Here is a 72,089-nt window from a genome sequence, read left to right as displayed (position 1 = left end):
AAAATACCCAGTCATCAACCCCGAACCCTAAATCTCAATGTCGCACGTCTGAATATGACTGACAACTCTGAGCTGTCAATAGTCGATCCCGAATAAGCTTTACTTTTTCTATGGCTTGCTGAACTAGGTTTGGCCCGTGTAATCCAGATTCTCCAACATCGAACCACCCTATAGGCGACCTACACTCTCATCCATAAAGAGCTTTGTATGGAGCCATCTGAATGCTGGAATGGTAGCTATTATTATATGCGAACTCAATAAGTGGCAGATGACCATCCCAGCTACTTTTGAAGTCTATTACACAAGCTCGCAACATATCCTCTTGTGTTTGAATAGTATGCTCAGCTTGTCTGTCTGTCTGGGGATGAAATTTTGTACGAAGACTTACTTGAGTCCCCAATCCCTTTTGGAAGGACCTCCAAAAGTTAGCTGTAAATTGAGCTCCTCTATCTGAGATAATAGATAAAGGTACACCATGCAGTCGTACTATCTCCTTAATATAAAGCCTCGCATAATCTTCTGAGGAATACATAGTTCTAACGGGCAGAAAATGGGCTGACTTTGTGAGCCTATCAACAATCACCCATATCGAATCGAACCTACACTAGGTACGAGGTAAGCCTATGATGAAGTCCATATTGATTATTTCCCATTTCCAAGTCGGAATCTCCATATCCTGCAATAATCCACCGGGTTTTTGATGCTCGATCTTAACCTGCTGACAGTTAGGGCACTGAGCAACAAATTCTACTATATCCTTTTTCATTCCGTCCTACCAATATATTTCCCTAATGTCATGATACATCTTTGTCGCTCCTGGATGGATAGAATAACGGGAATAGTGAGTTTCTCCCATAACCTGCCGACGCAACCCTGCAATATTAGGCACACATAATCGACCTTGATATTTGAGGACCCCATCTTCGATAATTATAAACGGTGTCTTCTCTTTCTAAAGAGTGGTATCTCTATAATGAATTAGCATAGGATCCTCGTACTGGCATTCCTTTACTTCAGTTACTAAAGATGATGTTGACGTATCCTGAAGAGTAATTCCAATGTCACCTGAGTCCAGTAACTGAACTCCAAGACTAGCTAGCTGATGAACCTCATGGACTATTCCCCTCTTTTCTGGCTGCAAATACGACAGGCTACCCATAGATCTACGGCTGAGAGCATCGGCAACTACGTTTGCCTTCCCTGGATGGTATAAAATATTAACGTCATAGTCATTAAGTAGCTCCAACCATCTCCTTTGACGAAGATTCAATTCCCTTTGCTTGAAGATGTACTGGAGGCTCTTATGATCCATATAGATATCAACATGAATGCCATACAAGTAGTGCCTCCACATCTTTAGTGCATGAATCACCGCAACTAACTCTAAATCGTGGGTCGGGTAGTTCTTCTCGTGATTTCTTAGTTGTCTAGAAGCATAATCCACAACCTTACCATGCTGCATCAGCACACAACCCAATCCAACGCCTGAAGCATCGCAATAGATAACATAACCATCGGTCCCTTCTAGAAGCGTTAGAACCAGTGCTGAAGTTAACCTGTCCTTTAATGCCTGGAAACTCCGTTCACAAGCATCAGTCCATTGAAACTTTGCTCCCTTCTGAGTAAACTTTGTTAAAGGTGCTGAAAGGGAAGAAAATCCTTCCACAAATCTCATGTAATATCCTGCCAACCCAAGAAAACTACGAACCTCTGTTGGTGTTGTGGGACTAGGCTAAGTCTTTACTGCCTCAATCTTTTGTGTATCCACCAGGATGCCTTCACCCGAAATGATATGCCCAAGGAAAGTTACAGAGTTCAACCAGAATTCACGCTTAGAAAATTTTGCATACAACTTCCTTTCTTGTAGAACTCTGAGCACCGTACGCAGATGACCAGCATGCTCATCCTCTAAATGAGAATATACCAATATATCGTCAATAAATACAATTACAAACAGATCTAAGAAAGGCCTGAACACACGATTCATCAAATCCATGAATACTGTTGGGGCATTGGTCAGACCGGATGACATAATCCGAAACTCAAAATGCCTATATCTAGTCCTGAATGTTGTCTTCGGAATATCTTCATCCTTAACCCATACTTGATGGTACTCGGACCTCAAGTATATCTTTGAAAACCACTTGGCACCTTGCAACTAATCAAATAAGTCGTCAATCCTCGGGAGCGGGTACTTATTCTTGATCGTCACCTTATTCAGTTGCCTATAATCAATACACATTCTTAAGGAACCATCTTTCTTCCTTACAAACAACACAGGTGCTCCCCACGATGACGTACTAGGTCTGATAAAACCTTTTTCAAGCAAGTCCTTTAGTTGTTCTTTCAGCTCTGTGGGGGCCATTCTATAGGGAGGAATAGATATTGGGTGAGTATCTGGTAGTAGGTCAATAGAAAACTCAATTTCTCGTTCTGGCGGGAAACCCAGAAGTTCATCAGGGAAGGTATCTGGAAACTCATTTACCACAGGGATGGACTGAATGGTTGGTGACTCTACTTCCATATCCTGAACCCGAACTAAGTCATAAATACAGCCCTTTCTGATCATCTTCCTTGCCTTGAGATAGGAAATAAATCTACCTCTCGGCGATGCCGTGTTACCTTTCCACTCCAAAATAGGCTCCCCCGGAAATTAAAATCGGACTATCTTCGATCTACAATCAACATTGGCATGACAAGAAGCCAACCAATCCATACCCATTATAACATCAAATTCTACCATATCTAACTCGATTAAGCCTGCTACGGTAGGTCGACCATGAACTATTATTATACAACCCCTATATACCTGCTTAGTTATCACCGAGTCCCCAACAGGTGTAGACACCTCAAAAGGTTCAACCAATTTAGGTTTTATTTCAAACTTACTAGCAATCAACGTAGTAATGTATGATAAGGTGGAACCTGGATCAATAAGTGCATATACATCGTAAGAGGAGACTAATAATATACCTGTAACAACATCAGGCGATGACTCTTGGTCCTGTCATCCTGCCAATGCATAAATGTGGTTCTGAGGACTGCTCGAGCTAGATGCTCTGCCTCTGCCTCTACCACAACTCATTGGTGCTTGGGGACTTTGCCTAGGGGGCATACAAATGATGACGATCCAGCCACAGATCCCGCTGGCTGAGCTATGCTTGCATCACCTCTCATCGGACAATCCCTCATAATGTGGCCCGGATAACCACAAGTATAACAAACACCTAATCCTATATGGCACTGCCTGGTATGCTGCTTACCACATTGAGTACATCGTGGCAAGGGTGGCCTCATCTGATTTGACTTACCCCTATACTGAGAACCTGAGGCCCTAAAATTCTGACCAGGCCCTGAATATGTAGAACGATCAAATCTCTTTCCTCCAAACTGAGGGAGCGCGCTAGCCGAGGGCTGGGATGGATATATCAAATACTGCTACCTCTGACCATCTCGAAACTCACCAGAAGGACCCGAAGACCTCGCTCTTTTATTCTGGGCCCTATCATGCTCACGATCGGCCCTCTGTTTCTGTTTACGCTCCTCTACACCCTGAGCGTACGCCTGAATACGAGAAATATCCATGTCTGGATGAAGTGAAACCGACATACAATCGTTAAGCAAGTAAGGCTCTAATCTCATCACGAACCGGTGAATCCGATCCTCCATCTTAGATACAATAGTGGGAGAATACCTAGCCAACGAATCAAACTGAAGACAGTACTCCCGAACACTCATGTTTCCCTACAGAAGGGTCAAGAACCTATCAACTCTGTCTCGCCTAAGCTCTGGTGGCAGATAATGATAAAGAAAAGATTCTGTAAACTCCTGCCATATCGCTGGAGGGACATTCTCACCTCTGGACAATTCCCAAGACTCGTACCAATTAACTACAATATCTCGGAGTCTATAGGAAGCTAGCTCAACTGACTCAGTCTCAGTGGCCTTCATTACCCGTAACGTCCTCTGTACTCTATCAATAAATACATGAGGGTCCTCATTCGGGTCTGGTCCAGTTAATACTGGAGGGTCTAAATTAATAAAGTCATGAACCCTCGCGCTCACGGACCTATCTGCGTGACCAATACCTGCATCCTAATACCGAGCCTGTGCGGCTACTAATCGGGTCAATAACTGAATAGCATCTCTCATCTCCTAACCCGACGTATCCTGCTGAGGTGCTAAATGTATAAGGGCGGGTGCTGGAGCTGGTGCCCTTCGGAACTCTTTTGGAAAAGGCGGGGTATGTGAAGTCTGAGGTGGAACCTTACCATGAGATTCTCCCCGAGCCCTGGTAACTCGTGGTGCTCGACTATTAGTCTCACCAGCCACGGACTTTCCCTTCTGGGCGGCCGTACTCTTTGGAGACATTGCTGAAAATATAGCGTATCGTTAGGAACAAGAATTCTTGTATTGCACGATCTTAAGATAAAAAGAGAGGATAGCATCATATATGTCCTGTAGCCTCTTGTTTATAAGTGTGGTGCACGACACACCCATAAACAAGACTCTACTAGACACGGTCTGTAGACAACTCTAGGACAGAACTGCTCTGATACCACTTTTGTCACAACCCAAATCGATGGGCCACGATGGGCGCCTGAGTCTTACCTGTCAAACACCCCTAAGCATGTGTCTAAAATATGAACCTGAATAATATCTGCTGCATTACAAAATTAACATATGTGAAAGAAGCTTGCCATCAAGGCATATGTACGTATACAGGCAAAATACAGTGGGCGAGCCGGCAAGGCTGCTATAGACAACTATACATCAAAAACTGAAAGCCGACAAGGCCACATACAACCCAACTAGACATACTGTCTACAGATCTCTAATAGAAACATAACTATACAAAGACGGGACTGAGCCACGTCATACTCATATACATATATATGTACAAACGTATCGTACCAATATCGAAAGCAGCTCTGGATCAAATGGAGCACGCCAACTCTCGCTGATCAGGGATCCTAAGAAGGGGGACCGTCAGCTTGCCTACCTGTACCTGAGGGCATGAAACGCAAGCCCCGTGAAATAGGGCGTCAGTACGAAAAATGTTCTGAGTATGTAAGGTATGGAAATTAGTACGTAAAATACATAGATGAAACATGGAATACTGAAACACATTTTTAAATTTGAATAAATTTGTAAATACTGAAACATTTATAACATCATGCACGTGCGTGTAAATGTTATGCCATGCATAGGCATGGTGTACATAATATCAACAAGCCACTGAGGGCATCCCATCATATCATCTCGGCTACTGTGGGCAATATCATCAACATATACCAGTTGATCAGGTGGTGGTGCGTATATAACGCCATAACCTTTCCCATATCCCATATACATACACACACACACACACACACATATATATATATATATATATATATATATATATATATATATATATATATATATATATATATACGCATATATAACGCCGTTTGAATACATATATATATACGCGTGTATAACGCCGTTTGAATCATATTTTAGCCACCGTGGGCAATATCATCATCATATACCAACTGATCAGGTGATGGTGCGTATATAATATCGTAACCTTTTCCCATATCCCATATACATATATTTACATATATACACGTATATAACGCCATTTATGAAATGCATGAAAAATACGTAATAATCTTAATATTCCTTCCGGATAAATTTTTCCAACTGCGTATTAGTCTGAGACCCATGAACAGAAGAAAATAATAATTCTCATGGGGAATCAAAAATATAGACACCCCTACTATTTCTATGAATAGAATAATTTATAGAAACCGTTTATTTGCTCGTTTCTTTCGTATAATCTGGACCATGCCAAAAGAAAGAAGGGAGGGCCTTAACATACCTGGAGTAGGGTAAAATCCGTATGATATTCTCGGAGAAGGTTGCAGGAAGTTTTGTTGAAACCTTGCAAGAACTGCTAACGTTCTGATTGTAGTAACTCTTTTCTTTATACTCAGAGTGTGAGTTGGAGATTACACTATTTAGACTAGTACGTAAATAGCAGTTTTCAATCTTGCTAGATTTTGGTCCTGTCTATATTAGCAAGTTAACTGATATAATAGATATGATACAAATTATGGTAAAAAGTGATAAACTAACGTATAAAGTCCATAGGAGATGTTGGTGAGAGGTCAATTTTGTTTTTAAGTTTTTAATTGACATATGTTTGTGAAGGTTAATCATGCAAGTGACAAAATATAAGAAATGAAGTGATGTGTCTTTTAGATATCAATTAGCTTGCCACTAATTACAAATGACTAAGGGTCATTTGTTTGTAATGTGTCTTGCTGATACGTTTGGGAGGTTTAATGTTATCTTATAATTAGTTAATTAATTAGGTATTGTCCCATTACCCGGTAATTAATCAATTACCCGCATAATTTAAAACTTACCAAAAATTACTTAAATTCTATTTATTATTATTATTTTTTAAAACACTTCATATATACTTTATTTATTATACTACCGTGTTCATATGGTACCATGCATGGTACTAGTTCATAATTTTTGGGTATTATCTCTCGACCCGTATTTTATTCCAAATTATTCACTTTCAACGAAACTCGTTTTGTTAATCCGCGTACCCATTTATCCCTCATGACTTTTATTCATCACTTGTTATAAATAGCGTAAGTACGTTAATGTCATGATGATCTCATCCCCGAGTCTATGTTGGTTAACTGAAAACGAAATTTTAACGTACGAAAACGTGAGATGTAACACATTTGAGCCAATAAATTTATGCCTCAAGTGTGGTGGAAGTGGTTTGAGCTCTAGTTGCGGTGGCTCAATGATAGAAGGCTTTGCGGGAGGAGTTGCTCTATTCTCCAAGTCGAGAGAGAGCTTTGCTGGAGCATAAGTGTAGGACCCAAGCCCCTCCAATGCATTGACCGATTCCATATATCTTTCCATATCTTCACCATCAAAGTTCACCAAAATAACCGCCAATGCCTCACCAAGGCATTGTTCTTCCATCTTCATTTCAACCGCATCTTCCACTTCATCAACAACATCAATCACCGAGATGCTTTCATATTCATGTGGTAGTTTCATACCCTTGCTTGCTTGGAATGTGACCTCTTCATCATTCACACGGAACTTGATCTCATTCCGTTCTGAATCCATTAGTGCTTTTCCTATGGCTAGGAATGGTCTCCCCAAAATGATAGGGATCTCTTTGTCAACCGCACAATCAAGGATTACAAAATCGGTGGGTAAATGAAACTTTCCCACTTTAACAAGCACATCCTCAACAATTACCACCGGTCTCTTTATGGAACGATCGGCCATTTGCAATCTCATACTTGTGGGCCTTGGCATGCCTAACCCTGCTTGCTTGTAAATGGCAAGATGCATTAAGTTGATGCTAGCCCCATTATCACAAAGGGCTCTTGCAAAATCATGTGCACCAATAGTACAAGGAATGATGAAAGCTCCCGGGTCTTCTTTCTTTTGAATGGTGGATGTTGAAATGATGGAACTAACCGGTGAGTCACATTCACCACTTCATTCTTGGTGGTTCTCTTCTTGGTAATTAAGTCTTTCAAATCTTTAGCAAAACCTGACATCTCTTGAAATGCTTCCACAAATGGAATATTCACCGATAATTGCTTGAGAATGTCATATAACTTTTTGAGTTTTCTATCATCAACCTTCCTAGCAAGTCTTTGAGGGAATGGAGGAAGAGGTCTAGGAATAGGTGGTAGAGTTTTTGGTGTCTCTTTTACCTTTTCCTTTACCTCTTCTCGGTTTTCTGATTGCACTTTCAATTCTTCTGAAACCGTTTCAACTTCAACAACACTTGGCTCTTCAATCTAAACCTCTTGTTCGGACTCTTCAACTTCAACCACTTGTTCACTCCCTCCTTGTAGTACCTTCCCACTCCGAGTCGTAATTGCCATGACATGGGAAGTTGGATCACCCCTACTACCCTTTGGGTTCGCAATTGTGTCACTTGGAAGTGTCCCTTTTTGCTTCGGATTTTGTTCCCTAGAGAGGTCTCTCATTTGCATCTACAATTTTTGAATGGATGCAGTATGAGAACCAACAAGCTCGGTCATATTCCTCATAGAAGTGTCGGACTTCTCTTGATTTTGCAATACCCATTCAAGCATGCCTTCCGACTTAGACTCACTTGAGGAACCTTGATTTGAATATTGACCCTTTGGAGGAACATACGGGTTTGAACTCCGATTTGAGAAGTTGTTGTTGTTGTTCCAATTTCCTTGATTTGAGCCACCTTGGTCATTTCGCCACTGTTGGTTGCCTTGTCCTTGCTGGTGAGGCCTCCATAGATTTTGTCTTAACCTTGGTATTGTTGCCTTTGATAACCTCCTTGAGAGTTGTTGACATAGTTTGCCTCCTCAAAGTCTTCATTTGATATGGGTTGCACATCCTCCACCACATTTACCTTCTTTATTTGGCTTTCGGTGAACATCTTTGTCAACACATTGACATTTGTGGCAAGCCCTACAATCACTAATCTCTCTCTTTATTTTTCTTGATCATGGTGGTCAAGAAAGGAGAACCATATGCAATTCCACCTGTGGTGTCTTCTGAGTGCCATGATTGATTATGTTTTGCCATTTTGTCAAGTATTTATGTGACTCTTGCGAATGATTTTTCCATGAAAGATTCATCAGCTGCATTCTTGGCTATAGATTGGTTCATAGGATCCAAACCCATATAGAATTTTTCAAAAAAGATAGGATCCAGAAAACCATGGTTGGGAGACCTCACCAAATATAACTTGAATCTATCCCATGCCTCATGTAGATGTTCTCCCGGTACTTGACTGAAAAAGAAACTTTTATCCCTGAGCTCAGACTTCTTACTTTGTGGGAACCATTTAGCTAAGAATGCTCGGACAAGTTCAGGCCAAGAATGAATGGAGTGTGGCATATTTTGAAGCCACTTCCTTGCGTCCCCATCTAGTGAGTACTTGAACACCCTCAACCTTAGGTCATCATCAGAGATGTTGTTCTGCTTATGCATCGCACATACACCCAAGAATTTTCTAAGATGTTGTGTCGGATCATCATCAGTGGAATTCCTGAAAAACCCCTCCGCTTTGAGCATAAGAATTAAACCATGTTCCACCTTGAAAGTTGCAGCACTAAACACCAGAGGTACAATAGCATTTGTATCCTCGATGTACTCATCTATGTCCGCAAAAGGATTTTATTCCATTTGCTCCTCCATTTCTTCTTCATATTCGGCCATGTTTTCCTATCAACACCAAGAAAAACAAGAAAAGTGTGATGGAATAGAATAAAAATGTAAAGTAAAGCACACACTAATTAGAAATTTTAAAATCGTATTCCCCGGTATTGGCGCCAAAATTTGATACGCTCAAATTACACTTTAATTAAATAGTGTAAGGAGGTCGATGTCAAATATAATAACCCAACAAGGTTGGGGTCGAATCCCACAGGGAATAGGTGTGAAAAGGTTACTCGAGTAGTGTGTTACTTAACTTAAGTCGTAATTCTATTCGGTTAATTGTAACAAGAGTATGATATAATTGTGATTTGAAGAAATAACCAATTGTGACATTGAGAATGTAAATAGTTTGATTAAGGAAACCAAGGTTGTGTCCCTTTCAATGAAGTGTAATGTTATCGGTGTTAATATGTATATTTCTAATGCTAGGTTCTTTAGATATACAAATAATTTCTAAATGACTACCCAATATTTTATAATAGTTGGGTAGTATTTCATCTTTATGATTTTTCATATATAAAAGAGTTGCAAATAAGAACAATCAATATATGCCAAATAAAACCCACTTATTCCTAAGCGATTCTATTAAACAAAGTTTAAAGCCTTGAGTCTTTGATATTTACTTCTACCAAATTCTAACTCCCTTTCCCAAATAAAGAAAGAATTTAATGGCACTTGTTAATGTTTGCAACCACCAACAATAAATGAAGAATGAGAAATAAATATATATCAACCAACCACTATGCATATATTCAATGTTAAACACCCATTAACATAACACCCATTTAGGGTCCACAACCTTAGTATTTAAAGTTAGCTATACATACTAAAATACAAAAGGATGAGAATATTTAATGCCATAAAGCTTACAAAGTGCAAGATTCTTCCTTCAAAAGCTTCCAAAAGAGAGGAATATTAAAGACTTGGATTGTAGCTCAAAAACCAGACAAGATGCCCCCACAAAATCCCAATAAATCTACTTATAGTGGGTCAAAACTCGGGACCAAAATCGGACAAAAATACCCTTCTAGGTCAATTATGCGACCGCATATCTATCTTATAACAGACATGCAGTCTGCATTCTCTTCATATCCATCGCATCTTCAAACTCTAGTTTCTAAGCCTTCATCGCATTCCAGTTTTGCGGTCCGCATTGTAGATATGCAATCGCATTTCTCATCGCATTTTCCACCGTTATCAGTTCTCACAACGAGTTTGCGGTCCACTATGCAGCCCACAAACCTGTTATGCAATTGCATCGTATTTCTTGCACTGGACTTTGGCCAACAAACTGTTGGGGTTTGCGATTCCTTTGAACATTATGCGGTCCGCATATTGGATTTGCAGTCCGCATTTCCACAGTCGCGATCGCATTTTGTTCTTTTCTTGTCCTTTTGTGGCTTTTGATTTCATTTCCATGCTCTTAGGTCCTTAAATCTCATACACTGCAAAAACACTAAAATTACATAAGTATTAAAGATTATTGCATTTAAAACAAGCTAAAATCTAAGCGATTTGTATTAAATGTGCCGAAATTCACCGGCACATTAGACTCCAGACCTAGGATTATTATGGTGCGTTGATACCAAGGAAGCTTCCAAACTGCTCGAAGAGATATATGTCGGAACTGCAAGCCACACATGAACGGTTTCGTTTTAGCCAAGAAAATATTGAGAGCAGGATATTTTTGGATGACTATGAAAACGGACTGCATCGGGTATGTCCAAAAGTGTCACCAGTGCCAAATACATGCAGATATGATACAGGTACCACCAAATGAACTCAATGCAACAAGTGCACCTTGGACTTTTGTCGCTTGGTGAATGGATGTCATCGGTCCGATCGAGCCCGCCGTTTCGAATGGGCACAGGTTCATTTTAGTGGCCATAGACTACTTCACAAAATGGGTTGAGGCTGCATCTTACAAGGCTGTATCGAAGAAAGTCTTCGCAGATTTTGTTAGGGATCGTATTATTTGCCAATTTGGGGTACCAGAATCCATCATCACTGACAATGCTGCCAACCTTAATAGTGACTTAATGAAAGCTATGTGTGAAACCTTCAAAATCAAGCATAAGAATTCCACAACATACAAGCCTCAAATGAATGGAGATGTGGAGGCCAAAAACAAGAATATCAAGAAAATATTGAGAAAGATGGTAGACAACCACAAGCAATGGCACGAGAAATTACCATTTGCCTTATTGGGGTATCGTACTACAGTCTGCACATCAATCGGGAAAACTCCCTACTTGCTGGTCTATGGTACTGAAGCTGTGATTCCCACCGAAGTCGAAATTCCTTCTTTAGGAATCATACAGGAAGCTGAACTCGTGATGCAGAATGGATAAGAAGTCACTACGAGCAATTAGCTCTCATTAACGGGAAAAGAATGAATTCGGTATGCCATGGTCAACTTTACCTAAACAAAATGTCCAGAGCTTTCAACAAAAGGGTCAAACCTAGACAGTTCACACTGGGGCAGCTGGTGCTGAAGCGGATCTTACCGCATCAAGATAAAGCCAAAGGGAAATTTTTACCCAAATGGCTAGGGCCCTACATAGTTCACAGATTACTAAGAGGAGGAGCACTCATACTCGCAGAAATGGACGGAGAAATTTGGCCAAAGTCTATCACTTCAGACGCAGTCAAGAGATATTATGTTTAGATTGTTTACATTTCTTCATCTGATGTATGAACTACACTTGACCTGATTCCCGTTTAAGAGGGGATACGTAGGCAGCCCTATGGGTTCGGTCACATCTTAATAAAATCTTCATTTTACCATGGTCAAAAACTGGTGCAAAATTTTAAGGGGGACCCTCTGAAGCAAGTCCAGCCGATTTTGAAGAACAGTCAAAGAACTGCTTATTAAATTGGGGCAGAATTTTGAGAAGGACCCTCAAATTTCTAATGCAAAGAAGTCGCAATGTCTCTAAAGTGTCATAGCCATGAGTTCATCTAATTTACTTGATATTGCATACTACTATGTTTTCAAATAACTACATTCATCAAATGCAACACATATTTTTCGAAAACTTTATTTTTTTTACAAATAGCAAGATGCTGCCCAGGATAACTTGAACATGATTCCAATATAGGGCAAAAGTATAGCCAAGCAAAAGCAAAGCGAGAAGGGGAAAGCACGAACCAACCTTTCCCATAGAACTCACAATTTTTCTTTGAATGCAGGAATAATAAGACAACGATATTCGCAGATATATCAAGACACCGCCTTCAAGACAATAAATTCTCCAGCACAAACATCTTCAGCTAAGAAATACTTTATTTTTTCATTTGTCTCCTTTTCCTGCGTGAGGCTAAGCATTGCCTCCCTAATTGCATAAGGATAAGCACTGCCTTTCCTTGTGTCGAGACTAAGCATTGTCTCCTTTTCTTGCATAAGGATAAGCATTGCTTCCCTAATTGCATAAGGCTAAGCACTGCCCTTTCCTTGCATCGAGACTAAGCATTGTCTCCTTTTCCTGCATGAGGCTAAGCATTGCCTCCGTAATTTCATAAGGCTAAGCACTACCCTTTCCTTATATTGAGACTAAGCTTCATCTCCTTTTCCTGCATGAGGCTAAGCATTGCCTTCCTAATTGCATAAGGCTAAGAACTGCCTTCCATTGCATGAGACTAAGCCATGTCTCCTAATTGCATGAAACTAAGCACTGTCTCCCTTTCTTGCATAAGGCTAAGCATTATGTCCCTAATCACATGAGGCTAACCTGCCTCCTCAACTGCATAAGGCTAAGCATTGCCTTTCCTCGCATGAGACTAAGCACTGTCTCTTAATTGCATGAGACTAAGAACTGTCTCCCTTTCTTGCATAAGGCTAAGCATTGCCTCCCTAATTGCATGAGGCTAACCTGCCTCCCCAACTGCATAAGGCTAAGAATTGCCTTTCCTTGCATGAGACTAAGCACTGTCTCTATTTATTACATGAGACTAAGCATTGTATCCATTTCTTGCATGAGGCTAAGCATTGCCTCCCTAATTGCATAAGACTAAGCACTGCATTTCCTTGTATAATACTGAATTCTATGCTACTTGAAATCTAGCATTATTTTTGCTTTCCCGGAGCTAAGCTCTACCCTAATATTATGCAAGACTAAGCTCTGTCTTGATTCACTTCTTATATGACCAAGTATCATATCTTTGCATTTCATGGGCTGAAACATCGCCATTTTGTCCAAAGGTGTCATAGTCCAATGGCATCATCCTCATAGCCTGAAGACATCATGTCATGGCCTGAGGATCTCTCTCAATATTGCACATCATTATTCAAAGGCGTCATAGTTCAGATGCACCATTCTCATGGCCTGAGAACATCATTTCATGGCCTGTGAATCCCTTATCATGTGATTCATGGCCTAAGGACATCATCATCATCACCGTCCAAAGACAACCTTCATGGTCCAAAGCTAATTTGCATCATGTTTAAATTCTCACAATAATCTATATATTTGCATGCATCGTGCTTTAAGTTTTGCAGGTAATCCAGGAAGTAATTGTCCTTCAAATGGGAGCAATCTTCGCTCCGATTTCCGTTCATAACGTTCACATCCTGCAAATGTTTCAAACGTAACCAACCACCAGTAATTACCCACCTTTTATTCTATGACTATTCAGTCATTTGCCCCGTGATACATCCATAACGTCTCGAATTCACATTCATTACATCGCATAAATCCATCAAATATTATCCTTCCCAAAAGAACCCTTTCCGACACATACGATCATTCCTATAACAACTCCACCGGTTTCGTTCACCATTAGATCCAGAACTACACACTGCCTGATTCCCGTAACACCAGGGATATGTAGGCAACTCAGAAACTAGAGTTCGGCCTCTATTTTTAAAATCATCCCATTCGGTCAAAATCGATCATCATTTCTTTATCTGACAACTCTTTCATTATTCCCGGGTAAAGAGGAGCAGTTGTTGATACCCAATTTTTCCCTCATATTTTAAATTGTATATAAATACTCTCAAAATAGCATGTTTGAATCATTATTTAGTTTACAAACCTATACAAGAATATTTTATAATTTTTCATACGTTTTAAAGCTCAAAATTGATTTCTTTTAGATTTTCATTTTATATAAATATCTCATAATTATCCTTCAAATTATTTTGTGATGACTTAGCTACATTAATAATTATTTTTGCACCTATAATATATATTTCAAACATTTTATTTCGTTACATATGATTACATTAATAGTTTTTTAGTTATTTGCACAATTTTGCAGTAATAGCTTATATTCATACACAAATGCTCTTTATTTATATTATTTGTGTCAAAGTAGAATTTTATATTTTTATAATACTAAGTTATTATTTTTAATCATTTTTCTGCATCAATAATATTTTTATTTATTTATTAAGCATTTTTATAAATTATCTTTGATAAATTTTATGTATTTAAAAAATAGCCCAGCTTTAAGCTAATTTATGGACCAAAATTGGCCCAGAACCCTTGGCCCAATCCCCTGGACCAAGACCAAACTACCCCTTTAATTATAACCTGGTCAGGACCTATTTCGTGACCCTCCCCGCTTCTCCTCTAATCCTGTCCGTTGATCTCAAATGATCAACGGCTAATCGCCATTCTGCCCTCTTAATTAACCAAACCCACCCCAAACCCTATCATTTTCTTTAATCCGCTGCCCCTAAATTCTCTCTACTCTCTCTTCTTCTTTGAGAAAACCTAGTTTTTGTATCTGTAAACCTCTCCAAATCCGGCTCTAAAAATCAATCATTGATTCAATTACCTACTTTGTGATGTTCTGCTATTATACGCAAGTTTATGGCATCACTTAGTTCTTGCCCTATTTTTGGCAAGAACTACTTCTCAAGAACGGGCCAATTTACTTTGATTATGTGAAGATCTGGATGATCTTTTGTCTCTATACATGATATATTGAATGGTCCTTGCATTTTTGGTTCGATTCAAGTTGTCAATCTCAACTAGGGTTTGAGATTTTCTCTTATTTCTTACTAGTTCTTAATTGATACTTTTCCTTTTCCATTTTTGAATATTCTTTTGTCACGACCCGGATTTCCCACCATCGAGAGTCGTGATGGCGCCTACTAGTGAAAGCTAGGCAAGCCAATTATTCTGATTATTTAACCATTTTCATTTTTAATCCCTTAACAATTATGAGTTAACATTTTATAAATAGCGAAAATAATAAAGCGGAAGAATGAAATGTAATAATTTAAAATAATATCGATACAAATCCATAAACATAAGCTACCCAGAACTGGTGTCACAATCTCACAGACTATCTAAGAATACTACAAATAGGGTTCGAACAAAATATATACATGTCTGTCCTTGAAATAGTAAAGAACAGAAGAAAAACTAGATAGGAAGGGGATGCCAAGGCCTGCGGATGCTTGCAAGACTACCTCGGGTTGTCTGATGGACTGAAGGCAGCAACCTCACTGTGGTCCAAAAGTTGTAGCACCAGGATCTGCACACAGTACAGAGTGTAGTATCAGCACAACCGACCCCATGTACTGGTAAGTGCCTAGCCTAACCTCGACAAAGTAGTGACGATGCTAGGACAATACTACCAAATAAACATGTATATTTATATCATATACGACAAGTAATAATGACAGAAACTAGTAGTTAAAGATGGGAAGGGGAAACATGCTCGGGGAAATATCATGTACAACCCGAAATTCAGTAAAAAAACATACAAAACACCAAAATTCAACTATAAGCAAGAATAAGGAAAACAAAGACAAGTGCACGACATTATCCTTCGTGCTTTTACTCTCGTCCTCACCATAAAAATCAATATAATCGGCACGACATCACCCTTCGTGCTTTTACCTCACATAATCATAGCACGGAATTATCCTTCGTGTATTATCACTCATATCATGGCACAGTATTGTACATTGTGCGGCACGACATTACCATTTGTGCTTTTACCTCACAATATCGACACAACATCACCCTTCGTGCATTAACACTCTCAAAATCATGTACGGCATCACCCTTCGTTCTTTACACTCTTCCTAACCCAAGCAACAATCACAAAAGCAATTTGGGCAAGGGATTTAATAATGTCACAATAAAATCCCGGCAAGGGAACAATAGCATAACAACAATATCCCGGCAAGGGGAACAATATGATGAGTAATAACATACCGGCAAGGGAGATAATATCAAAAGCAATAACATCCCGGCAAGGGAGACAATATCATAAACCTCTTCTCTTTTCCACAATTACTTCACAACTCAATTCTCAACTTGAGCCAACGCTCTACAATGTTCAATTACCTATAATACTTCCACAAGCCTTGTTCAACAATAGAAATAATCATATAAAACATGAACAATACGAAACGGAGCCACATCAATCATAGTATAAGACTCACGGGAATACTTGACACCGACGTATAGATACTCGTCACCACGCCTATATGTCGTACTCAATAGCTAAGACATAGCAAATAAGACACAACTCCTAATCCCTCAAGCTAAGGTTAGACCAAACACTTACCTCAATGCCACGAACAAAATTCAAGCCTCAACTACCACTTTACCTCTTGTTTCCACCACTAAGTCGCTTGTATCTAGCCACAATTTACTTAACGATATCAATAAATGCTAAATGAATCAATTCTAATGCATGAAAATAGGTTTTCTAATGATTTCCCTAAAAAGTCAAAAATCGACCTCGGGCCCACGTGGTCAAAACCCGAGGTTTGAACCAAAACCTGATTACCCATTCACCCACGAAGTCAAATATATAATTTATTTTGAAATCGGACCTCAAATCGAGGTGCAAATCCCCAAACATTGAAATCCTAAGTTCTACCCAAAACACCCAATTTCCCCATAAAAACAGTTACACCCCATATTTTCGTTCATAAAAACATGCCAAAAATAAATTAATGAGAACTCGAAAATGAGATGTCACGTCCTGCAGTGCTACATTACGACGATGTTGCACCCTGTAGTATTGTACGTTGAATTTGTCATAACGTAACTGACATCAGTCCAAGGAAAATATTATTTGGAGATTATAAGTATTATGCTATTTCAAACGAGTAATAAGTAAATTCGTAAAGGTAAAAGGGAAAGCAAATCAAAGAAAACGAATTTTTGTCCAAGTTTGGCATGTTGGGATAAAATACGGCTCAAGCTAAAACACTCGGTATTTATGGACTAGTGTCATATAAGGTACTACATGACCATGCTAGTAAGGTGTATAAGGTATGTGAAAAGTGAGTAATATTTTAAGTGGGAATAATTCTCAATTTTGTGGGTAATTGGTTAATTATTAATAATGGGACATTACCTAATTAATTAATAATTGGTGGTGGATCAATTAAAGTCTTTGGATAAAGACTATTGCATAAAAATGTGGCAGCCCTTGGAACTATATGAAGTGACTCTTAATTTTGGAGGAAAGGTGTCAAATAAAGTCTCATGACACATCTGTAAGATTTGAAACAGAATCCTATCATGACTAGTTACTTTGTTGCATATACATCGATCTGCATTTCTTAATTCTATCTGGGGTTACTAGTTTATCATTTCTACTCCAGTAAAGATCAAATAAGATGATTGTTGGGATGCCTCCATGTTCCCTCTCTTCACCATACCCTTATCTTTATGTTGCTTTCTTATTGTTTCTGAAAGCCATAAAATTCATACGAGAATATGTAATATTATAGCAACGGGATTTTGCGATTCTAAAGGAGTATGGTGCAATCTTTCGCAAGAATATCATATGAATTTTTCCCTACTCCGATCTCTCTGTAATGTGACTTGTTGAAATTAACGTATATTAGAGGGACTGTCAAGAGAATCAGCTCAGGTATGTTAAGCCTATCCCTTCTTTCTTTTTGGCATGATCCATACGATACGAACGAAACATGCAAATGCACAAATTCCATAAATGACTCTATTCATAGAAGTATTAGAGATATCTATATTCTTGAATTTCCATGTGTCATAATATTTTATCATCTGTTCATGGGTATAAGAAAAATATGAAAGTTGAAAAGAGTTTACTTTATGATGGCAAAATGGTCTTATGACATTTCGAAAGATTTTATTAACGCACTTTTCATGCATTGCACTCATGTACATTGACCCATGATCAGATGGCGTTATACTCATATATATGTATTTATATATATGTATATAGGATATGGGAAAGGTTATGGCGTTATATACGCACCACCACCTGATCAGCTGGTATACGTTGATGATTTGCCCACAGTCACCGAGATGATATGATGGGATGCCCTCAAAGGCTTGATGATGGTATGAACACATATAACTATGTACGACATGATATTCATACGCATATGCATGACACTATAAGTATTTCATGATTTACAGAGTTATTTAGACTTACAGGTTGAGTCATTCTATATTTCTTCCATTTTTGTTATGTACGTATTTATGTGCCTTATATACTTGGTACATTATTCGTATTGACGTCTCTTTTGCCTAGAGACGCTGCATTTCATGCCCGCAGGTCCCGATAGATAGGTCGAGAGCCCTCCAAGTAGGCTATCAGCTCAACGGAAGATGTTGTTGCGCTCCATTTGCTTTGGAGTTGCTCGTTTGGTTAGTATGATTCAGACGTGTATTGTTTGGTATGGCGGGACTCTGTCCCGACCTTTATGACATTTACGTACTCTTAGAGCCTTGTAGACATATGTTGTGTACGTGAAAGATTGCACGGCCTTGTCAGCCTATATTTTGAGTTTATAAATAATCATGTTGGCCTATTAGGCCCGTATGTCACGTGTATATGATGATGAAGTAAGAAAGATATGTTACATTGGTACTCAGTTGAGTAAGGTATCGGGTGCCCGTCGCGGCCCATCTGCTTGGGTCGTGACAAAAACCCTTGATTTTGAATTGAAATCATGTGAAAAAATGTTATAGAATGAAGAAAATGAGTTAGAAACGACTTACAATTGATTTGGAGAAGCATTTTTCTTTAGAAAATCGCCCAAGAGAGCTTAGGGTTTGAGATAATTTGAAATATAAAGAAAAATCCATCTAAGTCCCAATTAACTGGTCGCAGATGTTTCAATTGCGACCAGGGTTCGCAATTGCAAACCCCTTCGGGACCTGTAGCCTTTGCATTTGCGAGGGACTAGTCGCATTTGTGACACATCCCTTTTCGCATTTGCGATAAGAGGGTCGCATTTGCGACCAAAGCCTGCCTAGGCTAGGTTTGCATTTGCGATGCCTGGTCGCAATTCCCATTTCTGAGGACTTCGCAATTACGAAGCCTGATCTTGCAATTGCGAGATCAGAGGCCTGGGCAAAAATACTAGATACCAGCAACTTTTTCTAAGTCCAATTTCACTCTATGCCTATCCAAAACTCACCCGAGCCCTCGGGGCTCAAAACCAAACATGCACGCTAGTCTAAAAACATCATACAGACTTGGTAGTGCAATCAAATCATCAAAAATAACATCAACAACTATGAATTAAACCTCAAATTCATGAAATCACTCAAGAACATTGAAATTACTATTTTCTCAAATAAAGGTCCAATTTATACCAAACGAACTCCGATTCTTACCAAACTTCACAAATTCAACTTAATTATTGTTTCAAACTTGTACCGGGCTCCGAAACCAAGATACGGGCCCAATAACATCAAGAAATTGCATCAATTCACTTCTAAAAGCCTTTATATTTTCTAGAAAATAATTTTCTTTAAAAATTCATTTATCGGGCTTGGGACATCGGAATTCGATTCCAGGCATACGCCCAAGTCCCATATTTTACTATGGACACTACGAGATAGTCGGAGCACGGATCCGGGTCCGTTTACCAAGAATGTTGACCAAAGTCAACTTTATTCAATTTTAAAAGCCAATTTCCTTATTTTACTTAGTTTTCACATAAAAGCTTTCCGGAAACGTGTCCGAACTGCGCACGCAAATCAAGGTGAGAAAAAAGTGGTTTTTAAGGCCTCGAAACACAGAATATTCTTTCAAAACGAGTGATGACCTTTTGGGTCATCACATATCATCACATCTTTTCCGTATTTCAGTTTAATCTGCCATGTTTCCTTATTTTCTACCTTATTTTGCCCTAAATCTGACTCTAAATGATATTGGTATGATATGTTCCTTATTCTCTGTTTAATATTCCGTATTCCTTTATTTTTAGTATTATTTGTTATTCCTTGTTGATTTACTGAACTCCTTTGTTTATGCCCTATAATTGATTCTAATATATTCTTTCATTTCTCGTGTTTGATTAATGATTTCCTTGTTTGGGTGTTTGATTTCTACTACTATATAAACCCATCCCCATTCCCCTTTAAGATAGACTTGAATCGTTAAAAATATTTTTCTAAAAACTGAAGTAATTGCTCCATGTTCTCTAATTCTCTTGTTCTATACTCTGGTTCTTGGCCGGCTGAAAGCCAAGGCCACCAAAATTATGGGTTCTTCCTCTTCATTGATATTCAGAATACTGTTGACTTTCATTTTTTCTTGTTTTTCACTTAACTAGTGCGTTACTGGACTTCGTAGTTTCATTCCTATGTACCTATGATTTGCATATGTCTTCACTCCTGAAGTTTGCTTAATGTGTTCTTCTAGGTTGTCTTATGTGCAATTTTGTTTGCTTTACTTTAATTTTTAGGTCTCTTAAGCTTTTAGCTTCGTAATGTTGACAGTTTGAAGCATTGCTAAACCTGATTCTATTAAATTAGATAGTTTTCGAGCCTGACTAGCCAATATGTTACGAATTACTACTGTTTGGGACCTTTACACTTGTTAGCATTTTTTGGTGTTTAATTTTGCCTTAGGTTATCAATCCTATCATTTGAACATGCTTTGCCTGCATAATTTGTGCTCTCTCTTTCGTTAGCTAGTCAATTGTATTCAAAGCACGAACGTTTACACTCATTGTACTGCACAAGTCTATTGTCCTATCATATTCTGCATTTATGTGGTGATAGCTTGCCTATATATCATGTTTTGATCCTATTCTCTATCAGTATGCCCTTTATCATGTTTTGACTCCCCGATTCACTAGTAGTTGTAATCTACTTTTTATCATGTCTAAATGTTGTTCTACTACCAAATTAGTATGACTATTTCATAACATTAGGACATGACTGGACCTTTTCCTTTATTATGAATCAGTGTATTTCATCAATCCTGAAAACTTGTTCTCCCTTTAACTCTGCTAATGAATCACTACTTATGCACTAAGTGTTGAACTTGTTATCTGAATCTTTGCTAAGTTTATTCTTAAAACCTAAAGCATGTTCGATTATCTGCTCCATGCATTCAACTTGACTATGTTTGTATCCCTCAGCGTTATCCCTCAACCTTAGTTTACTCTCTTTCACCGGTTCCCTACACTCCTTTGAGTTTTCATTCTTGGCCGGCTGAAAGCCTAGGCCCCCTAATACTCCTCTATTAACCTCCCCGGTGTGAGCACTGCTCAGGGTCCATTTTGAGACTCTTGTGAACTCTGACACACTAGGGTCTAAGGTTCTTTGTCCACTTTATCCTAATTGCTCAATTTTGTCCCTTTTTTCATCTATTGAATAAGCTAATGGGCTTGTGTAAATGGCTATTTTCTAAATCTTTAATCAACTATGGCTACTAGGTTTTGGCTATTTTGTGTTGGATTGACTGTAACTTCTTGGCTATTTTATACTTTGGGCCTGTCTTAGGCCCACTATAGTTATTTTGTAACTTTGTAATTTTTTCATTCATTGGACCTATAATAATGTTGTAATAATAATTGGGGTGTTAGTAAATTGAGAAAATGGGTCTATTCTAATGTTTGCATGAAACGGGTAGAAATCCTGCCTATATGTGTTTAATTTGTTCAACATGTTCTGCTCCTACGTGTTGTTAGGTAACTTGCCTATAGGACCTGAGTGTTTAATTCGTTCAACATATTCTGCTCCTATGTGTTTTATTAAACATCATGCCTATAGGAAATAAAATGACCAATTTTTCAATTGCAGCATATTCATTAGATATTATGATCATAGGATTATATTAGTTCATGTTCTACTGATCTTCATCTAGAAATCATGCCTATAGGACTTTAATTGATTAATTTGTTGTTGATATAATACTGCTCACCTAGAAGACATGCCTATAGGGGCTAAGTATAAAAAATGAATTTCAATTACTAATCGTTAGAAGTCCTGCCTATAGGATACTATCACTCGCTTTAACGTATTAATATTGAACTTTCAAACACTGCTTCATTGTTTAGCTATGCCACCATTAGAGAGCATGCCCATAGGATCAAACCGAGTAATTTTGAGTATTTCCAATGGGTATCACTGCCAGCTAATGCGTAAATCACCTAGAGATCATGTTTATAGGTTTAATCATGTATAATAATCAGCATGCAGTACCAGATTCCCCTAAACTGTATAGTTGTTTAGAAATCACGTCTATAAGATGGCACCTTGCATCTGAAACTTCCTGCACAAGGTTACATAGAAACCATGTCTATCGGTCTTAATGGCTTTAATTTGGCTCAATTATGAAACTGTCTAACGTTTAATGTGATGATTTGTTTGCGTGCATTTGTTGTCTAAGTGTGGAAGCTAATTTGAGCCCTTAATTGCCTTTACATGATGTCCAACTTGTTTTCTATGTCGCCTAGCTTTATCATTTTTGAGCAGCCTAAGTTAAGTCTAGAACTATCCAAAATAGAGGTCCAAATGCCTCCTGGACCATAGGCATGGTACGGGTAGTGCACGCATAAGACACGATTTAGAATCAATTAGTGCGCTCTAAGTAACAAACTTAAAGATAGTAATTGGGTAGAAGGAGATGATAGTCTGTGCCCGCTGAATAATACGAGTACACCCCTTCTCGAAGGAGTTATGAAGTATTATTTATGTTGCACGGGGTGATCCTTTAGGCTAAAAAACTTAAGACCTCTCATCTTGTCTTTAAATCAATTATTTGTGTTTATTCAAGGACTTTTGATAATAACTGCCCAAACTTCTTGTATTCCTCTCTGTTTATTTGACTAATTCATATAATTCGAGTTCGACCGGAACCCACAGTTGTGGATTTAAAGAATGTCTAGCACCTTCTCTTCGAGGTAATTTGACCCCTTACCGGATCTTTGGTGACGCAAACTGGTTAAACCAGATTTATTTGCAAATAGGTGCCCTAACGGACCTCAAACCCGTTAGGTGGCGACTCTCTCTTTTAACACCTTCCTTAAAAGAGTTATGACGTATCGAAACCTACTTCTGGGAGAAAAAGGGGCACGACACTCATCTTCATATTGGTGCAAAGATATGAAACATGAAGTAGATATGAAATAAGAAGTAATTTGAGGAAGTTTTATTTTTTGAACTTTAAAATAAGTAAGTTTGTAGACCATTTTCATATATGTTCGTACACTATTTTTATAACTACTTTCATTATAGAAGGTTTACAAATTTGGCACATCCTCCCATGACTAAATTTATGGAATTAACCTAGAAGATCGTGGGAATATCTTGCATCCTTTTTGCGAGTTTGAACACCTTTGAAAATTTTAAAACAAATTCCTCAAGGTTTTGATTCAGGCTGAACTATGCTCTTGGTATATATTTACTTTCCTTGTGTAACCTTCTATACGCATAGTCCCCCCAGTGTTGGAGCATTGAAGCATGAAATTTTGAACACTGGATCAATTCTATTTTTTAGTCCTTTTCCTGAAAAGGAAAATACATACGGGACTCGGAGATAATCTTTTATATGATGATTGCATAACCCTTTTCCATCATAAAAGTTGTAACCTAGACCGGGAATAATTCAGTATTTTATATATATTTTGGGTCTAATATCATCACTTGGTACAGGCCAGCTTTTTTCCTATCGTCTAAAATAGTTAGTAAAATTCAAATGAACACAATAAAATTGAACTTGCTTGATAACTAACTGTGCGTACTAACATCAATTAGAAGTAAGACTTATTCAAATGTACTGCATTCCAATGCAATGGTAACACCTTGCCATCCATGGTTTCCAACTCGTACGCTTCATTACCAGCAATGCTTCTAACCCTATACGTGCCTTCCCAATTGGACTCAACTTTCCAGCGTTTTCCTCTTTTGTTGTCCGGAACACTTTTTTGAGGATGAATTCCCCAATGTTAAAGTACCTCAAGTTGGCCTTTCCATTATAGTATCGTTCAATCATCTACTTTTGGGTTGCCATCCAAATTAGTGATGCTTCCATCCTTTCTTCTGTCAAATCAAAATTTACTCGTAACTCTTCCTCATTTGTTGCTTCAGTGGTATATGTGTACCTCGTGCTTAGTTCTCCTATCTCTACCAGAATTAAAGCTTTCATTCTGTACACAAGTGAAAATGGAGTCGCCCGTACTAGTTTTCGTCGTTGTTCGGTAAGCCTATAGCACCCCTGGTAGTACTTCTGGCCATTCGCCTTTTGATTCTTCCAATCAGTTTCTTAAATTGTTGATGATAACCCTATTTGTCAACTCAGCTTTCCCATTAGCTGCTGGCTGATAAGGTGCGGACGTGATTCGTTTAATCTGCCAGCTTTGGAAGAAATCGGTGACTTTCGCACCTATGAATTGTGGGTCATTGTCACAAACAATCTCCTTTGGAACTCCAAATCAACATATAATATTTCTCCAAATGAAATTCGTAACTTCCTTTTCTCCCACCCGTTTAAAGGCACTTGCTTCTACCCATTTTGAGAAATAATCTGTTAAAATTAACAAGAATCGTACATTTCCCTTAGCTTGAGGCAAAGGCCCTACGATGTCCATCCCCCATTTCATGAAGGTTCATGGTGATATGACTGAATGCAGCAGTTCCACTGGTCGATGCGTATTATTGGCATATCGCTAGCATTTATTGCACCTGGCTACAAAGTTTTCTACTTCTTCTTCCATTTTGGCCAATAATATCCTACCCTTATTAGTGTCTTCACCAACGACGTTCCCCTAGCATGATTGCCACAATTCCCTTAATGTACTTCTCTCATTACATATTTTATTTGTGATGGTTCAAGGCACCGTGATAAAGGTCCACCAAACATTTTGCAATATAAATTTTCGCGAATTAAGGAATACTGAGCAGCTTTCAACCCTAACAATTGGGATTTCTTCTCATCCTTGGGCAAAATGCCATACTACAAGAGATCACAAATTTGTTTCTCCAATCCCAAGTTAAATTATTTAAATTTACCTCACTGTTGGTTTGGTCGAGTGCTGAATGAAACAAATGTACCACAATAATATTTTTTGTGTTTGTTGCTTCAGCAACAGATGCGAGATTTGCCAACGTGTCTGCTTCTGTATTTTCCTCCCTGGGTATTTGCACAGCTTTCCATGTCTGGAATTGTCTAAGCAATTCTCGTACATTTGCGAGGTAGTGTTGCATTCGTGTCTCTCTTGCCACGTAAGTCCCCTGCATTTGATTGACTACCAGTTGCGAGTCACTTTTTGATCACAATTTATTCAATACCAAGTTCTTGTGCATGTTACAAACCTTCAATCACAACTTCATACTCTGCCTCATTGTTAGTAATAAGGTAGCATTTTATTGCATGTCCTATGACTTTTCCCTAGGGTGGAATTAGACCAATAACCAAAATATGCTCCTTTAACATTTGAGGAATCGTCAGTAAATAGGGTCCAAGTTCCTGGATTAGTTTCGCTAAATACTTGTAGCTATTGTTTTGCTTTAGGAACTAGGTTCGAACTAAAATCTCCTTCAAAATTTGCTAACACCTGCAATTTTATTGTGGTTCTAGGTTGATATATATTATTATATTCACTGAGTTCTTTTGCTCATTTGGCTAACCTACCTGATAATTCCTGTTTATGCAATATGTTCCTTTGTGGGAAAGCAGTTATAATAAAAATAGGATGACACTAAAAGTAAGGTCGTAACTTTTTCGATGCCATAATTAAAGCTAAAGCAAGTTTTTCTAAGTGAGGATATCGTGTCTCAGCATCTAGTAAAGACTTGCTAACATAGTAAATTGGAGATTGTTTACCTTTTTTTTTACGTACCTATATCACACTTACCTCTACTTTTGACACAAGGAGGTAAATGCGTAACCTATCTCTGTCTTTTGGTTTCTAACAGAGATGGATTTTATAGATACGTCTTTAAGTTCTTCAGAGCTTGTTGACACTCGTCAGCCCAGTCAAACTAATTTTGCTTTTTCAATACTGAAAAGAATTTTAAAAAAATTCTGACGCTCTTGATATGAACCTTCTAGAGCTTCTATTCTGTTTGTTAATCTTTGCACTTCTTTCTTGCTCGTGAGTATATCTGGTATTTCCTCGATAGCTTTGATCTGTGTGGGATTTACTTTAATACTCCTGTTAGAAACAAGAAAACCTAAAAACTTACCTAAACTCGTACAAAAAGCACACTTTTCTGGATTTAACTTCATGTTATACTTGCGTAGAATTTCAAAGGTCTCACACAAATGTTGAAAATGATCCCCTGCCTGTGTTGACTTGACCAACATATCATTTATGTAGGCTTCCATAGTTTTTTCCATGTGTTCTTGAAATATTTTGGTCACCAATCTCTGATATGTGGCTCCAATATATTTCAAGCCAAATGGCATGACTTTGTATCAGTAAGTCCCCCTGTCTGTGATAAACGAAGTTTTCTCCTTATCTAGAAGGTCCAATTTTATCTAGTTATAACCAGAATATGCATCTAAAAAACTTAAAAGCTCATGACATGTGGTAGAAACAATTAATTGATCTATATGTAGTAAAGGAAATGAATCTGTAAGATAAGCCTTATTTAAATCATATAATCTGCACAGACACGCCAATTTCTATTCTTTTTTGGAACCGCAAAAGTATTAGCTAACCAGTCATGGTACTTTACCTCTCGTATTGAACCAATTTTCAAACATTTTTGTACCTCATCCTGGATCACTTGATTTTTGAAGGCCCCTTGCTTACTTTTCTTTGCTTGACAGGTGGGTGTAATGGATCCTCATTTAACTTATGAGTCATCACCTCTCGTGGTATGCCTTCCATATCTGAATGCGACCAAGCAAAGCAATCTGTATTAACACGTAAAAATTCCATTAACTTACCTTTCATTTTCTAGCTTAAATTTGCTCCAATGTAAACTTTTCTGTCTGGCAAGTGGACAAATAGTATTACAGCTTCGAGCTCCTCCATGGTTGTTTTAGTGTTCTAATTTTCCTCTGGCTCTTGAATCACATCAGGTCTTGAGTTGACATCAGTCTACCCTTGTGTGTTTTTAACTGAGGTATGAACAATAGTATCCTCGACTAAACTCTTTCTTGCTATTTCGCATCTGCATCATTGGCTATTGTATTTGCAATCACCACTGAATTAATACTTCATGAAGCCTGCTGATCTTTGCGGATTTGCCGGATTCCCCACTGTGAAGGGAATTGGATAACTTGATGCAACGTGGACGGGACAATATCCATATCATGAATCTATGGTCTTCCCAAGATTATATTATAGGCCATGTTCGTGTCTATTACTTGGAACTTTGTATCTTTGATGACTCCTTTTGCAAATATGGCCAATAAAACTTCCCCTATCGTAACAACGCTTGAATTATCAAATACAAATAAAGATTGTGCCTTTGGTATGAGCGTATCATTAGCATGAATTTCATTTACTACCTTCAGTAATATGATGTTCACTGAGCTTCCTGGGTCAATCAAAACTCATTTTACATTAGTATCATGTACAAGTAAAGATAGTACCAGTGCATTGTTGTGAGGAATCATCAAGTCACATGTGTCTTCATTGTCAAATGTTATACTATCACCTTCCAAGACTTAGAGAACTCTCTTTCTATGAGTTATAATAACTTTTGATGTCTTTTTGCAGCTGTGTATGTTACTCCGTTGGCCTCATATCCTCCGGTTATGACGTTGACTGTTCTCTTTGGTGATGGAGGCTTTGGGTGTTCTTATCCATTCTTCATGTATGATAGTCTCTCTTTCTCACCGAACATATCAGCAAGATAACCTTGCTTCAGTAAATGTTTGACCTCTCCTTGCAGAAGCCTGCAATCTACTGTTCTATGGCCATGATCATTATGAAACTCGCACCAGAAATCTGGGTTCCTTTTATTTGGATCTGATCTCATTTCTTTCAGCCATTGCATCTTATCTCCTATCCCTCTAAGAATGGACAATCCCTTTATCTTGCTTGTGTATCAGAATCATTGCTTCGGGCATCCCAGTCCTTTTTAAACCTGGATGAAGAACTCGCATATTTTTGCCTGGATCTTGAATCAAATCGTGCATTCTCTTATTTAGATCGAGAATCTCACCCCCGGTTCCCATGTAAGGCTCATACCTATTTTTACCGGAACTTCTCTCTGATTCTGAGTGCCTCGAACTTGGTCTTTCATCAACCGTTGTTGTGCAAAACCAATGGATTTTTGAATTGGATTACAAATAGAGAGAAATCGTGGATATCTTATAAAATGACACATAACTTTCAAGATGGAAGTTATCCTATAGATGATGTATTCATTCCTATTCGAAACGCGAATCATAGTATTCATTCTTATAAGAATGGGAATGAAAAACAAGAGATACTTTTTCCGGAAATATGGACAAACGGAAGTTTAACTCCGAAAGAAGCACTTCATGAAGCATCCCAAAATTTAATTGATTTATTTATTCCCTTATATCCCCAGCTTCGTGCTGTGTCGATTGTATACATCGTTCCAAATTGTTGCAGGAAACTCTCGCAAACTTTCTTTCAACCTTCTTGTAGCTTTTTAACTTTTCTCGTTCAAGTTGCTCGTGAATGCCATAGCTGCCTAGTTATCAGGTACTTGACGCAACATCATCCTCTCTCGTTGGAATCTATCTACGAATTCCCTGAGCAATTTTGTACTCACTTGTTTAACTTTGAAGATGTATTCCATCCCCTTTTCAACTTTTTGAGCCCCCCAATGTGCTTTTATAAATGAATTTCAAGATCAGCAAAAGAATCAATGAAATTTTCAGGTAAGAGAGAATACCATGTTAACGCTCCTTTTGTGAGAGTTTCGCCAAACTTTTTAACCAATACTGACAATCTCCTGCTTGGTTAAATCATTGCCTTTCAAGCTAGTAGTGAACACGGTTACATGATACCGGTGGTCACGTCCCATCATATTTGAGAATATCATGCATTTTAAACTTTTTGGAAATTGGCAAGGGTGTTGTACTTGCTTCCAGGGTTTTGTAAATACTTGTCAATATCCACACCTTTGATCACGAGAGATACGCCATGTATTTTCTCTATATGCTTGTTTTTCTCCTTCAGCTTCTGCAAAGTTAGCACTAAATATTGTAAACTAGAATTATTTGGTGTACTTGGCCCTCCATCGCGTGATTCATTGGCCATTTCTCAACTTTCAGAGTTATCATGCCCCAAACGCAGGTACTCTAAAGTTGTTGTATTAGCTGGTAGAGGAGTTTGTGTTGCATTGGGTAATCCTCTGACAAAAACCTACAGTGCATTATTCACATGTTCTGCAATCAATTGCTTCAAAACATTCTACTGTAACGACCCGGCCGGTTGTTTAATGAGTTACCTCCCTGTTTCCCCCGTTTTTGCTTCTTATTGTCTTGCTCGATTGTATTATGTGTTATCAAGTTGGTTGGCTCGGATTCAGAGAGGTTTTGGTAAGGTTTGAGATACTTAGTCTCTTTTGAGTAAGCTTCAGTTGGAAAAGGCAACCGGATGTTGACTTATGTGAAAAAGGGATCAGATGTGAATTTCGATAGTTCAGATAGCTTCAGGAGGTGATTTGGCACTTAGGAACATGATCGGAATGTGTTTTGGAGGTTCAGAGTAGATTTAGGCTTGAATTGGCAAAATTGGAATTTTGGCGTTTTCCGGTTGATAGGTGAAATTTTGATATAAGGGTCGGAATGGAATTTCGGAAGTTGCAGTAGGTCTGTTGTGTCATTTGTGACATCTGTACAAAATATTAGGTCATTCGGACGAGGTTTGATAGACTTTTTGATCGAAAGCGGAATTTGGAAGTTTTTGGAATTCTTAAGCTTGAATCCAATGCGAATTTGGTGTTTTGATGTTGTTTTGAGCATTTTGAAGGTTGGAACAACTTTTAATGATGTTATGGGATATGTTGGCATGTTTGGTTGAGGTTTCGAGGGCCTCGAGTAAGTTTCAAGTGGTTAAACGGATCATTTCATGTTGGAGGAAATTGCAGAAAAACTATTGTTGGTGTTGCAGGTTTTTGATCTTCGCGTTTGTGATGCATGTCCCGTGTTCGCAAAAGGTTAGAATGTGAGGCTGTGAAGTTTTCCTTCATGTTCGTGAAGGTGGTCCCACGATCGCTAAGGGTTGAGATCAATGGTCATCGCGTTCGCGAGGGTCTTGCCGTGTTCGCGTAGAGGAGAGTGAACAGATGGGGTCCTGGAGGATTTGTTCTTCGCGTTCGCGAGCTAGTAGTCGCATTCGCGATGAGCTGGGAAGCTAAGCCTTCGTGTTCGCATACAGGGTGTCACGATCGCGATTAAGGAAAAAGTGGTCAAAATAAGTTTGTGCTTCGCGAACGCGAGGTGTTGACCGCGTTCGCGAAGAAGAGATTTTAAGTGCTGAGAAGAATGTTTTAAAAGACCATTTCTGCGATTTTGGGACTAAGTTTCACTATTTTTGGGAGATTTTAGAGCTTTTTGAGGAGGATTGAAGAGGGAATCAAGGGGAAACACTTGGAGGTAAGATTTATGGACTTAATACTCAATCCTAATATGATTTCTACCTAACTAATCACGGAATTTGTGGAATTTAAGCTTAAAAATTGGAAGTTTGGGCTTGGAAATTGGAGACCTAAATCTAGAGATTTGAGGGGTCATTTGTGATCGGATTTTGATGTATTTGATATGTATGAACTCGTGAGAGTGTAAGGATTCTAGTTTTGTAATTTTTATCGGAATCAGAGATGTGGGCCCGGGGGTCGGGTTTGGACAATTTCGGGATTTATAATGTAAATTGGTTAAGCATATTTTGATGGTATAAATTTATTTTTGGATAGATTTGGAGCATCTGGAGGCCGATTCGAGAGGCAAAGGCATCGCGGTCTAGAGTTTGGACCGGATAGAGGTAAGTAATGATTGTAAATGTTGTCTCGATGGTATGAAACCCGGGATTTCACATCGTTGTGCTACTTTGAGGTGAAGCACACGCTAGATGACGAGTGTGGGTTCGTGCACCATTGGGGATTGTGACTTAGTCCTTCCAGTATGACTGTTAAGTTGCGTATTTGATTGAAAAATGTTTGATATTATTGTGTTTTGGAAAGTATTATCATATTTTGGGCTGAATGCCTTATTTGGGCCTCGTGCCAACTATTTTGGACCCTTAGGGGATTTTTACTATTATTCCTCACTATTTTGACTTCATATTTGTACTCAGTCATGCCGTATTCAATTGTTTTCTTAACTTAGCCATATTTACTCCATTTTGATATTTTAATTGATATTTTAGGCTGAGCATCATGTTTTACTGTTGCTCGAGTGGCTTGAAAGATTTCTGATTGAGTGAGGCCGAGGGCCTATGTTGTGAGGATATTATGGGATCGGGCTGTGTGCCGCAGTAGTGTTGTACTGATTCATGATTATGAGGCTGATGGCCTGATCGATTTATGCCACGAGGTGGCTTATTGATATGAGGCCGAGAGCCTATTTGATTATGCCACGAGATGGCTTGTTATTGCGCTTGGGCCATAAGGGGCCCCTCCCGGAGTCTGTACACCCCCAATGAGCGCGGGTACCCAGTGTGAGATGTGCTATAGACCGAGGGGCTGATGTTGTTCCATGTTATTGCCCGAGGGGCTGATACGAGTGATTGTAAGATAGCCCGAGGGGCTGATTCTGTTGGTATTTTGCCCGAGGGGTTGATTTATGTATCTATCTTTTCTCCCTGTTTTCACTCACTCGTTTAATATGTTAAAAGATTTTTTAAAGAGGTTTTTACTGAACTAAGGTGTTTCTACGAGCTTTTACGATTTTATTGCATTGTTCAGGTTTTATACTGCCTCGTTGTACCATTTTGTTGTGTTTTATGTGTTTTATTATCGCTCAGCTGCCTTTAATTTTATTTACTTACTGAGTTGGCATACTCACATTACTTTCTGCACCCTGTGTGAAGATTTAGGAGTCTCGAGCAAAGCTACCGCGGGCTGATTTGCTTCCACCGCAGGCTTATTCGGAGTTGACTAGGTAGTTGATCGGCGTTCGCAGCCCAGCATTTCTCCTTCCTATCTTTACTTATACTAGACTGTGTAGTCTTTTCATACTCTTAGACAGATGTTTAGATGCTCATACTGGTGATACCCCGATGTCGGGCTGTGTTATTTCCGCAATTGTTCTATTTCAATCTTTATTTTGGGATTTATAGTTTATTTATGACTTAAAATCAATTATTATAACTGCTTAAATTGTTTAAGGGTTTGTGTCGGCTGGCCTTGTTTCACGAGAGGCACCATCACGGCCGGGTCCGGTTTGGGGTCGTGACAAGTTGGTATCAGAGCGTAGGTTACATAGGTTTCACGAGTCATGAGCAGGTTTAGTAGAGTCTCGCGAATCGGTACGGAGACGTTTGTATTTATCCTCGGGAGGCTGCAGAACCCTTAGGAAAACTTCATATTCTTGAAATTCTTGTCGTGCGAATCTGTTGATCCGAGTACTAAATTCATGTTATTCTACTCTTTCACAGATGGGGAGGACACGTGCTACTGGTCAGGATGGACGACCACCAGTACCACCTGTTGGGGCCACTAGAAAAAGAGGACGCGGTCGAGGACGTGGTAGGGGCAGAGGTGTAGCTCGCACAGCAGCTAGGGCAGCACTTACAGATCCACCAGCCGCCCCAGTTTAGGATCAGGTCCCAGTTGTGGACACTCCAGTAGGACCAGCTCAGGCACCAGCTGTGCCCATTGTGATTCAAGGTCTTCAGGAGGCCCTGGCTCAGATTTTAGCAGTATGCACTGGCCTAGCTCAGGCGGTCTCAGTTACTATAGCCGCAGCTACTTCTCAGGCCGGTGGAGGCACTCAGACTCCCGCTGCTCATACACCTGAGTAGGTCGTGCAAGGACTTCAGACCCGGGGCACCTCCAGCCCAGCCGATTGCAGCTATTCCGGACTATGTAGCTCCTGCTATGCCAGAGGACGAGTGGCGCAGGTTGGAAAGGTTTGGTAGACTTCAGGCTCCGACTTTCAGTGGAACAGAGGGCAAGGATGCCCAGGGTGTGAGCATGTGATTTTTGCCTCATGTGAATTACTCCTACAGAATCCCAAAGAAGTAGATTTTTCTTTTAATTATTTGTTATCTTAGGAATTATTGTAGAATTTTTTTGATTATTTGCATTTTTGTGTGCATGTTTAATTTTATTTAATTCATAAAAAATATAAAAATACATTTCATTTGCATCTAGGATTTAATTTTACATTTTTTAGATCAATTAGTAATTTAGTGTTTTACAAAAAGGGGAAAATCACAAAAAATAACTTATTTTGGCATTTTTAATTTTTAGCTTCGAATTTAGGTAGTTTTCTTTTAATTTGGTATTTAATTAGTTGTGGTACTTATTATTTAGAGTTAATTAATTTAATTTGGTAGGATAATTTGTTTTAGGGATTAATTTAGGTTTTATTTTAAATTTTTGAAAATAAAAGGAAGTTTGAAATAAGAAGAAAAAGGAAGAGAATGAAAAAGAGTCGGATTTTCGGCCAAAATCATGAATTTCCCCCAGCCCAAATCAATTCCACCCCTCAATTAGTCCAAACTCGCTCAAAATAGGCCCAAGTCTAGTCCCCCAACCCGGTCCATGTAGTGTTTTAACCCAACGATGTCGTCCCTCTTGCAGGATCCCAGCCTTTGATCTCCATTGATCTAACGGCTGGGAACTAATCTTCTTTAAATATAAAATGGTCGGAACCTAGGCCACCCCCCCACCATTCTCACCTCACTCATTCGTCGTCTCTAACTTCAGAGTCCAGTAACCCTAGAAACCCGCCGCCCTTAGATACTAATTCCTCGTCGGCCGGCGGCGCCACTTCTAACCAGGCCCAAATTAACACCCCAAAAACCTCTCACCCTCCCCATTCCAAATCCTAACATAGCTTCCCTCGAATCCCTCCACAAGTGCTCGAATTTCAACTCGTAGTTCGAAACCCTAAAAGCCCAAAATCGATTTCTTTTAAATCATTGGCATGCAAGATTTAATCTCCAAGTTTCCTGAGTTTTCTCAAGGTTATTTTGACATAAGCAGTGTTGGTCGTTTGTTCTTAACAAAGAACAAATGATTAACACTGGTTTTGTTAAATCAAAGAGTCCAATACCAGTTTCGAGTGTGAATCGGTAAGTTTTTCTTCATTTTTCTTTCCATCTTTATGTTGTTTCATCTTCCTACTCCTTTCTTCTTCTTTTTTTCGTTTCTTTGAATGTTTGGTTTACTGATTGGAAAGTCGATAAAAGTTTCAGACATAGTGTTCCCTTTTGATTAATTTAGTGTTCGTATTCGATTCGTTTGGATTTTTCGTTTTTCTTTTCAAGTTTTAAACGTTGTTCTCTGTTTTTCTGTTATTTATGACATTTTTTTGATAATTAGATTAGGTTAGATTTTTGTTGATTTGGTAATATAGTTTAATTCCGGCTCAGTATTTAGCTTAAAAAGAAAATCAATCATTTAGTTTAGATTTTTGATTTTGAAGTTATTCAATTGTTTCTTTTTTCTGCTTCTCATCGAATTAGTTAAATGGAATTCTGATTTTTTGTTTGGGCCTTGGGTTCAATTCTGACCCATTCATTTGGGTTTAGACCATTGGGTCAATTTGACCCATGAGGTTTCAGGGGTAAAAACAAGGTTCTTAAGGGGTAGTCTAGGAATTCTAGGTGAGGGAATCTCTATAACTGATTTAGGAAGCTTCTGGGATGGTGTCTTTAGGACTAAACTGAAAATGCTGATTTTAAACTAAGGGTACTTGAGCAAAAATAAAAATTTAAAAAGGGTAGAAGCGCAAAACTGAACTCATTTTATGTTGCCCTAAGGCTTGCCTATAAAGGCATTGTTTCTTTATTCCCAAGTCAGATTTTCAAAGATTTTAGAGACTGAAAAACACCAAAATAAATTGAATAAAATGGCTGGGTCTCTTCCAAGCTCAAAAGCACTGAAATTTTGTTGAAACTTTGGTTTCTAGCTTCTGGTTTTTGCTTCCTTTTGGTTCATTAGAATCTCTGAAAGATCGAAATCAAGTAGCTGATTTTTTTTTGTTTGGTATTGCTGGTTGAAAATGGTTTGAGTTTAGGCTTTCAAAAGGCTTGGTTTGAGTTTGTTGTTACTGTTACATTGCTACATTTTGTTGTTGTTGTTTCCTCCTAGTCTCAGGCTAAATTTATGATCTATATTGTTGTATTCAGGTACACGTTTCTGAATTCTATCTAATGTGAGGCCTGATTCGAAGTTGAAATGAAAGTCTGGAGCTTTGAGCATAGTGTCAACTTGTTTTGCTCATAGTTTAACTTTATTTTGTTTCAATACTTTGTTCTGAATTATATGGTGCATTGTATTCTGTTGGTTGTTGATAATACTCTTTTGAGAGCTGAATTTGGTTTGTAATTAGTGGGAAACTCCATTTTCTATCAAATAACTCATAGCTAGATGTTAGCTTTTGGCAGCTGAACTCTTATTCCTGAATTTGATTTTGAACTGTTAGGGAAACTTGATAAATAACCTGTTTAGTTGAATCAGTAGTTAGACTTTACATTCAATCATGTTAAATCATGTAATGTGAACTGTATTAGATCTCTTCTGCTGTGTAATTCATTTAAACTGTTATAACATATTTGTTGTATTTTGATGGTGATGTGTTCATGTAATTGGGTAACTGAATGTTTTCTTAAGTTTAGTGGGTATAAAATCATGTTAAAAGGGAGGGAAATGGTCCAAAATACTCTAAGAGTTGAGTTATGCGCTGATTTGATCTTGGTTTACTTATGAGCATGTGTAAGTTTGAATTAATATGAAAAATGCAGAATGATTAGCTAGTTGGTTAGTGTTTCAAAAGTTAAAAATTCAGAAGTAAATGTTAGTTTAATTTCGTGTTTTGTATAGTCCTAGTTGGTTGGCATTTAAATGAATTTGCACAAATGTTTGGTTCTGAAGATTGAGCCAAATGCTGGCCCAATTGATAAAAGTTCAATTTCATATGCATGTTCTATGTCATGGACGCCCTTTCTTCTACCAAGAATTGGGCTCATTTTTGGGCCCAAGCTTGAAGGCATCTGCCCATTGGATTATTTGTCTTTCGTTGTTTAGACCTATTTTGTTTTCGTCAAATCCAGTTCCCTGTTCATTTTGTCGTTGCCTGGGACGATTTTTCTTAAGTAATTGATTATTTGAACAAGGTTTATTAGTTGTTAAATAAGTTTGAACATTTAGTATAAAAAAAATTAGAATTCCTTAAAGCTCTCCCTCATTAACTAGCCTCTTAAAAATAGTTTGAGGTGTGCCATATTAGCCAAACGCACAATTTATGGCCCTCAAAAGCTAATTTAGAAACCCTTTTAGTTAGAATAACTTGAGGCGTATTGTGCCAAATAAATCTCAAAATGCATGGCCCTCATTTAATTAATTTTAATCCTTAGAAATCGAGGCGTTCCATTTAATCGAATTTTCCATGGCCCTCGCAAATTTGAAAGTGCGTAGTTGCTTTAGACGCGCTATTTTAAAAATTACTTTCCTAAGCTTGGGTGTGCATTCCACGACAACATTAAATAAAATGTATCGCGGACCGCGGGTGAATTTCATGTGGCGAGGTTCAAGACGTGTTTTAGATAACATTGAAATCCTCTTTAAAAAATAATTAAAAGCGGTTACATAAGTTAAAATATACCATAGGCTAAAACATGTATTAAAATCAATAATAGGCCAATTATAATGGTTTAAGCGGTCGTGCTAGAACCACGGAACCCGGGAATGCCTAACACCTTCTCCCGGGTTAACAGAATTCCTTACTTAGAATTTCTGGTTCGCAGACTTCAAAAGGAAAGTCGAATTTCCTCAATTTGGGATTTAAAATAAACCGGTGACTTGGAACACCAAATAAACTATTCCAAGTGGTGACTCTGATAAATTAAATAATCTCATTTCGAATAATGTCACTTAAATTGAAAAAACTCTCTTATATACCATCGGGTGTGTAAAAAGGAGGTGTGACAGCTTTGGCGACTCTGCTGGGGATCCAAACCCAGAACTTCGGTTCAGGGTTCAAGAATTCGAGCTTAGAATAGCTGTTATAGTTGGCTTCATTTATTATCAGATTTTTTTTTACATGTTTGAGCCTAATATTCTAAATGCCGCTTTTTACCGCTTTGATATTTTGTGAAATGTATATAAACTGCTACGAAACCCTTCTTCTCTATGAGTCTTCTAAATCATCTGGGGAGTGTGCACTTCGTGTGACTTCTCTTCTGTTTAGAGTCTTATCCAATTTTAGAATGAGGTTAGGACAAGTTGTAAAGCCGGTGAAGCTTCTGTATTCCCGGTACGCTGGCCCCCCGGCTCGAGCTGTCATCTCGGGTAAGCCAGGTCTAGAACAATACACCCAGGTTTTAAACCTAGTATAACAAAACCTCATGTCGGATCCCTAGTAGGAAGGTTTGTTTGCATCACGTGCATTTGACTTTGGAGACTCAACACAAGGGTTGGGTCTATCTAGGACAGGTGTACCCGAAATGAAAAGACCATCCTAATGCATCCTACTTGCTACTTGTGCATTTCTTTGCTTTGGATTTGCATGTTGACCGGTTCATGAATAATAGGAGAAATGTTGGAAAAAAGAAAATCAATATGAGGGCTAAGAGAGATATTTGCTTGTTTTTTAAAAAAAATAATATACTGAAACTCTGCCGAAATTTTGAAAAAAAAAAGGAAAAGAAAAAGGAAATCTTATATTTTTTAAATAGTTGGTTTTGTTTTTAGTTTGTCAAATATGCCCGAACTATGCCAGTTTGATTCTCACCGGATGTGGGATACGTAGGCAACCCCAATCGAGTCCAACTTTCCTTTTTTGCAAAATTAGCCCAAAAGAACAAAAAAAAATATTGTAAATAATTAAGGTGATGCCATTCTTGTATAAAATAGCCGAGTGTCCCCAAAAGGGCGTCGGAAAGCCGTTTTTGCAAGAACAGCCACCTTTGGTCGCTTTTCAAGGTTTTTGGTCGGTTAGCAAACACAGCCTTAAAATTTTCTTCCCCGAAGTGCCGAAAGGCTATATTTGCAAGGCAAGATTTTTTTATGAAAATTTTCAAAAAATATAGTGATAACTTTTTCTTGAGTCAAAATGAGTCATAATCTTTTTTTAATTAAATCACACCAATAAATGTGCAGGATGAGCACAGATGAAAATGAACCCTTCGTTGCTCTTAAGGAGATCCCCTTACAGCTCCACATGTGGTGGAACGACTTAGGAAAAGTCAGTCGAGGAACCGTGGTAAAGGTTTTGGGTGGTCTTGTCGGACTTTTGAATATCAAGCCAAGATTGGACGTGATTGAAGCCTTGATACCTTTTTGGGATCCGACTCGCAATGTGTTCCGCTTTTCTGATTTTGAGCTCACACCCACGCTAGAGGAAATTGTGGGTTACGCGGGCCTTAACAGAAACCTTAGAAGTCGGTACCCGGTGTCACCGACACCAGTATCTCCTCACAAGTTTCTGGATATATTGAGTGTTAGCCTGGATATTCAGGATGGAAATTTATCTAAAGGGTTTTGTACTTTCCAGTTCTTGTACCAACACTATGGCAACCCCCAAGGTTTTGAAGCACTGAATACTGGTTTGACCCATGCCGGAAATAAAGATAAATGGGAGGCACGGCAGGGTTTGGTTTTTATAGTAGCATTCCTGGGTGTTATAATCTGTCTGCGAAAAGACGGCAACATAGAATTGGGAGGGAATGGTTGATGTCGCAATCAAGAAAGCTAATGACACCCTGGTTTCCCTGATCTTATCTGAGATTTACCGAGCTTTGACCATCTGCCGAGAAGGGGGAAAATTCTTCAAAGGCTGTAACCTACTACTACAATTGTGGATACAGGAACATCTCTGCCACTGTGTCAGGTATATGAACTACGGCATGACCGGTTTGGATTGCATCGAAGAATTTGAAAGCCGAGTGGAGGGTGTTGAATTTCTAGAGGGTACCAAGTCTTGGTTTGTACACTTAAGTTCTTTAACTTCGGATAAAATTGAGTGGACGTTCTGATGGCTCCCTGCCATCGAAGTCGTATACATGTCAGCCGAAGTGTGTTATCTTCTTCTTGAACTACGTAATGATATGATTCATGCAGCGTCGTGATAGGTAGGCAATCCTCATCGGATCCGGTCATGATTTTTGTAAATAACTCAAATAAGAGAAGGATGTGAAAGGAAAGAACTGAAAGAAAACCCAAAAAGAAAGAAAAGAGAGTCAAAGAAATCGGTGAAATTGTTGAAAATGGGTTGAAAACAGGCGAATCTTGAGTCAGTCTTCTATAAGGGCTACCTCCCAAACAATCCAAGGCGGGTCTGGAGGAGTAGCAAATCGAAAGAAGAAGGAATAAGCAGCAATGGCAACTTCAAGTGCAAGAAAACCCCGTCCATCCAGACCTTTTTTCTCTGAAAGAACCCCACAACATTACTATCCCCACCAAGATATGGCTTATGCTATGGTTCCTCGGCCATACGCAGTAACGAATGCCCAACCATACGTTAGGCCACAACAACAATTTAATCAAAACCAAGCTCCATTTCCTAGAAATCAACCACCTCACCAAGCTCACTATAATCCCCGACCTCCATAGAATAACTTCCATACTCGGGCACCACCCAAGATACCAAACTTCACACCCATCGGTGAGTCTTATTCCAGCCTATTCCCCAAACTTGTTCAGATGGGTTTGTTATAGTCGGTACCCCAAACAAGGCAGAACCTAGCGTTGCCCGCTTACAGAGCTGGTATTCGATGTGCCTACCATTCAGGGGCAGAAGGGCATGATACAGATGACTACTGGACCCTGAAGAGGGCTGTGGAAAATTTGATAGAACAAAAGAGAATAGTGCTAAAGGACGAAGACGTTCCTAATGTAACCAACAATCTATTACCGGCCCATAACAATGGGTCGATTATTGGAATGATCTATGAAGATAGAGAATTTGATCCAACTCTAAAAGCCATCATTGCATAGCCGATGTGGAAAAGAGGCCGAAAGTTGTTGCAAAACAAGACAAGGGGGAGATAAAGAGTAAAACTACCCTTCAGAAGACCGAAAAGAAAGTGGAAGCTGAAACTGGGGAACCACCCTCCAAAGATGTGGTTCTCTATGTTCCTCGAGGCCATAAGAAAGAACATATGTCATTGAGTCCTCCTAGAAGGTTTGATCTAAACAAGGGAGCTAAAATATATGCGCCCAAGGGGACCTACGTGGTACGGGGGCCGATAACTCCACCAAGGCTGAATGAGCCCGTGGTTATTGGTCGCGCACCGCAAAGGCCCATGACAGATCCCACTGTCGTTACATGGAACTACAATAAAGCGGTAGTAACGTACAAAGGTAAAGAGATCTCGGGAGAAGTTAAGGAAAATAACCCGGCTGAGAAGTACCTCAATCTGGAGGAAGTGAATAATGCCACAAAGAAGCGCTTCCCACCTATGAAGCCAGTGAGTGCTGAAGAAGCAGAAGCATTCTTCCAGAAAATGAAAATGGCAGACTATGAGATAACTGACCATCTCCAAAAGTCTCCTGCTCAAGTCTCTCTGTTGTCTCTGTTAATAAACTCAACTGAACATCAAAAAGTGTTAATCAAATCTCTCAATGAAGCATATGTACCCATTGAAACCACTGTAGAATAGTTAGAGAGGATGGCGGAAAGGTTTTTTTGCAGTCAATCAAATCTCTTTCAGCAAGAATGATTTACCCCCGGAAGGGGCCGCACACAACAAAGCCCTTCACCTAACAGTTAAATACGAGGGTTATTATGTGAAAATGGTCATGCTAGATGGTGGTTCTGGGGTAGATATTTGCCCTCTCTCAACTCTGCAATGCATGGAAATCGGTACTGAGAGAATCATACCCAACAACATCTATGTGCATGCTTTTGATGGCATAAAGAGAGATATAATAGGTGAGATTGATTTGATTCTGACTATTGGCCCGGTGGATTTCGAGGTGACCTTTCATGTCTTGGACATGGATACTTCCAATAATTTCCTCTTGGGAAGGCCGTGGATTCACGCAGTAGGGGTTGTACCTTCTACTCTCCACTAGATGGAGAAATTCGAACATGAAGATCAGGAGATTGTAGTTCACGGGGAAGATGAGCAATTGATTTATCGGGACCCGTCAGTCCCTTGTCTTGAAGCTAGAGAAGGAAGTGAACATATAGTCTATCAGGCTTTTGAGATTGTGGTTGCGGACCAATGTGAAGAAGGAGACCTTTGCCCTCAACCCTTTCTTTCAAATGCATCAATTATGGTAGCCAAATAAATGATTAGACATGGTTACAAACCCGGGAAGGGGCTCGGGAAGTCATTGCAAGGAATTGCCGAACCTATCACTCTGGCTGCTAGTGAGAAGTTCTTTGGGGTAGGTTTCCAACCCACATCAGCTAATGGAAAATGGGCAGACGAAAGAAAGAACAATGGTTGTGTTTTGTCTCAGCCGATTCCACATCTTTATAGGACATTTGTCAAGCCTAAGTACAATAAGGAAGAGGAAGATGAGGCCTTTACGGCCGAGGAAATTGAAGAAATCTGTGGGGCTATGAGGCAGATGCTATATGAAACCTACATCAAATGAATCCCTAGTCGTCTTTTGCCAATATTAGGGCTCCAATCCCTGAGTTGAGATTTTTAGACATAGGGCCTCCATTCCCTAGTCGCCTTTTCTTTTCCAACATTAAGGCTCCAATCCCTGAGTTGAGATTTTTAGACATAGGGTCTCCATTCCCTAGTCGCCTTTTCTTTGCCAACATTAGGGCTCCAATCCCTGAGTTGAGATTTTTAGACGTAGGGCCTCCATTCCCTAGTCGTCTTTTTGCCAACATTAGGGCTCCAATCCCTAAGTTGAGATTTTTATACATAGGGCCTCCATTCCCTAGTCGCCTTTTTGCCAACATTGGGGCTCCAATCCCTGAGTTGAGCTTTTTAGACATAGGGCCAACATTCCCTAGTCGCCTTTTTGCCAACATTAGGGCTTCAATCCCTGAGTTGAGATTTTAGACATAGGGCCTTCATTCCCTAGTCACCTTTTCCTTCTAAAGATATAATCCTTATTTTGGGCCAAAACCATGAATTTCCCCTAGCCCAAATCAATTCCACCCCTCAATTAGTCCAAACTCACTCAAAATAGGCCCAAGTCTAGTCCCCCAACCCGGTCCGTGTAGTGTTTTAACCCAATGACGTCGTCCCTCTCGCAGGATACCAACCCTTGATCTCCATTGATCTAACGGCTGGGAACTAATCTTCTTTAAATATAAAATGGTCAGAACCTAGGCCACCCCCCCCCCATTCTTACCTCACTCATTCTTCGTCTCTAACTTCAGAGACCAGTAACCCTAGAAACCCGCCACCCTTAAATACCAATTCCTCGCCGGCCGGCGGTGCCACTTCTAGCCAGGCCCAAATTAACACCCCAAAATCCTCTCACCCTCCCCATTCCAAATCCTAACATAACTTCCTTCGAATCCCTCCAGAAGTGCTCGAATTTCAAATCGTAGTTCGAAACCCTAAAAGCCCAAAATTGATTTCTTTTGAATCATTGGCATGCAAGGTTTAATCCCCAAGTTTCCTGAGTTTTCTCAAGGTTATTTTGACATAAGCAGTATTGGTCGTTTGTTCTTAACAAAGAACAAACGATTAACACTGGTTGTGTTAAATCAAAGAGTCCAATACCGATTTCGAGTGTGAATCGTTAAGTTTTTTTTCATTTTTGTTTCATCTTCCTGCTCCTTTCTTCTTTTTTCCTTTTCTTTGAATGTTTGGTCTTCTGATTGGAAAGTCGATAAAAGTTTCAGACCTAGTTTTCCCTTTTGATTAATTTAATGTTCATATACGATTCGTTTGGATTTTCAGTTTTTCTTTTCAAGTTTTAAATGTTGTTCTCTATTTTTCTGTTATCTATGACATTTTCTTATAATTAGCTTAGGTTAGATTTTTGTTGATTTGGTAATATAGTTTAATTCAGGCTCAGTATTTAGCTTAAAAAGAAAATCAATTATTTAGTTTAGATTTTTGATTTTGATGTCATTCAATTGTTTCTTTTTTCTGCTTCTCATCAAATTAGTTAAATGTTTCTGATTTTTTGTTAAGGCCTTGGGTTCAATTCTGACCCATTCATTTGGGTTAAAACCATTGGGTCAATTTGACCAATGAGGTTTCAGGGGTAAAAAAATGTTCTTAATGGGTAGTCTAGGAATTCTAGGTGAGGGAATCTCTATAACTGATTTAGGAAGCTTCTGTGAAGGTATCTTTAGGATTAAACTGAAAATACTGATTTTAAACTAAGGGTACTTGAGCAAAAGTAAAAATTTAAAAAGGGTAGCAGTGCAAAACTGAACTCATTTTCTGCTGCCCTAAGGCTTGCCTATAAAGGCATTGTTTCTTCATTCCCAAGTCAGATTTTTAGAGATTTTAGAGACTGAAAAATACCAAAAAAATTGAAGAAAACAGTTGGGTCTCTTCCAAGCTCAAAAACACTGAAATTTTGTTGAAAATTTGGTTTCTGGCTTCTGGTTTTTGCTTCCTTTTGGTTCATTAGAATCTCAGAAAGATCGAAATCAAGTAGCTAGTTTTTTTTGTTTGGTATTGCTGGTTGAAAATGGTTTGAGTTTGGGTTTTCAAAAGGCTTGGTTTGAGTTTGCTGTTGTTGTTACTGTTACATTACTACATTTTGTTGCTGTTATATCCTCCTAGTCTCAGGCTAAATTTCTTATCTATATTGTTGTATTTAGGTACACGTTTCTGAATTCTATCTAATGTGACGCCTGATTCGAAGTTAAAATGGAAGTTTGGAACTTTGAGCATAGTGTCAACTTGTTTTGCTCATAGTTTAGTTTTATTTTGTTTCAATTACTTTGTTCTGAATTATATGGTGCATTGATTTTGTTGGATGTTGATAATACTCTTCTGAGAGCTGAATTTGATCTTGAACTGTTAGGGAAACTTGATGAATAACCTATTTAGTTGAGTTAGTAGTTAGACTATACATTCAATCATGTTAAATCATGTAATGTGGACTGTATTAGATCTCTTCTTCTATGTAATTCATTTAAACTGTTATAACACGTTTGTTGTATTTGGATGGTGTTGTGTTCATGTAATTGGGTAGCTGAATGTTTTCTTAAGTTTAGTGGGTATAAAATCATGTTAAAAGGGAGGAAAATGGTCCAGAATACTCTAAGAGTTGAGTTATGTGCTGATTTGATCTTGGTTTACTTATGAGCATGTCTAAGGTTGAATTAATATGAAAAATGCAGAATGATTAGCAAGTTGGTTAGTGTTTCAATAGTTAAAAAATTCAGAAGTAAATGTTAGCTTAATTTCGTGTTTTGTATAGTCCTAGTTGGTTGGCATTTAAATGAATTTGCACAAATGTTTGGTTCTAAAGATTGGGCCAAATGCTGGCCCAATTGATAAAAGTTCAATTTCAGATGCATGTTCTATGTCATGGACGCCATTTCTTCTACCAAGAATTGGGCTCATTTTTGGGCCCAAGCTTGAAGGCATCTGCCCATTGGATTATTTGTCTTTCATTGTTTGGACCTATTTTGTTTTCGTCAAATCCAGTTCCCTGTTCACTTTGCTGTTGTCTGGGACGATTTTTCTTAAGTAATTGATTATTTGAACAAGGTTTATTAGTTGTTAAATAAGTTCGAACATTTGGTATAAAAACAAATTAGAATTCCTTAAAGCTCTCCCTCATTAACTAGCCTCTTAAAAATAGTTTGAGGTGTGTCATATTAGCCAAACGCACAATTTATGGCCCTCAAAAGCTAATTTAGAAACCCTTTTAGTTAGAATAACTTGAGGCGTGTCGTGCCAAATAAATCTCAAAATGCATGGCCCTCATTTAATTAATTTTAATCCTTAGAAATCGAGGCGTGCCATTTAATTGAATTTTACATGGCCCTCGCAAATTTGAAAGTGCGTAGTTGCTTTAGACGCGCTATTTTAAAAATTACTTTTCTAAACTCGGGTGTGCATTTCATGTGACCCAAATCCAAATCTCGACAACGTTAAATAAAATATGTCGCGGACCGCGGGTGCATTTCATGTGGTAAGGTTCAAGACGTGTTTTAGATAACGTTGAAATCCTCCTTAAAAAATAATTAAAAGCGGTTAAATAAGTTAAAATATATTGTAGGCTAAAACATGTATTAAAATCAGATAATAGGCCAATTATAATGGTTTAAGCGACCGTGCTAGAACCACGGAACCCGGAAATGCCTAACACCTTCTCCCAGGTTAACAAAATTCCTTACTTAGAATTTCTGGTTCGCAGACTTCAAAAGGAAAATCGAATTTCCTCGATTTGGGATTTAAAATAAACTGGTGACTTAGAACACCAAATAAACTATTCCAAGTGGCGACTCTGATAAACTAAATAATCCCATTTCGAATAATGTCACTTAAATTGGGAAAACTTCCTTATATACCCTCGGGTGTGTAAAAAGGAGGTGTGACATAGGGTTTCTTGCACAAGTGTCAGAGGATTCTTCGTACAACGGGTATTCTTGAGACCAGCGGGGTCGCATTTACTACTTTTCAGTTTTCTGAAACTTCCTTCACTTGGTGGGAGGCTTATGAGAGGCGTAGGCCTGTTGGTGCAACACCCCTTACCTGGCAGCAGTTCTCCGTTCTCTTTTTGGCGCGGGCAGTTCGAGTGGTTGTGTTAGGGAGATATGAATGTGACGCAGTATGAGATGAGGTTCTCGGAGTTAGCTCGTCATGATGTTTGGTTGGTTCCTATGGAGAGAGAAAGAGAGAGGATTAGGAGGTTCATTGATGGCCTCATGTATCAGCTTCAGATTCTCATGACCAAGGAGAGGGTGTCTGATGCTACCTTTGAGGAGGTTGTTGACATTTCTCTCGAGATTGAGTCAATTCGTCGTCAAGAGTGAGATAAGAGGGAGGCCAAGAGGCCTCGGGGATCTGGTAGTTATGGTGGTGCTCCTTCGAGGGGTCAGTTTCAACACGGCAGAGGTCGTCCATTCAGACATGCTCAGTCAGCTTGCCTAGGTTATCGTGGGGCGTCATTGGGTCATGGTTCTCACAGTTCTCATCAGGTCCATTCATCACTCAGTGCCCTTCTAGCCCAGAGTTCGTCCCGTGCTCCATCAGTTCAGGGCTCTTTATGCCAGGTGCATCTGCTAGTCATTCTGGTACTAGGGGTTCCCTTCAGTCCTCGTCTCCAACAACCGGGAGTTGCTATGAGTGTGGAGAGTTGGGTCATATGTGGAGGCAATGTCCTTGTCGTCTTGGAGGTTTATCTCAACAGAGGAGTCAGCCATCGGCTTCAGCGCCAGTTACTTCACCACCACCCGCCCAGCCAGCTAGGGGTGGAGGTCAATCAGCTAGGGGTCGCCTTAGAGGGGGAGGCCGATCAGGTGGTGGTCAGGCCCGTTTCTATGCACTTCCAGCTAGACCCGATACTATTGCTTCAGATGCTATGATTACAGGTATTGTCTCAGTCTTCCACAAAGATGCTTCTATGTTGTTTGATCCCGTTTCCACTTTTTCATATATGTCATCATATTTTGCTCGTTATTTTGATACGCCCCGTGAGTCTTTTATTTCATCTGTTCGTGTATCTACTCCAGTGGGCGATACTATTATTGTGAATCATATGTACCGGTCGTGTGTGGTGACTATTGGGGGTTTGGAGACCCGAGTGGACCTGTTATTGCTTTGTATAGTGAACTTTGATGTGATATTAGGCATGGATTGGCTATCTCCTTGTCCTACTATTTTGGACTGTCATGCTAAGACAATGACAATGGCTATGCCGGGTGTGCCATGGATTAAGTGGTGAGGTTCGACTGATTTTGTCCCCTGTAGGGTGATTTCGTTCTTGAAGGTCCAGCGGATAGTTGGGAAGGGTTGTCTTTTGTATTTAAACTTTGTGAGAGATGTCGGTGCAGAGACTCCTCGTATTGATTCTGTTCCTATTGTGAGGGATTTTCTCGATGTGTTTCCTGTAGACCTGTCAGATATGCCACCGAACAGGGATATTGATTTTTGTATTGATCTGGTGCCGGGCACTCAACCCATCTCTATTCACCGTATCGTATAGCACCAGCGGAGTTGAATGAGTTAAAGGAGTAGCTTCAGGAACTCCTTCATAAGGGGTTTATTCGGCCTCGTGTGTCTCCTTCGGGTGCACCTGTTCTATTTACGAAGAAGAAGGATGGCACAATGAGGATGTGCATTGATTACAGGCAGTTGAACAAAGTAATAATCAAGAACAAGCATCCTTTGCCTCGTATCGATGATTTGTTTGACCAGCTTCAGGGAGCGAGAGTGTTCTCCAAGATTGATCTCCGTTCAGGTTATCACTAGTTGAAGATCAGGGACTCGAATATTCATAAGACAACTTTTAGGACCCGATATGGTCATTATAAGTTCCTGGTGATGTCTTTTGGGCTGACCAATGCCCCAGTAGCGTTCATGCATTTGATTAACAGCGTGTTTCGGCCTTATCTCAACTCATTTGTCATAGTTTTCATTGATGATATTCTGGTGTACTCGCGTAGTCAGGAGGAGCACACGGAGCATTTGAGAGTTGTGTTGCAGAGATTAAGGGAAGAGAAGCTTTACGCAAAGTTCTCCAAGTGTGAGTTTTGGCTCAGTTTAGTGGCTTTCTTGGGGCACGTGGTGTCCAGTGAGGGTATTCAGGTTGATCCAAAAAAGATAGAGGCAGTCCAGAGTTGGCCCAGACCATCCTCAGCCATAGAGATTCGCAGCTTTCTTGGTTTGGCGGGTTATTACCGCCGGTTTGTTCAGGGATTCTCATCTATCGCATCGCCCTTGACCAAGTTGACTCAAAAGGGTGCATCATTCAGGTGGTCGGATGAGTGTGAGGAGAGCTTTCAGAAGCTCAAGACTGCCTTAACCACAACTCTAGTGTTAGTTTTGCCATCAGCTTCAGGTTCATATACTATGTATTGTGATGCTTCAAGAGTTGGTATTGGGTATGTATTGATGCTGGAGGGTAGATTTATTGCTTATGCTTCTCGTCAGTTGAAGCCCCATGAGAAGAACTACCCTATTCATGATTTAGAATTGGCTGCCATTGTTCACGCGTTAAAGATTTGGAGGCATTATTTGTATGGCGTGTCTTGTGAGGTGTTTATTGATCATCGTAGCCTCCAGCACTTGTTCAAGAAGAAGGATCTCAGTTTGAGGCAGCGGAGATGGTTGGAGCTGCTAAAGGACTATGATATCACTATTTTGTACCATCTGGGGAAGGCCAATGTGGTGGCCGACGCTTTGAGTAGGAAGGCGGTGAGTATGGGGAGTTTGGCGTACATTCCAGTTAGGGAGAGACCTCTTGCAGTTGATGTTTAAGCCTTGGCCAATCGGTTCGTGAGGTTAGATATTTCGGACCCAATCGGGTATTGTCTTGTATGATTTCTCGGTCTTCCTTATTTGATCGCATCAGAGAGTGTCAGTATGATAATCCTCATTTGCTTGTCCTTAAGGACAGGGTTCAGCACGACGATGCCAGAGATGTGGCTATTGGTGATAATGAGGTGTTGAGGATGCAGGGCCGGATATGTGTGCCCAATATAGATAGACTTCGGGAGTTGATTCTGGAGGAGGCCCATAGCTCGCGGTATTCCATTCATTCAGGTGCCGCGAAGATGTATCAGGATCTGAGACAGCATTATTGGTGGAGAAGAATAAAGAAGGACGTTGTGGGATTTTTAGCTCGGTGTCTCAATTGTCAGCATGTGAAATATGAGCATCAAAGACCGGGTGGCTTGCTTCAGTAGATGGATATTCTAGAGTAGAAGTGGGAGCGGATCACCATGGACTTTGTAGTTGGGCTCCTACGGACTTTGAAGAAGTTCGATTCTATTTGGGCGATTGTAGATCGACTGACCAAGTCCACGCACTTCATTCCTGTATGTACTACCTATTCTTCAAGCGGTTGGCAGAGATCTATATCTGGGAGATTGTTCGTCTGCATAGTGTCCCACTTTCCATCATTTCAGATAGGGGCAATCAGTTTACTTCACAGTTTTGGAGGTCTGTGCAGCGAGAGTTAGGTATTCAAGTTGAGTTGAGCACAACTTTTCACCCTCAAACGGACGGGTAGTCTGAGCGCACTATTCAGATATTGGAGGACATGTTGTGCGCTTGTGTCATTGATTTTGGAGGGTCATGGGATTTCTGCCGCTCGTAGAGTTTGCTTATAACAACAGTTATGAGTCGAGTATTCAGATGGCTCCATATGAGGCTTTGTATGGGAGGCGGTATAGATCTCCAGTTGGTTGGTTTGAGCCGGGTGAGGCTAGGCTATTGGGTACATACTTGGTGCAGGATGCTTTAGACAAGGTGAAGGTAATTCAGGAGAGGCTTCGTACAGCGCAGTCAAGACAAAAGAGTTATGCTGACAGGAAGGTTCGGGATGTGTCCTACATGGTTGGTGAGAAGGTTCTGTTGAAGGTTTCACCCATGAAGGGTGTTATGAGATTTGGTAAGAAGGGTAAATTGAGTCATCGGTTCTTTGGGCCTTTTGATGTACTTCGGAGGATTGGGGAGGTGGCTTATGAGCTTGCTTTACCACCCATCTTGTCGAGTGTGCATTCGGTATTTCATGTTTCTATGCTTCGGAAGTATATTGGTGATCCGTCTCATGTTTTGGATTTCAACACGGTTCAGTTAGATGATGATTTGACTTATGATGTGGAGCTAGTAGCTATTTTGGAGCATCAGGTTCGAAAGTTGAGGTCAAAGGATATAGCTTCAGTGAAAGTGCAGTGGAGAGGTCGACCCGTGAAGGAGGCTACCTGGGAGACCGAGCAGGAGACGTGGAGCAGATATCCTCACCTGTTTGAGGCTTCAAGTATGTTTCTTAACTCGTTCGAGGACGAATGTTTGTTTAAGAGGGGGAGGATGTAACGACCCAACCGGTCGTTTCATGATTCACCGCTCCGTTTTTCCCATTTTTGCTTCTTATGGCTTTGTTCAGTTGTATTATATACTATCATGTTTTTATTGGTTCGGGTTCGGAGAGGTTTTGGTAAGGTTTGAGGCACTTAGTCTCTTTTGAGTAAGCTTAAGTTGGAAAAGTCAACCGGATATTGACTTATGTGTTAAGGGCTCGGATGTGAGTTCTGATGGTTCGGACAGCTTCAAGAGGTGATTTGGGACTTAGGAGAGTGATCGGAATGTGTTTTGGAGGTCCAAAGTAGATTTAGGGTTGAATTGGCGAAATTGAAATTTTGGCATTTTACGGTTGATAGGTGAGATTTTGATATAGGGGTCGGAATGGAATTCTAGGAGTTGTAGTAGGTCTGTTGTGTCATTTGGGATGTGTGTACAAAATTTTAGGTCATGATGTAGTTTGATAGACTTTTTGATCGAAAGCGGAATTTGGAAGATTTTGAAATTTTAGGCTTGAATCCGATGCAAATTTGGTGTTTTGATGTTGTTTTGAGTGTTTCGAAGGTTGGAACAAGTTTGAATGATGTTATGGGATAGGTTGGCATGTTTGGTTGAGGTCCCAAGGGCCTCGGATAAGTTTTGGGTGGTTGAACGAACCATTTCAAGTTGGAAAAGATTGCAGAAAATCTGTTGTTAGTGTTGCAGACGATTGTGCTTCGCGTTCGCGAAGGGTTGGAGTGTGAGGCAGGAGCATTGGACTTCACGTTCGCAATGAGGGTCCCGCGTTTGTGAAGGTTCGAGCGGCTGAAGCATCGCGTTTGCGATGGGGTGGTCGCGTTCGCGTAAGAGAAATTTTGGTCGATGGTATTTTCTGCTTCGGAAAAGTGAGGCTTTGACCACGTTCGCGAAGAAGGATTTCAAATCGCTGGGAAGAATGTTTAAAAGGCCATTTTCGCGATTTTTGGCCTAAGTCCACTATTTTTGACTTGGTTTTGGAGCTTTTTTAGAGAGATTGAAGAGGGAATCAAGGAGAACTTATTAGAGGTAAGAATCTTGGACTTAATACTCGATCCTATTATGAATTCTACCTAATTAAATATGCCCTTGATTAAATTGTTAGAGGTAAGAACCTTGTTATAGCTCTAGTGCAAGTAGGAGATTGTTAGGGATATAGTAGATATGCCCTAGATCCAATGTCATATTTTATGAGTTGAACATATTTTTGTGAACGTTATTTGATATATATATATATATATATATATATATATATATATATATATATATATATGGCATTTGATATTCTTTTATCATTATTATCAATTGCTTGATTTATTTGATAAGGTCCTTGATTAAATTTTGAGACTTGTCATCGTGATGGAGATCATGATAATGAGAGTAAAGTTTCTTATAATTTAATCTAAATTTTTTCTTGATTGTAGGATTATTAATTTGGACATTAGTAATCCGGTTAGATCAATATTTATGTGATCGTCTTTAAGGGATAAAGATTAGTTGATCTCATTAACTAAATTACATAGGTAGATGACGCATATAGAGATATGATCATTGAACTAACTCATTGGATAATTCCTAATGGTTAGAATTACCATAAACTGTCAATAGGATATTCTCTTGAAGAATGTGATGTAAGAGTTTCCTTTGACCTGAGATCGTCATAGTAATTGACAAGTTATTTATTGTGCTTTGATACCAGACACCTATGGCCCTAGGGCGATAGTTGAAAGGATATTGGGTACGATTAAATACGTGTACAATTAGTGATTGATCAAGATGGAATCTTTCAACTCTTGGTAATGAGTTTAAGCTCCATGTTGTCATGAATTATAAACGACCAAACTAAGACCTTCGCCAGGACAATTGATTGAAAGAAGAAATGAATTTCTTAGGTCATTCAATGGTCGATTATATTTGACATGAACACATAGTTGGTCACCTATTATGATTTGACAGTTGAACCATATCCTAGGGTGACCTAGAGCAATAAGAACAGAAGGAATTACTACATTATTCTTCTACTAGTTCTTGAGAGTAAATTGTATACTTTATGCTATCCGATCGTTAAGGAGTGTTTCTAGACGCCACCTTGATTAGTATATTGATGTGATCAATTTACTACCGGTTTAGTATTGAACCTATGGGATCGCACACTTACGAGTGTTCTGATCCTTGCTAAAGGATTAATTAACTTATTATTTGATAATTAAATTAAGGAATTTTATTAGTCAAAAAAATTTAATTATTAGTCTAAATAAAATATTATTATATTCTTTGCTAGCACGGAGGGTATGATTAATATTGTGAACAAATTGAAGTTTTCTATTTGGAATAGAAAATTAAATTATTTCTCTTGGTTGAAATATATATATATATATATATATATATATATATATATATATATATATATTATAGTTATAATTAATATTTATTTATATATAAATATTAATAAAGTATCCAATTTGGAATTGGATTGTAAATCCCACAAGAGACGTTGGCTACGTGAAATCTATTTTTATGGGATTCCAACTTTCTGTTTGTAAAGTATTATAATGACTTATAAGAAAAATCGAATAATTGGATTTCACTTTACTGAGGATATGGTCCTAAACAGAGAATTGTGGAGATCGAGCATTAAGGTTGTAGGTTAGGAAAAATTGTGATGTTTTTTTTACAGCGCACTAGAGTGAGACTAGCCAGTTAGGAATTAGTCTTAGAATGCTATTGATCAACTACTGATGATGGGCTTTATCTTCTGTGTATTAATACCTTACATCTTTCTCGTATTTTCTATATCTCTTATATTGCTGTTACTTTATTTTTTATGGTATTTATGTTATGTTATGGATTTTATGGTATTTTATGTTGTTTTATTATGAGTATATTGATAGTACTAATATAGTATCTCTTGTTGCCTCTTCGAGCCGAGGGTCTCCTGGAAACAGCCTCTCTATCCCTCGGGGTAGAGGTAAGATCTGCGTACATATTACCCTCCCCAGACCCCACTTGTGGGATTACACTGGGTTGTTGTTGTTGTTGTTGGATTTCACTTTACTATCCAACTTTGACGTTGGGCATGGAAAGTCCGTGTAGAAGGCTGCGGCCATTTAGAATAGGTTTTAGATTTTTACGTACAAAATTCCATGAAGTTTATTTTTGAAATGAACTTTTACCTAATTAAATTATTATCTCAACCAAACAGAAAAATAATTTATATGGAATGCTATATAAATGGTGATGAAAGAAAATTTGCCAACACAAGACCAGTGACGGAGCTAGGATTTTAACTAAGGGGAGTCAAAATATAAATAAGTAAGCACACAAAAAAATCAAGGGGAGTCAACGTATAGTATATACACATAAAATAAAGAATTTAACATATTTATACAGTGTAATTTTCCGGCGAAGGGGTGTCAATTGACTCCCCTTGCCAATGAGTTGCTCCGCCACTGCACAAGACAAGAGAGTGTTTCTTGTTCTTCTAACATTGAGTTGAGATTTTTGAGAAAAATTTCAGCACAATATTTCGTTCAATTTGTTCGCGGGTTTCATTGATCAAAGAGTTGATAGCAAGGATCGATCTCGGTGTGGATATGCATAGAGTCTTCGCACTATCGAAGAATTTTGAAATGAGACTCTCTTCACCAGGTACGTCTTAGATCATATCTTTGACATGTAGATAAATTTTAAACACGAAAAGATCTACCTAGGATTGTTATTGTCTTCCGCTACGTGTTACGAACACCTATATGCAATCCATCCGCATGTACTTAAAAATGAAATGCCTGAACCAGTTTCAATTTAGTAAAATATTTCAGAAGGAAAAAAAAAATTAGGTGTTCTTTTTCTAGCATTGGCTCAGTTTCTTTTCTTCCATTTTCGTTAAGCGGAAAACATTTTAGTGATTTTTAGACATTGACAAACGATTTCAATTTTCATTTTTTCATCTGTATGTTTCAAGGGACTCGAACCAATAACAACATAATTCAAATGGTATATCTAATTGTATTATGAATTATGTCAAACGTGAATATGTCTAATTAACACTATGTATGTGTTTAACGATCCAAAACCAGTATTTTAAAAAGCTTTTTTGGGACTTGCCTTGGGGCGAGGCACTATCAAAAGGCTTGAGGCTCAGGTGTGAGCTTAGTTATGTGAGACTTACGTTCGACTGCGTACTCGAAACATGCTTAATGCTCAACGCGTGGAGCTCGCCTATTAGTTTCTAACATAAATCATGCATCAAACTCCCGAATTAGCCCTGTTGACACTCAACTTTTTTTAACAAATGAATAATTAAAGTTCTATTTATCTATAAAACTATAATGATTAAGAGTAACTCAAAATGATGAGTTATGGTATTGCATTTTACTAATTAAGAACTTCGCAGATCCATTTATATTTTATGAACTTAAACTACATTTTAGAATAAGATATAGCATAATTTAATAAAGGACCTACTTTAAAAATGAAATATCATTTAAATAGTTCATAGAAGGAGAATCGAAAATGTGAAGTGCAAAATAGATACATAAAATAGGAGCAAAAGAATATTTTTTATTCAAAGTTAGAAGAGGAATTTAATTTTTTAAGTAAAGTTTAAGGGGAAAATTGAAAAACTCAAGGGCAAAATAGACATTTCTTATGATAGAGGGAGAATATTTCTTTTCTTTAAAGTTGAAAGAAGAGTTTGATTTTTTAAAGGGAGAAAATTAGTTTTACCCTTTTAGAAAATATAATAAATTCTGGAAAATGCAGCTTAAAATATAATGTTGAGCAAATACAAAAGAAGGCGGCAAAAGATATTGGAAATGAAATATTTAAATGCATCTTACACTACAAGGACCCAACACACAGAAGGCAAAAACCAGAAGGCGTCAATGGTGAAAAAGCCGCCATGGTTGGAACCATCTGATATGGATTACGATTTAGGGGAAATGTGCCGACATGCCGTCGATCGCAGCCAAGGCGAATTAGTTGATATCAATTTGGAGTACTTTGCCACTGATAAGTTGCTTTCCTATGTAGCAGAAAGGTAATTTCTGTCTTTCCTTAGTTTAGGCTTCCAGTGTAGGCGCATTGTTTGTTTGTTTGTTGTTCCTTTATTTCTTTTTGTTTTTTGGTTAACCTTTTTAGAAATGTTTATTTTTGTTCTTGCATTTGGAAGAGTTTAGCGGTGGTTGCCTTCAGAGGCGGAGGTAGGATTTGAAGTTTTTGGGGTTTGAATTGGTCGTTGAACCCATAGCTCGTCTTAGTTACTGGTTCGCAATTAAATATTTATACAAATTTTATGAATTTTCTAATACAAATACATGTTTTAAGCAAAAGCTACTGGGTTCATCCATACCCGTAGCTAATGCTCTCCCTCTGCCCATGGTTGCCCTAGTTGGTGGTGGATTGCAAACATAATGTGAAATTAACAAGGAATGAAAAGAACAAGAAATAATATAATGGAAGGTTGCATTAAAACAGAGTAAAAGATAGAAGAAATAAGGTTTTTCAATCAAGACATGTCATAACCAAATATAAGAGTCCAACAGTGACCTAGCTAACAGAGGTACTACTGAAATAACAGTAAAAGTAGGACTACACTGTGAATATTGAAACTTCTGCCTGAACTTGAACTGAATCAACAACTTCATACATAAAAGGTAGTACTAGTTTAGGAGCTCATGGTACCTCCGTTTGCTACAACACCAACAATGTGAAATAAATTTTTACACTATTAGTACAGTTTTATATGCTAAGTTGCGTAGACAATGCAAAAATTCTTTACACCATCAAATGTGTTAAAGTTAAATTCGATAGGAGAATAGTTGGAAGAACTTCCTATTAATTTACTTCATCCGTTCTGCTTTCTACATGTTTGACTGAACACAATGTTAAAATGGTAAAAAATAACCACAGGTTTTAAGACAAATAGCCATATGTTTTAGTTCTCGACGCTTCCTTTTGGTGTGTGAGTTTTGCTCAAGCGTAGAACCATTAAATAACCTAGTAATAGTTCACACTCATGATCAATAGTTGATGTATAGTTGACATAATCCAATGTATGTCCCATGAACTTTTAATTTCCTATACATCAGAAAGAAGTTTATGTTCTTTTCTTTGAATGTGAATGTTCCTCCACAAATAACTATATAAGTGTGGATTAGGAATTTCTGCTAGCTTTTGACGTCCAGGCACTACTAGAAAATAGTTTTTTTCCTACTACCAATATAGTCGGAAAGTATCTATTCCGACTACATTCCAATTGTTTTTAAGTAGTCGAAAAATGGTATTTTGCCAAAGATCCGAAAATGTAGGTATTTTCCGACTGAAGTAATCGAAACATTAATTAAATAATTATTTATATTAAAAAATAATTAATAATTATTTATTAAATATTTCGACTGTTGTTGTTGGAACATAAAGGTGAAAATAATTAAAAAAAAATCGATGATAGCAGTCAGAAATTGCGATTTGCTAGAAATTTTCAATAAACTTTCCGACCGCTATAGTCGAAAAAATCATTATTTTTGGGTAGAATGTTCCATTTTTCAGATTACAGTAGTCGAAAAACTGGGTATATTTTTGGTAGAATTTTGTCAATTTATTAGCTACACCACCTGCCAAATAACCAATACAATAAACAAACTAATAATCCAATCAATTCAATCAAATCATTTCCAACCAACCAACCCAACTAATCAAACCGAAGAAAATTCTAATTACTAAAGCATTCAATAAACAAACACTCAAACCCCATTAAATAATATTAAACTAAAGCACTAATCAAAGTCTAAATACTCAAAACTATTCAAATCAAGTCTAAGTCGTTAATATACATCAACACTAATATAATAAAGTCTAAACATACCACAACGTCCAAACCTACCATAACGTCTAAACATCTAGGAATAACAAACAATCATAACACACTACTCCCTCATCAGATTCTGTCTCTTCATCGTCATAAGATTGGGGCATGTGCTTTTTCATGAACTTATCCACTTAAGCAAAGTGACTTTGGCTGTTTCACACCGTTTCGACAACAATTCAATTTGCTTTGGCTTCGCTTTCATTTCTTTCTGATTTGTGCAGTAAAAGCATCTGACAACACTAACGATGGACGACAAGAGGATGATTGTACTCTAAGCCTGTAAACTCTACCTTTCGATACACCACCTGCCACATATATCCATGACGGTTGGATTAGGGTATCATCCTCAGAAGCAGGCTGCGTCTGACGACATTCTTCCAAGCTTCTATGAAATCCATCTTGAAACAAAAATAATAAGATTATATAAATAAATTACTATCAAAGCAAAATAGGAAGTCTTAAAGTTATGATTTTACATTTGTTTCCTCTGCACGTGGCTCGACCCATCCTTCTCTTGAATCATCCTTCTTTTTCATTATGAGACACTGACCCCCCTTTTAACTTTTCCTACAAAATTAATAGGATATAGAATTTAGATAAAAGTTCAATTCTGTTTAAATAAAATCAAAGAAAATAAAGGTGAAAATTACCAATCTCCATCGATGTACAACAAAGTTTATAGATCCCCTGGTGTGCAACGAGCCACTTTTTTCAGATACTCGGGTTGCCTTTGCTCGTTCACTCTTCATAAATTCAGCACCATCCTATATTTCTAAAAATTTTAGCCACACATCTTCTCTTGTCCAATCAAACTTCTTTTCTCGAGCTTCATAGAATGAATCTGAAATCCTTTTTTTGCTTTCTTCTCATAAACTTCTTTTATTTCATTGTCATAAAATTGCTGCCCCACACACTGCCTTTGCAAATTAAATTAAATAAAGTAGAGTGAAATTGAGTACTTAATAAATAATTTAAAAATAAAGTTTATATGTAACCGAAACTGATTCCACATTGCATCTCTGGTATAATATGGAATTTTTTTTCATCTACCCCAATCATCATTGTAAAGTGGCTTAAGAGACTCTATAACCATGTGCTTGGGGTAGATGGAAAGAAATTTTATATCATATCAGAGATGCAATGTGGAATCAGTTTAGGGTACATGTAAACTGTATTTTTAATTTATTTATCAAATACCCAATTTCAATCTACTTTATTTAATTATTTTGCATACGAAGTGTGTGGCAACAATGTTATGACAATGAAATAAAAGATGTTTTCGAGAAGAAAGCAAAAAAATAGAATTTCAGATTTATTGTATAAAGCTCGAGAAAAGCAGAAGCCTGATTAGATAAAAGAAGCTATGTGGCTACATTTTTTAGAAATATGGGATGGTGTTGAATTTAAGAAGAAGAGTAAACGAGCAAAGGCAGCCCGAGCCTCTCAAAAGAGTGGCTCGTTGCACACTGGGGGATCTGCACATCGATGAAGATTGGTAAATTTCACCTTTATTTTCTTTGGTTTTATTTAAACACAACTGAACTTTTATCTAAATTCTGTATCCTATTAATTTTACAGGAAAAGTGACAAGTGTCTCATGTTGAGGTCTTTGCCAATATACATAAGAAGAAGGATGGGTCGAGCCACGTGCAGAGGAAACATATGTAAGATCATAACTTTAAAACTATTTCCATTTTGCTTTGATATTAATTTGTTTATATAATTTTTATTTCATAGAAGCTTGGATGAATGGAGTCAAATGCAGCCTGCTTCTGAGGATGGTAGCTCAATCTAACCATCACCCGATGATATGACTTCTATATGGACATAGGTGGTGTATCGAAAGGTAGAGTTTACGTGCTTGGAGTACAACCTTTCTCTTTTCGTCCATCACTATTGTTGTCGGATGCTTTTACTGCGCAAAACCAGGAAGAAATGGAAGCGATACAAAAGCAGATTGAATTGATGTCGAAACGGATTGAAATAGTTGAAGCTTACTTTGCCAAAGTGGATAAATTCATGAAAAAGCACATGCCCCAATCTTGTGATGATGAAGAGACAAAATCTGATGAAGCGTAGTGTGTTATGGTTGTTTGTTATTCCTAGATGTTTAGACTTTATGGTAGGTTTGGACATTGTGGTATGTTTAAACTTTATTATATTAGTGTTGATATCTATTAGCTACTTAGACTTGATTTGAATGGTTTTGAGTATTTAGACTTTGATTAATGCTTTAGTTTGATATTATTTAATGAGGTTTGAGTGTTTGTTTGTTGAATGTTTTAGTAATTTGAATTTTCTTCGGTTTGATTGGTTGGAAATGATTTGTTGGATTATTGTATTGGTTATTTGGCAGGTGGTATAGTTAATAAATTGGCAGAATTTTGCCTAAAAATACCCAATTTTTCGACTATTGTAATCGAAAAAATAGTACATTCTACCGAGAAATAATGATTTTCCCGACTACAATGGTCAAAAAGTTGTTTATTGAAAATTTCCAGCATATTACAAATTCAGACTAATGTAGTCAGAAAAATAAATAAAATTATTTTCACACCTATATGTTTCGACTACGACAGTCGAAATATTTAATAAATAATTTTTTTTATATATAACATTCTGACTACGGTGGTCAAAAATAATTTAAAATAAATGATTATTTAATTAATGTTCTGACTACTTCAGTCGGAAAATACCTACCTTCTCGGATCTTTGGCAAAATAAATTTTTCGACTGCTTAAAAACAATCAAAATAGATACTTTCTGACTATTTTGGTAGTAAAAAAAAGCTATTTTCTAGTAGTGAGAGTCCAAGCACTGCCACAAGCTGTCATTATGGGAAGTACTTGAGCGAAAATGAAAAAAGACATTAGTTACTACTCCCTCCGTTTCAATTTATGTGAACTTGTTTGACTGGGCACGAAGTTTAAGAAAAAAAATAAATACTTTAGGAATTTGTAGTCCTAAACAAGTCCAAATGGGGCCCAGAGTATTTGTGTGGTTATAAAAGCTTCTCATTAAGAGTAGAGTTGTAACTTTAAGCTAAATTGTTACCAAATTTAGAAAGGGTTCGTTCTTTTTGGAACAGACCAAAAAGGAAATAGGTTCACATAAACTGGAACAGATGGAGTATATGAGATAGGATACAGCCTCTAACTCATCCCAAGAACAAAGAATTATAATTCTCATAAAGTTCCTATCTTCCCAGATTACAACAAGAAGAGAGGTAAGACATGTTAGGCCGAATTCATTACCGTGGTATTTCCTTACTCTTTTTGTTTGTGTTGCCCCTAAAACTCCATTCCTCCTCTTACTTCGCCAACAGAAATGATACACAGAAAACTGCTCTTTCGCTAAATCTGTCTGATGTTGTTTACTTTTTTTTTCTTCTTTTTGTTAAAGTAAAGGAGTATATTGTTTTATCCTACTATTATACCTTGCACTAGTCTTCTGTACTAGGCCTGACTGTGTTTAGTGATACCGCTTCATTCACTGGACACATCCATTGATTCATTTATACTTTTGTTTACCAGATCAGGAAAACTGAAAAGACTTAGTATTGCTTGTTGCTATGGTATGTTATGTGACGGGTCGGTTGAAGCAGTTCAAAAGCTCCCATTGTTAGAGGAGCTTAGTCTGACGCACACTGATATCACCACAGAGGGAATTGAAGCTCTTGGACGCTCTTGCCCACGGTTGACGTCCTTTAAATTGAATAACTCATGTTATATGGGATCAGGTGATGACTTTGGTGAAGGAGATTTTAGAAACGAAGAGGCTCTAGCTATTGCTAAGAACTTGCCTGCCTTACAGAACCTTCAGCTCATTGGGAATACTATGACAAATGAAGGCCTCCTAGCTATTCTTGATGGCTGTCCTCATCCTGTATCACTTGACCTGCGGCTGTGCAAAAATGTTAGCCTCAATGAAGTCTTGAGTAGTAGAATTTCTGGACAAATTAAAGATGTGAAGCACCCTGGTAACTCTCTGAAAGGTTTTGAATTTTCATTTGATACTTGTGGGGATGAAGATGAGATGTCGGATGACATGTCAGATTATTAATTTGATTTTTGAAAAGATCTACTGACTACTAGAAGTCGTGTTTCTAGCATTAGCCCCATTTTTGAAGTTGCGGGCTTTTTTTGGTCATTGGATTATGAACACCAGTACTTCTTTCACATATTCGGAAGAGGAAACCAAGTTCTTAACCTGGTGGCTAAATATGGCATTGATAACATAGGGAATATTTTGTATTGCGCATATCGCCATTGGGACTAAGTTCCTAAGGAAATCAGTATGTAATGATTAAGTAGTGTTTTTATATAAATGTATTTGGTTGAATACATAGGCGGCCTCTCAAACATGACCAACTATTCCATTTAAACACTTGACTAAGGATTATACCTATCAACACTTGAACTAGAGGCAAACTGTGCCTATTAGATTCCTAAGGGGTAGTTTGGTACGAGGGATAAGATTTGAGATTAAATTTTTTTCGTGTTTGGTATAAGTTAAATTTCAGACTTAATCCAGAATATTCCATCTTATCCTATTAAACTTGGAATTATTTTATCCTACATCCCATGTGGAAAATTTAGTCCAGGAATTACAATCCAAGGATTATAATCCCACGACAATTTAGACTACGTACCAGACCCCTAAATGACAATCTCCTGTAAAGATGTGGTGCATGACTTTCAAACACACGACATGGCAAAAAAGATGAATTAATGAATGACACGTGGAGAATATATCAAAAAAATTTCTTGTCAACCAACTTTTTCCTCTCCCATTGCAAGTCATCTTATCAGTACCGTGATTTGAGTTCCCAAAATTATAACCAAGTCATCTCAAATTTTTTTCCTGATATCAAACCTGAGTTCTTAAGAAAATTGAGTTATCAAAAGTTCTCAAGATCAACTCTCAATGTGTTTGCCTATTATTCAATTTTTCACTGCTATATTCGTTTGATAATTTTGCTCTTGAAACTTCATCCACCTTTTAACAAATTTTATTAAAAGTTATTAAAGAAGTAGAGTTTACTACTTGACTTAAACAGATTGGTCGATTCTCACTTCTAAAACTCCAAAATGGCCTCTAGCAGAAGGGAACAACTTAGCTCCGGCCCTTTTGATTTAGGAATTTTTACCTCCTATAGCAAAAATTAACACCTCATTTATATTAAATAAATACCATTTTAAAAAATTATATTCTATAGCTACCTTTTAATGTTTATAGCAAAATATCTATTTTTGGTTACCTCCTACCCTTAAGCCACTATATATGCTATTTTTTTATTTTTCTCTCTTCTTTTTCAGATTTCTCTCTCACATAATTACTGTATTTGATGTAAACTTCTCACTCCACGTTTTATCTCTCTCTAATTTGATACACGACATTCTCTTCCCCCATTCCCAGAAAACACGATGTTGAAACTCAAAATTTCTCTCACCCACATCGCCTAGCTCTTCCCCATTCTTAGTCTCCATCCTAATTTTATACATGTCATCACATTGTCTCTCTCAATTTTCATTATTTTTTACTATAAATAGTTGTGGTAAGTACTTAACTTGTTAGAATTTCGCTATTTTTGTTTATTCTGTTTATCTCTACTAACCATTGTTATTGTATTCAACATAAAACTTGAGATTTTCTCCCCAATGTTTGATTCAACATCCCACAAGATGTTACCAGAGGTATACCCACCAAAGTACTTAATTTTGATAGGCCCTCTTTCTCTTTGCAAACCACTCAAGCGGAATTGGAATTTGCAGGTTCAGTAGCAAAAACGGTTGCGGAGAAGAGAACAAAATTACACAATGACACTTTGAAACAAGCCCAAGTTGAGAAATCTTCGAAAGAATCAACACTTCCCGTTGCGGAAAAGAGAAAAAAAACCTATGGTTGAAGCTTCATGTGTCAAGGGAAAGGAGGTCGATGCAAGTAATAGCTCGGATACACGGGACGAAAAGGTAATTTTTTATGTATCAATATGTATTTAAGTCTTCATACATTGATTATTACCTTCTCCAATGGGTTTTTATTATTATTATTATTATTATATATATATATATATATGTATATATATGTGCGCAATAGTTGATACATAGCTTCCTCTTCTTATTTGTTGATTTGATTTATATATATATGTTGATGTATTCATAAGTATACAAAATTTAATTCACTATATTTAATTTATACTTAATACAATGACCTTTGCATATCGTATTTAGATGTATTCAAAAGTATTCAAAAATTCCATCACTGATTTTGTTCTTATTACAATTAATTTTGCATGTGTGTATGTAGATGTATTTATATGTATACAAATTTTGGCTTCACTGATTTGTATGCTTATTTAGTCTAGTGTCTTTTGCATAATGTATTTAGATGTGTTTAGATGTATTCAAAAGTACATTTACTGTATTTTGTACTTACTACATTGATCTTTCCATATTGTATGTAGTTGTATTAATAAGGATTTTCAAAGTTGCCTTCACTATTTTGTACTCATTGCCATGACTTTATTGTTTTATATGGATGTATCATATATATACAACTATTTCCATCACTGATTTCTTACTCCAGTATATTTTGCATATTTTATTTAGTTGTATTTATATGTATTCAAAACAATTATACCATGAAATATGTATTGTCGTTGACATCTAAAAAAAATTTGTAATTTTTGTTGTATGCAGGAAATTAAACTATTTGTGAAATAACAGCCTATTTTTTCACCGCATATCAGTTCATATACTAACACAGACATAGTCTCCGACCTCAAAGAAAAACTTACTCCAAAGCAGTACAAACTATTGAGTACTACTTGTTTTGGAAGTTTCCTTGAAATGAAGCATTGTAAAGTCTAACATCAATTGTTTAGGTGCTTCATGGTTCTGCAATTAGAAGGAAGTCATGGCGATGTATTTTCAATATACGTCAATAGTACAATATTATCCTTCTCAATCAGGGAGTTTGCGCTTGTCACTGGTCTCAATTGTGTTGGTGACCCTGATGATTTTCAGTTCAATAAAAAGGTGCCTAACCGGATTGTTGAGACATACTTTGGCGGTGCAAATCTTGCCAAAAAGAAAGATTTGTTGACATGCTTTGATGAGAAGAATTAGGGTCATGATAACGATGGGGATGCCATCAGGATAGTTGTGTTGTATTTAATACATATTTTCATATTTTCATCCGAGAAGAACAGCACAACCATCCCAAGACTATACTTTGACTTGGTCGAGAGTGAGAGATATTCTGATTATCCATGGGGTATAAAAGCATTTCAATACCTTATAAAATCTATTAGCAAGAAGATATATTCTAAAAGGAAGTATTATAGGATAGTTGGGGTGTCTCTCGCCATGCAAGTTTGGTTTTACGAGTGCTGTTCAAAGGTTGACCCCAAAATTGCACTGTGAGTTGATAACCGGATACTCAGAATACTCAATTGGAGATCCACTATCAATCAGCCAACTTATGTTTATCTGATGAACGGCATGTTCAATGACTAGAGAAATATGGTAATTTACTATTTGTTAAGTGGCTTTTGTAGAATATATTTCTGTTAGTCAATACAGTTGCATACAACCTACATTTTATTTCCCTATTTTCCAAATTAATATGAATACATTTGTATACTAAAAACAGTATACACATACATATTTCATGTAATGAGCATAACTTTGTAACCATACAGCAAAGGTAGTTCACTTTGAGTGTATTTTGATTTTCAGATTGTTTACAATGACATTCAATCAAGCGATATAGAGTTTTCTGTTATTTAGATTCCTCCAGTACACGTTGATGCACAAGCTGCGGGGCCCTCTAAATGTATGTATTAAAATAATTAGAATTAGGGACCTGCCATTTAGCGAATTTTACGGCCTTCCCCAACATAACAACACGCTAGTTGCTTTAGGCGCGCCTTTAATAATTTATTTTTCTTAAACTCGGGTGCACATTTATGTGACCCAAATCCAAATCTCAACGGAGTCGAAATGTGTCTCTAATCACGGGTACATTGATTGTGACGTGGTCTGAGATGCATTTCCATGACGTTGCAAATTCCTTTTTTTACAATGAGTGAGACGAGCCTCGACAACAAAAATGCACAAGCTGTGGGGCCCTCTAAATGTATATATTAAAATAATTAGAATTCGGGACATGCCGTTAGCGAATTTTACGGCCTTCCCCAAAATAACAATACGCTAGTTGCTTTAGGCGCGCCTTTAATAATTTATTTTCCTTAACTCGGGTGCACATTTATGTGACCCAAATCCAAATCTCAACCGAGTCGAGATATGTCAACAACCGCGTGTGCATTGATGTAACGTGGTTCGAGATATGTTTTCACGACGTTGCAATTCCTTGTAAAAAAACAATAATAATAATTATGAAAGCGGTAAAAGGTTAAAATTTGCACATAAGTTCATATTTGTATAAAATCAGATAATCAAGCCGAATATAACAGTTGAGCGACCGTGCTAGAACCACGGAACTCGGGAATGCCTAACACCTTCTCCCGGGTTAACAGAATTCCTTATCCGAATTTCTGGTACGCAGACTGTAATATGGAGTCATTCTTTTCCTCGATTCGGGATTAAAATTGGTGACTTGGGACACCCTAAATCTCCCAAGTGGCGACTCTGAAATAAATAAACAAATTCCGTTTCGATTGTCCTTTAATTGGAAAAAACTCCCTTGTACCCACGCGGGTATGGAAAAAGGAGGTGTGACAGGCGCCTATAATTATGGCTGACATCTTCCGGGCTCTCACTGCTTGCCGAGCCGGGGGTGACTTTTTTGAGGGATGTAACCTATTATTGCAAATGTGGATGACCGATCATTTATGTCACCGCTCCCAGCTCTTGGGTTACGGTTCGCCCGAGAAGACTTGTATTGGAGAATTTTACACAAGAATCAAAGGGGTTAGTCTACCCGAGGGAGTCACAGCTTGGACGTCATTCTTCCGAACTCTCACTGCCAGCCAAATCCAGTGGACGCTCGGATGGTTGCCTGTTGAGGAAATCATATACATGCTGGCAACCAGGCCCCACTTTCTGTTGATGGGACTTAAAAGCATCCAACCCTATGCACCGTATCGGGTTTTGAGGCAACTTGGGAGGTATCAAGTAGTGCCGAAAGATGAAGACTTGAGTACCCAAGTGGTTGAAATCAGTCCTGACGGTCGGTTCCCCGAAGAAGAAGTTCGCCAGATCTGGAGTGAGTGTCAACATTTGACGGCAAATACTTGTGTGTTGGATATGGCTAAAGGAGAAGTTTCCCTGGGGTATCACGCTTGGTTCAGAGGTGACATGTCCTGCGGGAGACCAGCCAAAAGACCTCATCTCAAAGATTTCGCTGAGTCATCCCAGGAGCAATGGAACTGGTTAGCAAAGGAAAGGGGTTATCGGGCGGAGATCGGTGAGTTGAAGCAACAGGTTGAAAGTCTGAAATTCGATAATAGTATGCAAGTTGCTGCGGATCGAGGCAAAAAGAATAGATTGGCCCAAGAAAATGAAGAACTTAGGGCCCAAATCTAGAAATTGAGAATGGCTCCTGATAAACAACCAAGGAGTCGATCAGATGAGCAGTTGATAAAAGGGTTGAAAAATGAAGTCAGAGAATGGCGGGATGGTTTAGAAAAGTCTAAGAACGTCATGACAGAGCTCAAAGCACAGTGGGGTACAAGAGCAGATAAGCGTCGCCGATATTCGAATCAATTGAAACGCGACCACGAGAAAACTGTTGCCAATATGAAGAGAAAGGTAGCTACACTTGAGGGTAAAGCAGTTAAGCAGGCTGAGGATTTCCAAATTGAGAGCAGACACTGTTACGACTTGTTGGCCCAAATGGAGGTAGAAGTGCAGCAACTGAAGAATCAGCATATGTAGGATTCTCAGGCGTTAAAAACATGCAGTGATCATATAAAACGCCTGCTTATAGAAAAGAAGCAAGCAAGGGACAGGATTAGAGCCATTGCCCGTGCCATTTTTAGAAGATGTCGCGCTTGTGAAGACATGACCCATGCTACTTTTGTCTCAGCAGTGCTAATCTATGTGAAACGGACCATGAATGAATTAGAGCAACTCAAAAGGGATTTGGAACCTAGGCCCGCGGCGAGGCCGAACGATGCCCCGCGGGCACCCATATTTGAAGCTTTAGAGTATGCGTAGTTCGTGTTTGTATTTCTCTATATATTTTTTTTAGCCTGTGGTTTGTCTGTCCATTGTCTTTTCGCACCAAAGTATTTCCGTAGTATTGGAACTTGTATCTGACCTTAGTTTGCGTTTGTTATTTTCTTTCTGCAAAAAGGATTTTAGTTTGTAATAGTTTGTTTTAAGTAATGAAAAATTGAAAATATTTCTTCACGAACTACGCCTGGTCTGATTTGTGCGGGATCACGATACGTAGGCAATCTCCATAGAATTCGATCGTAATTGAAAAAAAAAAGAGGGGTTTCTAAAACACTCGAAAGAGGCACAAATAAAATAAGCCGGGATGATGCCTGCAATTAGAGCAAAAGCATACTAGAAATGGTTACTTGCCTAAGAACATTGCATCCCCCAATGTGCAATTACAATATCTGTTAAGACTCTAACACTGACAAGTTTGTTGTTTTTTCAATTCAATACCAGTTAGTTGTTAGAGCGTACTGGCACCATACCATTATCAAACAAGATCGAAAGGTCCTATACCAGAAAGCATGACTGGATCAGACAACAGCGTTGAGTCGGAAAAGACGACAAATCAGATGTAAAAGGAAGCCCTCGAGAAAATGGAAAAAATGAGGCTGGAAATGAATGAAATGCAGATAGCCTTAGCTAGAGCCCAGAAGGGGCATGAACTACCCATTACTCCTACTCTCCAACCAGGACACACACCGGAATACCCCTCCACCGGCCCTTCAACGAGTTTCCCAAGCCATCACTACTATCAGGGAAGAGAGGCCTATGATCCCCAAGCTCCACCACCAGTCAAAACCCTCCTCCACCAAATGTTCCCGTCTTTGTGGCGCCTCCCCCAGCCCTATTGCACAGATCATCTAGTGAGCCGTTATTTCAGGCTCACGACACACAATATTACCCCCCTGAACTCACATTCAAAGCACCCGAGCCACATACCTATAATCCTCACTTTGCGGTCCCGGCGAAGATTGAAAAGCCGGCTAAGAGCCCAGAGCAGGACGAGGTGATGCGGAAATTTAAAAGCCTGGAGCAGTCCTTCAGGAACATGCACGGGTTAGGCAACTAGGTCAGCATGGCTTACAAGGATCTATGCCCTTTCCCTGACGTCCAATTACCAGCAGGGTTCAAGATGCCCAAATTCGATTTATACGAAGGGCATGGCGATCCTATGGCACATCTACGGGGCTTTTGTAGCAAAATGAGGGGAGCGAGGGGCAAAGATGAGCTATTGATAGCTTACTTTGGCCAGAGTTTGAGTGGGTCGGCACTAGAGTGGTATACAAGACAAGATCCGAGCAGGTGGTACACCTGGGATGATCTGGCACAGGCTTTCGCAGGACACTTCCAATACAACCTTGAGATAGTCCCAGACCGTCTCACATTGCTAAATCTTGAAAAGAAACCCGGAGTGAACTTCCGGGAATTTGGGTTCCGATGGAGAGAACAGGCAGCCAGAGTTGATCCTCCAATGAGAGAGGGAGAAATGGTAGATTACTTTCTACAAACTCTAGAGCCGACTTACTTCGGTCACTTGGTAACGTCAGTTGGCAAATCCTTCAATGAAGTGGTGAAAATGGGAGGTATGATAGAGGAAGGACTTAAGTCCAATAAGATCCTGAGTTACTCGGCCATTAAAGCAACAACTCAGGTCATTCAGGGCGGCACGGGAGGTGCGCTCGGAAAGAAAAGGAGAGAGGAGGTCACGACAATAGAGGTAGACAATTGGTCCAGATCTAGAGGTCCTTCCCCTCATTACCAACCCAGACCCCATCATCTAAACTACCCACACATTCCAAATTACCCTCCACAACCCTACTACCCACCACAAGAACAACATTTTTCCGTCAATCATGCCCAAACATACACCCAGCCTCCGGCTCGTCCGCAATGGCGTGCAGCGGCTCCCCAACATACATGTCTACCTCCACAAAACACATATCCACCTCTACAAAACACATATCCACCATCGAGGGCCTACAGGAATCCTTCAGGGCCAAGCTTCCGCAGAAATCAGGCTTTCAGGAACGAAATGATGCAGAAGCCAAGAACATTCACTCCGTTGGGAGAAACCTATACTACTCTGTTTCACAAGTTGAAGCAGATAGGCCTACTAAGTCCTGTTGAAACCAAATTGCCAAATCCCCTTCCCAGAAATCTGGACCATTCAGTAAGCTGCGAATATTGTTCGGGTGCTCCTGGGCATGATACTGAGAAATGTTGGAAGTTGAAGACGGCCATACAAGATCTTATTGACACAAATAGGATCGAGGTTCAGGCACCAGAGGCACCCAACATCAATGAAAATCCGTTACTGGTGCACCATGAAGCCCATATGATCGAACTAGTGCACGAAGGAGGGGAGATAAAGAAACCCTCACAAACAGTGATGATGATCCGTGCCAGTTCAAAAAAAAGTCGACCAGTGGAAAAGCGGTCGCATAGTTGGAAAAGGTAGATGACAAGCCAGTTATGGTATTGGGAAAAGGGTCCATTGGGGCAGATGTACAGTTTGTGGGGCTGAAAGCAAAAATTAACAACGGCATGGCTACTCCTCTTCCTATCCGAAGGGAGTCTTAGTAGAGGGCTCTGATTTTCTTTCTTGTTGTTTGGATTATTCCAAGGTTGTATTCCAGATTTCTTTTTGTGCTCGCCAAAGTGTGAAACCTTGCTATCCCGTATTTTAATAAAGTGAAAGTTTTTTTTATTTCTTCATTCCTTATTTTGTTTTAATTTTTCTTCTTCTTTTTCTCTTCTGAACAGTTCTCTTTATACTGGTTCTAATGACATGGCATGCACGACGGATCTTCAACCTAGTCTAAAAAAATCAATCTGATTTCGAACTTATAGTACAAGATTGTGATGATGAGTCGGAATACGATGAGGATGAAGCCTTCGAAGAAATTAACAGAGAGTTGAGCCAAAAAAAAAACCAACTCAAATAACACGAAAGTCGTCAATCTAGGGGATGCGGATGATATCAGGGAAGCTAAGATAAGCGTCCACATTGAACCAAACATCAGGGAAGAACTAATCAAAGCACTTATTGAATTCAAAAACGTTTTGCATGGTCATACGACGACATGCCGGGTTTAAGCACCAATCTAGTGGTTCACAAATTGCCCACTGACCCGGCATTTCCTCCCGTCAAGCAAAATTGAGAACCGACATGAGTGTGAAGATTAAGGAAGAAGTAACCAAATAGCTGAATGCTAAGGTTATTCGGGTCACTCCATATCCTGATTGGTTGGCTAATGTGGTGTCGGGGCCAAAAAAGATGGAAAAATCAAGGTGTGTGTTGATTATCGCAATCTGAACAAAGCAAGCCCAATGGCGCTTTATGTTTAACAGATATCAAAGGAAAATGCGTCGACATGGCTATCAATTCCGACGCAGTTAAGAGATATTATGTATGATCTCTTTTGATTGTAATTGTCATTTGTTTGTGGTTGGCATTTATCGGAGAATGAAATGACGGAGGCAATTCTTTCTTATATCAAAACACTTTAACCTTTGCTTACCCTTTTGAGCCTTATTTATTCTTTCATATCCCTCTTTTGGAATCAGTAATTAAAATAAAAGATAAAAAGAGAGAAAAACAATAATAAAGACAAAAGAAAAGTCACAAGAAAAACAAAGAAAGTGGGAACTACGTTTGACCTGATTCCTCAAAGAAGGATACGTAGGCGCCTCACGGCTCGGTCATAGTGTAACCAAAAAATAAAAATCCCCCAGTAAGAAGAACTGGGGCAGAAGTTGTGAAAAGAAAGTTTGATTCCAAGAGTTGTACTGTTTCACCCCTCCAAATTATTTTAAACTTTTGATACCCTTTTTCCTTTTAACCATACACAAAAAACCATACTGATGTCCAAAAAAGACCTCCCGATCAGTATTTGAGAAGTGTCAAGTTCATGCACGTGGAAGCCGGGAACAACACTCTGATCCCCAGCAGAGAAGAGGATCATAAACTGGAAATGAATTGATAGCCGAAAGAGTCCCCAACAAAGAGCGTCATATCGACAACACTCCAATCCCCAGCTGAAAAATAAAATAAAATGAGAGAGTCTTATCGGTAAAAACCTTCACAGGCACCATGAAGCAACGGGAGTTGAGAGAAATGAGAGAGTCTTATTAGTGAAAACCCCTCAAAGGGCACTATGAGGCGACAAGGCGGGATTGGCGGAAAAGGTCCACCTTTGGCAAAAGTTGAGTATTTATTTATCCCCAGCGAGATGAGGCCATCCGAAAGATTGATTGATACAAATAGACTGGGTTGATCAATCCGGAATGCACGACATGATCGTTGGGATTGGTTATATCATTCAGATAAGTTCTTTTCTTTTCTTTTTTTTCCAGCGTTTGTTCAGAAAGACTTCTTTTTCTATCTTTAAAATTATCACTCTTTCATTTCTTGGTTTAAAAGATTTTATTTCCCCAACAGTTTATTTTTGAAAAGGATTTTCAGAGCCTACTACCAGTTGCCAAAATGGTGCAAGGCAAAATGCGAAAAGAACAAGCCAAAGATAAGGCGACAAAGCGAAAAGAAGTTTGTCGCATGACCAAATGATGAATGGGTCTAGATCCTAAGAGGCCCAAA

At 38.5% G+C, this 72,089-nt stretch overlaps 2 protein-coding genes across 2 annotated transcripts; one reads left to right on the top strand and one right to left on the bottom strand.

Moving 5' to 3' along the window:
* Nucleotides 1–6,642: 6,642 nt before the first annotated feature.
* On the bottom strand, nucleotides 6,643–10,342 carry LOC138882807 (uncharacterized). Its single transcript, XM_070163440.1, has 5 exons — nucleotides 10,315–10,342; nucleotides 8,632–9,185; nucleotides 7,899–8,036; nucleotides 7,510–7,838; nucleotides 6,643–7,414 (listed from the first exon to the last, which is right to left on the bottom strand). The coding sequence occupies exons 1-5, from the start codon at nucleotides 10,340–10,342 to the stop codon at nucleotides 6,643–6,645; spliced, it is 1,821 nt and encodes a 606-aa protein (XP_070019541.1).
* A 44,895-nt stretch (nucleotides 10,343–55,237) lies between these two features.
* On the top strand, nucleotides 55,238–61,827 carry LOC104219810 (putative F-box/LRR-repeat protein 23). The gene is made up of 2 exons (XM_009770552.2): nucleotides 55,238–55,472; nucleotides 60,833–61,827. Exons 1-2 carry the CDS (start codon nucleotides 55,249–55,251, stop codon nucleotides 61,359–61,361), a joined length of 753 nt encoding a protein of 250 aa, XP_009768854.2. The 5' UTR covers nucleotides 55,238–55,248; the 3' UTR covers nucleotides 61,362–61,827.
* The last annotated feature ends 10,262 nt before the right edge of the window (nucleotides 61,828–72,089 follow it).

The sequence above is a fragment of the Nicotiana sylvestris genome, chromosome 12 (assembly GCF_000393655.2).
Source record: "Nicotiana sylvestris chromosome 12, ASM39365v2, whole genome shotgun sequence".
Classification (NCBI taxonomy): Eukaryota; Viridiplantae; Streptophyta; class Magnoliopsida; order Solanales; family Solanaceae; genus Nicotiana; species Nicotiana sylvestris.
Note: the sequence above shows the minus strand (reverse complement) of the source record. Positions and strands in the feature narration are given on the sequence as shown.

Excerpts from the sequence above, each read along its gene's own strand:
- LOC104219810 (XM_009770552.2), top strand. The coding sequence starts at position 55,249 with ATGAAATATTTAAATGCATCTTACACTACAAGGACCCAACACACAGAA. Across the intron at positions 55,473-60,832 it reads CTTTCCTATGTAGCAGAAAG|ATCAGGAAAACTGAAAAGAC; the intron begins GTAATTTCTGTC and ends TTTGTTTACCAG.
- LOC138882807 (XM_070163440.1), bottom strand. The coding sequence starts at position 10,342 with ATGGATATGAAGAGAATGCAGACTGCAT. Across the intron at positions 9,186-10,314 it reads GAAGAGAATGCAGACTGCAT|ATGAGTACATCGAGGATACA; the intron begins GTCTGTTATAAG and ends TTGCGGACATAG. Across the intron at positions 7,415-7,509 it reads GTGGTGAATGTGACTCACCG|AGCCCTTTGTGATAATGGGG; the intron begins GTTAGTTCCATC and ends TGATTTTGCAAG.